This window comes from Talpa occidentalis, unplaced genomic scaffold (assembly GCF_014898055.3).
Source record: "Talpa occidentalis isolate TD23 unplaced genomic scaffold, MPIMG_talOcc4v2.1 talOcc4.5, whole genome shotgun sequence".
Classification (NCBI taxonomy): domain Eukaryota; kingdom Metazoa; phylum Chordata; class Mammalia; order Eulipotyphla; family Talpidae; genus Talpa; species Talpa occidentalis.
The window spans coordinates 96,802,221-96,873,754 of record NW_023604861.1 but is presented as its reverse complement, the minus strand read 5'-3'; the positions used below and the strand labels follow the sequence as shown (position 1 = coordinate 96,873,754).

Here is a 71,534-nt window from a genome sequence, read left to right as displayed (position 1 = left end):
AAAAAAAATGTCTATTCATTTCTCTGCCCATTTTTTAACTGGAATCTTTACTTGCTATTGCATTCCATGAGTTCTTTATATATTTTGAATATTAACCATTACTAAATATGATTTGCCAATATTTTTTCCCATCCTGTAGGTTGCCATTTTATTTTATTGATGGTTAATAAATATTTATTGATTGAATAGATTAATTTCAATTTAGAAAAGCTTTGAAAAGGCTCGTGCACTTGCCATTATCTTCTATTGCGCATTGAGTAGATAAGTACCTAACGAATAAGACAGAATGCTGATGGTCTTTTCCTGGGATCTCCCAGACTGTAAGTTCATGAGCTGCTGAAGCTGGAATTAGAGTTACGAAACATGAGCTCCACGGTCACATTGGTGACATTCAAGAAAGTAAAAAGATCAAAATGTTCCTATAAAGCAAAGCTAAATTGCAATAGGATGTATTAGTCATAACTGAGAACAAGCAAGTGTTCCCATTGCTGTTACAGGCACACCAACTGGCCTCTCGAGCATCCGTAAGTATCTTTAATTAGCCTTAGAGGCACTTTTCCAACAGTGAGCCAAGCCTCTCTGCAGCCCCGATAACCTCCGCTGCCTCCTAAGTAGCATCACACATTAAATGGTGTGGTTTTTTTTTAAATTATTAATGAACCTTTTCTACTGTCTTCCTGAGTTTGCAAATTATTGCCTCATTGTGACATCCATCCACTTGGAATGTTGGTGTGAAGGAGAGGAAAAGACTGTTATGGCTTGTTACAGGAATACAAAGAGAATGAAGGCACTATTCAACTTTGACCCTCAAAAATGGGATTTTGCAGCAAATGCCATCACATGTCTTGAAATGATTGTCTATGTTCCTTTGTCCTCACTTAAATAACCATGACCAAAGTTTCACTTACACAAGGGCCAAACAAAAGAGAAATGAGATGGAGGAAGGATGACTGTGTCACTGGAAAATTCTTTTTTTTTTAAGTTCTTTTTTTTTTAAAAAAAGATTTATTTATTTTTATACAAGAACTGGGGTACAGGCCAGAGGCCCCGGGAGGGTGAGAGGATTCACCAGAGACAGAGCTGGAAGCAGAACAGGCAGACGACAGAAATACACTGCTGAGGGGATCGAGGGGCGGTGGGGGGCGGGGTACAACTGGAGAGGTCAGCCGCGCCATGTGGGATTCTCGCAGGCCCCGCAGGGATCTAACCCGCACTGCCACACTGCCGAGGCTGCAGACAGCTTCACAGCATGGCGCTCAACCTGCTGTGCCACCGGGGAGGCCCACTGGAAAATTCTGAGAAAAAGAAATGAAAAGATGAAGAGTGGATTGATCAGAAGAGTATCCAGAAATAGTTTCTTGGGAGCAGTGGGTGATGAGAACTTTGATTCCCAGTCTGAGATTCTAGGAGGAAACAATATGCACAAATCTCATCATGGATGTGGGGTAAATTACCTGAGAAGACTTGCTCAGAATCTCCTGATTCTCCCAGGCACTCCCCATTCCTGTGTGGCATGAGTTCCCTCTGCAGTAAGAGGAAGTGACTCCATAGCAGAAGCCAGGGAGAGGTTCCCCAAGGCTTCTTCCACCATTAAGAGTGGAGGAGAAGCAAAGTCAGTGAGGGTAGATGCTCCCTGAGACCATATCCCAAACCAGGTGTACACACAGCAAAAGAGGCCAGCATGCCTTGTGGTCAGTGATTAAAATAATGGGTATTAGGTCACTCCAAAACTAGCACAAAGCTACAGGGCACCCTACCCCTACCCTAATGTCATAAGGTATAAAAACCACCCCCACTCCCACCCCTTCATACACACACCAAGATGTCATCTGTGGGAGAGATTGAATCCTACTAAGCTTTTTTTTTTTTTTTTTTAATAGAGGCATGTTTTATTTATTTATTTATTTGTTTGTTTTGTTTATACAAGCACTGGGTACAGTCAGAAGCGCGGGAGGGTGAGAGACTTCACCAAAGTCAGAGCGGGAAGCAGAGCAGGCAGAAGGACCGAAGTACACTGCTGAGGGGAGCAGCGGGCGGCAGGAGAGGTCTGCGCACCATGTGGGACCCTCCTCCGGTGGCCGGGGAGCAGCCAGGGATCGAACCGGCGCTGCAGAGGCCGCAGGCAGCTTCGCAACCCAGCGCTCAACCGCTGCGCCACTGGGGAGGCCCAAATCCTACTAAGATTTTAAGCCAGTTTGAACATTTAATTCTCTTGCTAATCCCTGGGTGAAAGTTGAGGAGGAAGTCCATCAGATTATAGACCACATGCAATCCTTTCCACATCTGAGCTGTGTGAGCTAAGTACTCTAGCTCATCACGCATTCACTGAAAAGCAGCCTACTTCCTGTCAAGCATCTGGAGTTTTGTTTCCCCAGAGCTCAGGATAGCAAATGGGCAAGAAAGGTGTTCATGCTGAGGTCTTGTCTACTAGTTCCACAGAACACTGCCTCAGAATCCACCAGATGTCCCAAAGAGTGTGCAATTCTTACACAGAGTCCAGGCTCCACCGAGAAATCTCGTTAGCTATTCCAGAAGGTGGCGTTGGCAGTTTTGTCACTGCCATTCACTGTTCGGAAGAAGACACTGAAAATTTGGCAATGCATCGCTCAAGAGGTTTTCAATATACACAGACAGGAAGAGGGTGATGTGGGTGAGGCCACACAAGCATAGTTAGGGAGAAGAAAATTAAGGTGCATTCCAGAGGAAAAATAAATATACAGGCTACACTGTGATTTTATTTGATGACTTTTAAGTTTAACAACTGGAATACACACGTTGACCTAGGAAGCAATGAGATGGCTTCATTTTCATTTTCCCTTCATTTTGCTAACTGTTCTAACACTGGTTTGGAAATTTTTAATTATTAGCATTATATCAAGATCCCACCTATGGCGTTTGTCTCCTCAATCAAATAAGCCACTTAATTAGAAGGATGAAATTTCTTGTTTCAAATTCAAAATGATAAATGTGTATTTTGGAGGCCATTTATTGTTTAAGTGTGTGTGTGCACGTGTGTGTGTGCACGTGTGTGTGCACATGTGCATGCATGTGCATGTGTATACGTTGTACTGACATATAGGATGAGCCAGGGTTTAATTTGATTTACTCAGGATGGAATTGGTTCTAGTTGCTTATTGGTTCCATGTAATCCGGTGAAAGAGACTGAGTTCTGAGAAGAGCCCTTTGGACCTGACAAATAGGAAAAAATGGAAAACTAAGCCAGATATTTTTAAAACCTGGATAATAAGGAAAGAAAACAGCAATGATAGATCATTACTTGTAAGAACTTAGCTGGGAACAGAAGGAGGTCCGGGGGCATCCTACTTGAAAAAGTGGACTCAGACATTGGCCAGGGGAAGGCAGATCAAACAGAGTGAGTCCTTCTACTGCTGGCCCAGACAAAGACTAGCTTTCTATAGGCACCCTCCTCCCATAGGACCACAATATACACATGGGCAAAACGGACAGAACAATGGTCTTCAGACATTGGGCATCAGACAGCACAGGACAGTGACCCTTAAGAAAGAGGAAACAACAAAGATGAGGCCCGAAACTAAACCAGCTGATTTCCTGGAGACTTTCCAAGTTGCAGAGCAAGGAGGGAGAACCCAGGCAGAACCCAGCAGTCTCCGAGGGCTGAGAAGACAAAGTTCGGAGTCCAGGAAGCATAAGGTAGAGTTTGCAAGGCTGAGTGTGAGAAGGTGGGGGGGGGGTGCAGAGAGAGCAATGTCTGGAGGGCCGCAAAGAGTCTCATGTGGGGGCTGCCCAGCACGTGTGTAGGACAAAACTGCCGGGAAGAATTATGAATTCACAAGGGCTGTATTTCAGCTTGTGTTTCCACCATCCAGTGTGGACAAACCTTGTTAAGTAATGAGACACTGGGTAGAGAACTCATAAAAGTATTGTCTCAGTAGTGAGACAAAATAAATTCTAGAAGAAATTCTTCTCAGATTCTACCCACGCCCCTAGAAAATGTTTTCAAAACAAGATTTGAAAAGATCAAACTATTTCTAGATAAGTCAACTATATCCCAGAACGGAGTGCAAGAATACAAAACTTTCCAGCACATATCAACTTAAACTTCACAATGGCTGGCATCCAATCCAGGATTAACAGGCATGCAAAGAAGCAAGAACATTTTGCAGAGAAGGAACCCAGAGGAGCCTGGCAGTGAGGAAAGACCAGGGAAACGAAGGCAGTTAAAGTTTGCAGGACGGAGCACTGGAGAGGAGAGAGCTGCACAGAAAGAGAACTCTGGGGATCTTCCAGAGTTTCGAGAGAGTAGGACTGAAAACATGACTGTGAGGAAATTACCAGAAGCTGGGGAAAGAACCATCTGGAAGAAGCAGAGGTACTAGTGCCTGGTGCTAACAAAGAGCCAAGAATAGCACCTATTCCCACCAGACAGAAGGGAAAACCTCACGATTCACAAAGTAGTAGGTTGAGTATGCAAAAGCCTCTTGTCTCAGAGGTGGGGACTATTTCAGCTTAGGCTAAACTCTATTCTAGCCCCTGTTAGCCAATCTTAAAAGCAAGACAGAAAATATTAAACTATTTCCAAGTCATGTAGTTACTGCTTAGGATAAATTCCATATTTATAGGCACACAGAAATAGGCACCCAACAAGGTAGAATCAAATGTCTGGTATACAGTAAAAAATTACCAGGCTTGCAGGGAAGCAGGAGTGATGGCCCATGACGAGGAGACAAATGAATTGATTGAAACCTACCCAGATCTGACATTAATGTAAGAATTCAATATAAAGAACTCTCCAAATTCAATGACAAAAAAATAACAGAAAAAAAGACTAGACAATGAGATTGCAAAAACACTCCAGCAAAGGAAGATATATGGATGGCAAATAAATAGTTGAGTAGCTGCCAATGTTCGTCTTTCAGGTGATGCTAGTTAAAGCCTCAGTGAGATATCACAATGGTTATTACAACAAAGACTGGCCATGCTAAGCATTGAGGATATGGGGGAACTAGAACCCTCATATTTCATTGGAGAATATTAAATGGAAAGAAACTACACAAACAATTTGGCAGTTCCTCTCAAAGCAAAACATTCACTTACACTCCCACCCAGCCATTTCACTCCAGGATAGCTTCCTGAAGAAATGGAAGCATTTGTCCGTACAAGGACTTACACACGATGTTCATAGCTGATTTGTTACCATCCAAAATGTAAGCAATTCAAACGTCTATCAATAGGTGAGTAAACAAACTGTCCTATATTCATATGATGAAATACTACTAGGCAATGAAAAAGACTGAGTCACTGATATACATAGCAATATGGATGAATCTCAAAGTTATGTTGAATGAGAGAAACGAATGGAAGTATCCTTCCCAGGAGGAAGTCAGTCTCCCTAGTTGCTCAGGGGAGCTCCCTAATTGGGATGTTGTCAGGGTAGCTCTGCATAAGGCCCAGCCCTGGTCACCTCTCACCCATCCAACCACCCAACATCCTGTCCTTACAAACTGATTCTGCCTTGGAGGCACTTCCCACTCTGGGCTGCCAGTGTGTCAGGGCAAGGCGTGGATCGGCAGAAAGTCTGACTTGACGACTATTTTTCAACTCTTTTTTTTTTTATTTTTTTTAAGATTGATTTATTTATTTATACAAGAACCGGAGTACAGGCCAGATGCACAGGAGGGTGAGAGGATTCACTAGAGACAGAGCGGGGAGCAGAACAGGCAGACTGACAAAAGACACTGCTGAGGGGAGTGCCGGTGAGACAGGAGAGGGCTGCCGCACCCTGGCTGGGATCCAACACGCGCTGCAGAGGCTGCGGACAGGACAGCTTCACAGCGCTGTGCTCAGGAGACTGTGCCACCAGGGGCGGCCCTATTTTTCTTTTTTCTTTTCTTTTCTTTTCTTTTCTTTTCTTTTCTTTTCTTTTCTTTTCTTTTCTTTTCTTTTCTTTTCTTTTCTTTTCTTTTCTTTTCTTGTCTTGTCTTGTCTTGTCTTGTCTTGTCTTGTCTTTTCTTTTCTTTTCCTTTCTTTTCTTTTCCTTTCTTTTTTGTTGTTGTTTGTTTTTAATTTATTTATTTTTTATTTATTTATACATTTATCATATTTAAATCTTTTTTAGACAATATTTGCTTCTCCCGACCCCATCAAATTGAGTCCCCATAGAATTTCCTATTTTTCAACTCTTACAAAGCTTCTTGCGCCAGGGCTGCAAGAGTCGGGGGTTCTTTCTTGCTTGTTTTTCTCAGGCCCAGCTCATCACAGTTCAGGTTTGAGGTTTCTTGAAGTCTGTGCCTTAGCAGTTTTCTTCTCCATTGCTTGCAGAAGGCAGCAACTTCTAATTCCTCTGGCTCTGGGGAAGGTGGTCTCAATCCCTGGAGGAGAAAAAGATAATTAGGTACTGTGTACACTGTATACACAGTGCCAGTGGATTGGAGCGCGTTCTTAGGGGATTTCTTTGAGTGAGTTTGGGCTGGTTTTCTGATGTTCTAGCTCTAATTTACTAGAGATCAAGGAACTGTGTTTTGAGAAGTCCCCTGAATTGGAAGCCACTCATTTTGAAAGGAGAAGCAAAACAGAGTAAAGCATCTTAAGTTTGTCAAGATAGAATGTTTTGAGAATGAGGCCAATTAAAAAAAAATTCTCTCTCTACACCAAATTCTACCACGTTTTGGATCTTGCTTTATTCATTTTTCTCAGTGCAAACTATCCATGGGCCTTTGACCGTGGCCGAAGCCAGGACACAGGTATACACTGCCAGCACTCAGACTCCCTTCCAGACTCTGGAGACTGAAATGTGGGGCCCAGCCCGGCCTCAGTGTAGATGCAGGATCAGTGGAAGGCAGTGGACTGTGGCCGCACTACTGGGGAGGGACAGAAGCTGCCCCACATGGCCAGTCTGGAGCTTTCAGAGGCTTTAGAACTTGGAGCTAAAATAGACACCTTTCAAATGTTTTTCACTCAGGGGTGTATTCCACGTACTCTTTGAGCTTAACCAGTGAAAAATTTCTTTAAACTTGAAATGAAAATGATCATTCTACTTCTATAGCACCTCCATGCTTTAGTCCTATATTCTATGTCTGTGGTTTCATGGGGTTTAGATTTTAACAAAAGAGGGAGACAAATAAATAAATGCCAAGAAAAGAAACAGACAAATATATAATTGCAAATTGTGCTAGTAAGGAATAATACAAAGTCCCAAAATAGAGAAAACTGGGTACAATTTACTTTAGAGAGAGTAGGGGGTGTTCTGTCCCTTCTGAGAAGTAGAATTTCAGTTTGGGCCTAAAGGATCAGAAGGAGGCAGACATTGGAAACTGAGTGGCAGTGAGGGGGAGGGGTGAGTCTCACAGGGGCAGAGCAGCTCATGTAAAGGTCTCAGGCTTAGGGCGTTCTTTTAGGCACTCAGATACAGTCATGGTCCTTAACTCCAGGGGCACATCTGGAGATGCTCCAATATCCTTGTTAGAGCGTCACAGAATACACTCCCACAAACCCAGATGGGGTAGCCTCCCTCACACCTAGGCTGTACACAGGGACCTCCCTCTGGCAGAGGCGCAGTCACTGACCAAAGCATCATCATGAGGCACATGACTTAATCTCCTATATTCAGCCTCCACTCAGGGCACAGGAAGCTGGGAAGAGTCTTGCTTCATCCCTAACAAGAAAAAGTCAGATGGTCCACAGAGACAAAACTTTTCTTGAACCCATCAGAGAGCTGAGTTGAAGGATAATAAGTTTGAAATCTAATAAAAGACAGACACTTGAAGGAGAGACAGGGACATAGCACGAACTTCCTTAGGACAGTCCCTATACTCTGAGAGGAAGTTCTTTTCTTAACGTTGTAATTTTTTTTTAAGATTTATTTTATTTATGCACACAAGAACTGGGGTGTAAGCCAGAGGTGTGGGGGGTGAGAGGATTCACCAGAGACAGAGTGGGGAAACAGACAGGCAGATCTACTGAAATACACTGCTGAGGGGAGCAGCAGGAGAGGCAGGAGAGGTCTGCTGTGCCATGTGGGTCATCTCCCTGGCCGGGGGATCAAACTTGCTGCAGTGGCTGGGGATGGCTTGATAGCACTGTGTCTTTAACCCCTGTGCCACCAGGGAGGCCCCTGAGAGGAAGATTTTAACTAAAATTCTTAGCAAATTGTAATGGCCATGTAAGACTAGTGTGAGTGCACAGACCTGTAGGAGCCACAGCAGAAGAAAAATCCACACCTATGCAAGGGTTTTAGCACCTCACCTGATGCTCAGAAGAAAGATTTGGACAGGATAAAAGACCCGGAGTGCCCCCCTGCAGAGCAGGCTTGAGCAAGGGGAGGGGAGCACTCACAACTGTCACAAAGGCTCAAATCTCTACCTAGAACTTCTTCTTTATGGGACAAAAGCCTGAAGCCATTGAGGAAGGAAGAGCAAACCCACCCCTCCCCAGGGCATAGGTCAAGACCACTGCAAGTGGAGAGAGAAGAGAATGAAGCCCTCTACCCTTCCCTGCAGGAGGAAGCAGAAAAGTGCCTTGAATTCTTAGACGTCTCCTATTGCTGGGGAGGAGCAGGATCACTAGAAAGCCCCACGCCTGGGACCAGAGACACCAAGTCAGCCTACAACCGAGGCTGAGTGAGAACAAGCAAGCAAGCATCAAGCTTGCAAGCATCAAGCTGTAACAGGGTGGTCCCCAGGAAATAGGGAGGTTCCAGATTTCCTGCCCCACCCAAGGGAGGGTAGAGCTGAGCAAAGAAAGAGAAGCTGCAGAGAGACTGAGGAAGGAAGCAGGATGCAGAGCCAGGAGACCTGGAGGAGGCACGTGGAGCTGAGAGACACGTGAGGAAACTACACTTGGTCGTGGTGGGTGACACATGTGGGTGAGAGCTCTGTGGGGAGGTGCCAATGGTGGTTTTTGTCTTGATTTTGATTTTTCTCTTTTCCTTTCAGACTTGTCTGGTTGTTTCCTTTTCTGTGGGTCCCCACTGGAAGATGCTTTAGACTTGCGGCAGGCTTTGGGGCCTTGCACTGGGCCAATCCTGCTTGGGTGGACTTTTACCCATGAGGGGACAGATAACTTTGAGTGCTTGATTTAGAAACTATATTCTTTGTCTTTTCTGTATTGTTCACAAATTGTATTAAAGTTACTTCCCATTAAAGTCTCATATGTTTTGTGTTGATGTGGTGGATGGCAGAACCCATTTAGAGCAGGCAGGTTTGCGGGGTCTGGGGCGCCCCCTCTCCCTGAGCAGTATAAAGCCATGAGTAACAGTGAGTTTGGGAGAGGTAGGAACTTTGAGAGAGACTGTGAGAGGCAGGCTCATAAGGAAAACGCGGAGCTGAGAGTAGAAAAGGAACATTGCTGAAGACCTCTGTTAACCCGAACCCTCACTAAACACAAAGGTACCCCAGGAAATATGAAGTTATTGGTGTACCTGAGACAGCCGAGGTAAAAGAAATTGTGAGCTGGTGACATGAGTTGCCCCAAGTCCTGCTTGAACAGATGGGCTGCATCATGGACTGGCAAGCTCTGCCCAAACATTTTGCCACCAGACTGACCACGAGGTGCCATGCTAGACACCTGACTAATGATTTTCTCACAATTTCCCAGAGGAAGAAAGCTAGGCAGATTTTCTTTGTGAATTTTCCAACTTACCACATAACTGTGACACCAAGTCCTGGTGGTGTGCCATGTGCTCTACGCCAGCACTCATCCTGGGGTCGGCACTTACCCGGAGACTGGCAGCTTCTGCGGCCCTCACAGTCTTGGAGACGGCCCCGAGGAGCTGCTGTGCATTTTCCACCAGGAGCTCTTCAGAGGACTTGCTTCTTGCCAGGGAGGCTTTTACGCTTGGGAGTTAACAGGAAGAAAGCAAGTCAGTGGTGCTACGCCACGTAAGAGGTGCAATCCCAAGTAACTTGGGTACTAGTTTTCCACCTTAAATCTTCTTTTTTCCCTATATATATTGCCAGGTATAGTATATTTGTGATAAAATGAGAAATGACAATGACTTGAGCGTGATTTTTATCCTTTGTAACAATTATCTAAATTTTCCACATTTGTGTAATATTTCACAAATAAATGTAGACTCTTGAAGAGTAAAACATTAAATGTAATATACAAAAAAAATAGTTATACATCTCCCCAGCTCAAGTCCTCCCTTTGGCCTTGAGAAAGCAGGGTGCATCAATTCCCACCAAAGTCATTTCCTACCTGGAGATGATTCGGAGTTGGTTGCTCATTGTTTGAATCTGTTCTATCATGCACAAAAGCTCCTGGGAACATCTCTGATCTATGCAATTCTTGTCAATGAGGCGGATAAGTTTAGAGAAGTTTTGTCCAGAAGCTGCAATTCTCCTAGCAGAGGCAATGAACTGATCTTTGGTCTATACCAAAAGAAATGAAAGCATTGGGAGCAGGTAAATGATGCCCTCACAGGTTTTCCCTAAAATCAGTGACACATTGTAAAATATCTAAAACTTGCTGGGCACAACTTTCTTCAGCCCTGGAATGAATATATTTTAGCTTAGTCTTAAATCGATAATCACCCAAATCTTCTCCAAAGCCTTCAAGATCATAAACTTCTATATTAGTTAGAAGCTCACTCCCCTGAAAACCAGCAGAATGATGTGGTGGGGCTTTAGCTGACACAACTGCTCAGTGAGGGATGCTGAAGGAAAGGCAGGCCAGCCTCCTGGTCATGAGCTAGCCCTCTCTCCACAGGAGCTGTGGCCTACACTGGCCTCAGAGTTAGTTGTCAGCAGCACTGAGCAGCCCTAAGACCTCTGAGAAGCAGCAGGTGTGGGGAAACTCCAAGTCAAAAGGTAGTAGTGACTAGAACAAAGTGTGAAGGACTACTAATGACGTTGGGAAACTGTTCCAGTGAAAAATTGATGGTTGAAGTAGGCAGGGGAGGAAGGATGGGACAATGAAAAGTCTGAGTTGTGGGTGTGGTGAGGGCTGCTGGGTTTGGTTTTATTTTTTTTTTTAATAGAGTCATGTTTTATGTATTTATTTGTTTGTTTGTTTGTTTTGTTTATACAAGCACTAGGCACAGTCAGAAGTGCGGGAGGGTGAGAGAATTCACCAGAGCCAGAGCAGGGAGCAGAGCAGGCAGAAGGACCGAAGTACACTGCTGAGGGGAGCAGCGGGTGGCAGGAGAGGTCTGCGCGCCATGTGGGACCCTCCTCCGGTGGCCGGGGAGCAGCCGGGGATCGAACCGGCGCCGCAGAGGCCGCGGGCAGCCCCGCAACCCAGCCCCCAACCGCTGCGCCACAGGGGAGGCCCTGGGTTTGGTTTTATAGTCACTTAGTAAACAGGCACTGTGGCCTCCATCCTTCTCTTCCAACCCCTTCTCCCATACCTAGAATAAGAAAGTGGCCTTATGTGGCCCAGCCATGGGTTCTGGAGTCATTAGTACCAGCAGATCTACACTAGGAGTTTTCTAAATAGCTCTTGGTACCATTATATTTCTTCCCTTTGATCCACACACTGAGTAAATGGACTTTATTACTATTTTTCAATGTTGGTGTGTTGATGTTAAACAATGCTAATTTAGTCAAGAACAGGGCTAATGACTGGCACATGAAAAGATCCTCAATATCACTAATCAGGGAAATACAAATCAAAAACACAATGAGAAATCACCTCATTCTACCATAGTGACTATTATCAAAAAGACAAGAAACAAGTGTTGGCAAGAATTTGGAGAAAAAGGGACCCTTTTCCATTCGTGGGAATGTAAATGCAGTCACTACGGAAAAAAATATGGAAGTTCCTCAAAAAATTGAAAATAGAACCACTGTACAATCTAGCATTTTAATTCTGGGTATTTTTTCGAAGAAAACAAAAATACTGATTCACAAAGATGGTTGTACCTCCTTGCCATCGCAACATTATTTACAGTAGCAAAACTATGGGGGAAAAAAACCTGTGTCCATCAATGGAAAGAAATTTCTCAGAACATACCTCTGGCTTTAGCTGACACAACTGTATTACATGAAATATTACTCAGACACATGGTGGAAGTTGGCCCCCAAAAATCAGTGGAAAGCAACCTTCTTCCTTCCAGGCTGTGCTGAGGGAAATTTTAAAGATGAAAATAGTTCCTTCATTTCATCCCTCTAGACTATAAATGAGTCCTTGCTTTACTGAATTTCAGCTTCTGGTAAACTATCTTCTCTGGTGGAATAAGACAAAACTTTAATAATTGAGTCCAAAGGGAAGGGGAAGAGAGAAGTAAGATGAACTTTATGATTTTTTCAGATAGAAGAAGAAGGCAGCATTGGAAAAGTGCTAAGTGTGGAAGGCCCTCAGTATGACCCTTCCTTCCTGGGAGCTGCGCCAGGAAGGCGCCAGGAAGGCACATGGTACCCAGTCCTCTCGCATCTAAAGCCCATTGAGGGCCTCCCAGGTGGCGCAGCGGTTGGGCGCTGGGTTGCGAAGCTGCCGGCGACCTCTGCGGCGCCGGTTCGATCCCCGGCTGCTCCCCGGCCACCGGAGGAGGGTCCCACGTGGCGCGCAGACCTCTCCTGCCGCCCGCTGCTCCCCTCAGCAGTGTACTCCGGTCCTTCTGCCTGCTCTGCTCCCCGCTCTGGCTCTGGTGAATTCTCTCACCCTCCCGCGCTTCTGACTGTACCCAGTGCATGTATAAACAAAACAAACAAACTAACTAACTAATAAATAAATAAAACATGCCTCTATAAAAAAAAGATTAAAAAAAAAAATAAAGCCCATTGAAGGTCAAATACCAGGATGTGTCCTCTCCTCCTCAAACTCTGAGCCATCAGGAACACCTCCTTGGCCATCTCCTGGGTAATTTGGGCGATTCTGTTCCCACTGTCCTCACTGTCATCCTCTGGGCGAGGCTGGTCCTGCTTGGCGTGCAGCCAGGCTGCAGAGCCAAGGGAGCTGGGAGGGATGCAGTGCTGCGGCTGAAAGAAGACAGGGTGCAAATAGTGAGTCTCCTGATGCTCCAACCTTTCCTCTCCAGGGCCGTGGTCATGGGATTTTTCTCATTTTTAAAAGGAAAGTGGGAATCTGGAACATTTCCTGCTTCCCCATACGCCAGCAGCTCTTGGCAATCTTCTCCAAGGCAGAAGTGAGAACAGGAACCGCTGAGTCCCTATCACTGTGCTCCATCTTACAGAATCTGCTTAAGCTGAAAGCTGGCATACTCAGAACCTGGTAGAGGTAAAACATCAGTTTCTTTCCATCTGTAAATTTTCAGATATTCCCTGAGAGAAGGGAGAATCTATAGTGTTTTAAGACATTCAGGAATGCTTGAGTGTTCCCACACTTTTCGACACTGATGCACTTTCTCATCAATTATTCCACATTCCACATGCAAGAACTTTACCTTTATTCATTAATTATGAATAATTAATTTGGTTGTTATTGAGAACAAAAATAAGCAGATAAATAAAACAGCTTTGGGCACTGAAAATGTGAGAGACCAGAAACCAGCTCACCAAACCTTACCTGTGAAGAAGCCCTGCCTGTCACTGACTGCTCAGAGGACTCCACTTCTCAGAACATCGCCCCCTCGGTGCCATGTTTCAGCAGCCGGAGAGTAAAACAATGACGGAGTGTGGAGGCGGCAGTGCGGGACCAAGCATAGCTTGACACAGCCGTCTACAGAGATTCTCCAGGATAAAAAGGTGTATTTCCTGCATTGTCACCTCTCCTCAAACATAACTTAAATTTGGTCACAAGCTTTATGCGACGTGTGTGGGAAGAGCATATGGGAAGAGTCCTGATCACTCAGGTTTGACTCAGACGTGCCCAGATGTTGAAAACGGCAACTGGCAGGTTAGTGGCTGGAATGGCGCGGGGCTAAAACCACAGACTACTTTCCTCTCCAATTTTAAAGTATTCATTTCCTTGCCAGGAGCAAATCCTAATACTCATAGTCACTGGAGAAGCTCTAGCTCAAGTTCACCTCAGAGGTTTTATTGCCTGGAAAGTCCTTCACATCCTTATGGACAAATACAAATTCCAGGCTTCCCTTGAAGCTCGACTGAAGACTGTTCCATCCCACCTACAACCCTTTTGCCTCAAATTTGAATTTCTGCTGCGCTTTAGTTTGTCTTGAACATCCTAGCAAGCATTCAGTATCACTCACTCAGTCTGTGAAGCGCCATACACTGTGGTTGGCGTAGAGGAGCTAAAGACAAGATGGAGTCCCTGAACCTTAAAAACCAAGTGGTTAGCTTTTCTGTACTAGTGCATATTGAGAAGCCATCTGGATTTCCTATCACTTTGTGTTGGCTTCTTCAACTAAATAATATCCCATCTTCTGAAAAAACCATGCATCAGTCTTGTTTTAAACAGTTGGGAATGGGGCCTCCCTGGTGGTGCAAGGGGTTAAGACACGACCTGTGAAGCTATCAGCAGCCGCTGCGGCACGAGTTCGATCCCCAGCCAGGGAGGAGACCCACATGGCACAGCAGACCTCTCCTGACTTGCCCACTGCCCCCCTCAGCAGTGTGTTTCAGTCAGTCTGCCTGTTCTCTTCCCTGTTCTCTCTCTCTCTGGTGAATCCTCTCACCCTCCAGACCTCTGGCTTGTACCCCAGCTCTTGTATGTATAAATAAATAAATTTAAAAAAATAATTAAACAGTTGGGAATGAGGGAGGCCTCCCTGGTGGCACAAGAGTTTGAGATGCAACCTATGAAGCTAGCCACAGCCACTGCAGCACGGCCAGCCAGGGAGCTACCTACATGGCGCAGCAGACCTCTCCTGGCTCACCTGCTTCTCCCCTCAGCAATGTATTTCAGTGAGTCTGCCTGTTCTGTTCCCCACTCTGTCTGGTGAATCCTCTCACCCTCCCACGCATCTGGCCTATACCCTGGTTCTTGTATAAATAAATAAATCTTAAAAAAAAAAAGAAAAGAAAAACATACAGCCTGGGAGCTGTGGAGAAGGTGATCCTGGAAGACAGTGTCTGAGCAGAGACCTTTAAGCTGCAAGGAAAATGACGTTTGCCTGCTCTCCTCCCAACCACTTTGGAAACAAGGCCCTTTCTCATGCTGATGACATTTTAAAGTGAAAAGTGAAGTAAAGAACAATAGGGTAGAGAAACATGCAGTCTAGTCAGCTTTATCTTGGGAGAAGGCTTATAAAGGGAGGGTTGGGAGGGCCTGTGCAGGTGAGCCTAAGGTCAGCAAGGGAACAGACCAGGCTGTGCATAAAACCCTAGGCACTGCAAACAACTGCATCTCCCACTGACTGGGGGCACAGCTGGGCACAGCTGGTGTTAGAAAACCCAGTACTTAGTATCCAGCATGCCTAACTGTCCTGTCTAATGCCCTAGAAAAAAATGACCATGTGTGAGAGGTTTTCAACAGCCCCAGCATCCTTCTAATAAACATTTCTTTTTGCCCAAGCAGATACAAATTGGGTTCCTGCCACCTGCAAACAGAAGAACCATGCCTGGGGCAGGGAGATACTTGGCAGAAGTCAAAGTGGTTTGAAGGAGTCTGATAAACAGGAGTGCTTCAGTCACAGCAAAGTGGACCACTTCTGGTTGGGGCAATTGGGGAAAACTTCATAGTCACTTCTTGTGCCACTCTCTACCAGGGAACTTACCAATTTGTTCCCATTCTCTAAACTAGAATCTTCAATTCCAAAAGGAGCTAAGGAGTAAGTTCTCTGAGGTCTCACAGATAGTAAATGGTAGAGGCGGGCGCAGTCTATGCAGCCTGATTTTCCAGCTTAGATTCTGCAATCCATATATGAATAACACACAGAGGGTGGGGGATGCTGTTTGTTCTGGAACTTGGCAGGGGGCTTTTATTATTAGCACGTTGGGAGAGGGAGAAAGATGCTGACAACCCTACTGTGTTCAAGTCAGCTGCCTTTGTCTTGGTGATGACTGGATCAGCAGAGTAGGTCCCCACTGAGCACCCTGGGGTGCCTGTTGGGGTCACACCCCAAGAATCCATACTACTCACCTCTCCAGCTCCTAATACACATGCCCCATGGTGGAGCTGGGACTGGGAAGGGCTTTGTTCTAAAGACTCTGCCACCATCTCATCACTGGGTTTCAAGCACTGTAGCAGGAGTCTCCATGCTTCGGTGTGACCACCTTTCCAGGTCTGGGCTACAGCATAGTGGGCCTTGGCTGCCCATTCCCACTGAAGCCAGTCCAGAATGTGCGTTCTCCACTCCTCTGGATGTTGCTGAAGCACCGGGAGCCTCTGGGCCACCTCCTGCGTGAGGATGAGGATGCTCTCCAGAGCCACAAGAAGGTCTTCCTGGGTGGCCCCAGACACCTGACCTCCTGCCACAATACCCTGCACAGCTTGAATGCCAGACACCATTCTTTCCAGAGAATTTTCCTGCCTGGTCTGTGGATCTTTGCAGACAGAAAGCTTTGGGTGGAGGGCATTTTGGAGGGCATGTTCATAGTCTATATTGATGCTGCTGATGTAGCCAGTCAGGGCCTTGGCTCGAAGGGTGAGTTCCAAGCTGAGAAGTTCAAAGTGGGTAGACAGGCTGGGAGATGGTGTGGGGGAAGAGGCCAGGATCTGTGCCACATCCAGCAGAGCCTCTGTGAGTACATGAACTTCCCTGCACAGAAAGGAGATCTCACCATTTACCTGCTTATCCCCACACAGTAAGCTAGACAGCCTTGCAGCCTCTTGTAGCCTCTGAGAAACATCCACTGCCTGAGCCAACCCTTCCTGCATCCCCTGTTGGCCCTTTACAGCCTGTCGCAGGGGCAGTAGGAATAGGCCTTGTCTCCTACTGAGCCTCCCCATGCACTGGAGCAGATCTTGGACAGCCACTGACCATAGAAGGCATCTGTCCTCAATGCTCTCATCCCACAACTTAGGGACTTGGAGGCCATCAAAGACCCAAATCTTGTCCAACAGTTGTTTAGCATGGATCTCTGCCTCCTTCAATAGGCTTTGCATTTGTAAAAGTCCTTCTGGGTCTCCAGTAGAGTCAAGGTCATCCTTGCCCAAATCTGTGGACCCACTTTTGGTTGCTAGTTGAACCACCGAGGCTAAATTCTGCTGAAGCTCCATGAAAAATTTCATGTTTCCTGGAAGATCATTGTCTGGACTTGGCCAAAATAGCTGTTGACACAGAGGGTACCAGTCACCAGCTATAGCTACCAAAGACTGCCTGGTTTCCCTGCTTGTCCCAGGCAACTGGAGAGCCACTTCCAGAATCCTATCAGTTTGAGCTGTTGTGCAATGTACTATCTCTGGTCCTGCATCAATAATAGAGGGCGCCGGCATTGGGATTTCTTGGAGTTTAGTCATCCTCTCTGACTCTAGGCGACCTTTCGCAGCCAAGGCCTCTTGCGCTGTATCTATAGTTGCATCTTTCTCCTGCAGGTCAGGGCAAGCTGTGGTCACTGCCTGCTGGCAGTAGCTCTCTAAAGCAAAGATGAATTTGCTCCTGCAAGGAACTGGAGGATCTCTCCTCTGTGGATGAGTGTCAGAAATCAAGGGGCAGAAGAGATAGTCCCTTGGTGGATATGAAGTTCCTGGGTCACGTTCCCCCAATTCAGTGCCCCACTGCTGTTTTAATTCATGAGTTGTGGAATCCTGCAAGCTGGAGAGAATAATATAAGGCTGTCCCTTAGCAATATCAAACCTTTGGACTAGTTCCCTAAGGGGACTGAGGATATCTGGGTGGTTAGTCCCATCCAGTCCCTTTTGGATCCTCTGAGCTGAATAGACCAGTTGTTTTGCCACAGTTAAAAATGCAACCTTGTCCTGAGAGTTGTGACCACCTGAACAGTGCTCAGCAACTGCACCCAGGACAAGGGACGATTGCTCCAACTGCTGGATCAAGACCCTTAGGCCATTTCGGAAAATGGGGTCTCGATGTTGGCCCACATACCTGTTCATTACCTGTACTATGTGTGCAGCTCGGCCCTGCAGATATGCCACGTGTGTGGAAAACTCTCTGCCATCTGCACTTCTCAAAGTCTGTGTAAAATACTCCAAGTGCTTAGTCATTTCCTGAATGGACACACTCAGGAACTCAGGAATATTGAGAACATCATCAAAACATGCTAATAGGCTTTCAGAGACCCTGGCCCAGGCCTGAAGCAGGGCCTGCAGGGTGGCAGGACTCCAGTCTACACTAATCCCCTGGGGACTTTGTGAGACAAGCTTTTGCACTCTGACCACAAGTCCCCAAAGGCTGGCCATGGTGAGCTCCAGGTCTTTGCCAGTTTGTTGCTGGGGGCAGCAAACCAAGACCATGTGAGCCACTCGCAGCATCTGCTTGGCCTGTTCATGGAAAGCAATAAGCAAAGGCTGGAGGCTCTTTGACAAGGCCTCGCCATTGCATGAGGAGCTGACTGAGGGAGTCACCAAGGCAACCCGGACAAGCCTTTGTAGAGGACTCTGAGTGTCTGTGAACGTGTCTAGGATCTGGCGCAAGAGCCCACTGCTCACTCCCTGGGAGAGAGCCTCAGTCGCAGCCCTCAGCGCTGTGCGCTCCTCCCCTGAATCCAGACTCCAGAGCGGCCCGGTGACCGGATCCAGGGGCCTGACGCCAGCGTTCCGCAGCTCCAGCACCTGGTGGCAGCCGGCCACCAGTCGCAGCCTCTCTGGCGGAGCGGACCAGGCGGCCAAGCGCATGCAGTGCCAGACTATGGCCGCCAGCAGTGCGTCCAGCGGGCCCCCCAGCAGACCTAGAGGCCCTGGCGTCGCCAGCAGGTCACCGAGCTGTCGCAGGCAACGCGCGAGCGCTCCGTTCCGTGCACCCGCCGCAGGGGCCGAGGCGCCGGGCTCCAGCTGCACCAGGACCTCGCCCAGGGTCTTCCTTGTTTGAGCGAAAATGTGGCGCCGGGAGGCAGCCAGCTGCGGGTCGCGCGGGCTCCGGAGGTGGCCGCGGACCACCGCGAGCAGCGCGGGGATACAGCCCCGTAGGAGGCGGCGAGCGCGGCCCAGGCGCTCCCCCGGCCGGCGCGCAGTGAGGCCTCCCAGGCTCAGCAGCGCGGCAGCCAGGTCTGCGAAGAGGCGGTGCAAGGATGCCGGGTCGCCAGCCTCTTCTAGTGAGTCCAGGCAGGTCAGGCACCAACCCACAGTCCTCACGGTCTTCCTCACCATCACTGCGTCTTCCAGGAGCAGGACCTGTTTGAACAGTAGAAAGAGAAAGGTTTAAAGATACTTGCAGGTTCTGGAGCAATAGCGATTGCAACAGCAGCTGGTTCCCTTCCCCAGTTTTTCAAATAAAACTCCCCCCAAACCAAACCTCCCCAAACTAAAGCGTATAGAATCCCCCGGTCCTACCCCACAATAGATACTTAGCAGTGACTTTAAAGAAGACAGTTGGTTTCATTGAGATTGTCAGGCCTCTTAAATTTGAGATACATTTAGGAGGGGTGGGGGTAATTTCAGGTTAGAGGAGCACCGAACTATCCATGTGGTAACCCCCACATAAGGAAAGTGTTTAGTAAGGACCCAGGAAGGCTGCGGATGGTGGGGACTGGAGAAATGGCCAGCCCAGGGCGTGCCCCTGAGAAATCTACCCTGGCCTGACTGCTGCTCAGGATGTCTCTTATCCATCACCTTCAGCAGAGCTGATGCCTGCCCTTCTCACCTCCTCCTCCCATCAGCAGGTGCCCAGAACCCTCTGGCTCTGCCTCTCTTATTTCTCCATTTCCAATCTTACTCTAATAAGGATATACTTTGCTAAAGTTTTTGTGATAAACTTTAATAATATTTGCTAATATTTAAGGCAAATGGATTCTAACAGCGAGCAATGACCTAACCTAAAACGTTGATGAAATGTCAAGTTGGAGAATAGGGAATAATTGAAGGCTGGGGGATGGAGGATCCTTCAGAGCCCCCTGAGATCCTTCTAGCGGTAGGCCAGTAACAACAGAGCTATTATTTTCAAGTCAAGTCTGCCAAATAGACTGCATTGCTGAGGTTTCAGTAGCTTCTCTGAATAGCTCCTTGGCTACCCTCAGGATAGAAGATGAAACCCTCAGTGATATCTTTTTTTATTAAGAGTTAGTGGTCAAGTGAGGGAGATGAGGAGGATGCATATGGGTTTAGGATCATAGACCCTAACACAGTATGTTCTAGGGCCCCCATGGCAGCTTCTATGTTTCATGTTTATTAAATTGAGTATAATGAAGTTGTGCCGATGATCTTGGCAGAAGCTTGGGCAGGTTTCTCTGGGCCAGGCATCTACTGTGGGAATGATGTTTCCCACCCATTCTTTCCAGCAATGAGCTCTCTGTTCTCACCAGCCAGCCCACCAGCTCTGACATCAGCCTCACCTTTGCAGTGGCCACCAGGATCTGCTGAGCTGTGGTCACTAGCTCCTCCTGGTGGCTCTGACATTCTGGCTGAAGATGGAGCTTTTGAGCTACCAGTGTCATGTTCTTCCCAGACAAAATCAGAGATTCAGCAGCAGGTTCCATTTCTTCCTGGAGCCACTCTTCAGATTCTCCTGCCAGCCTGGACAGACATGTTTTCATCCACCATTTACCAGTAATTCAATGAAATGTAATGTCAATGAAATGTAATGTTACAAAAAAGAAACATACTCATAAGGAAATGATATTGAATTATAGAGCACTAAGAAACCATTAAAATGGTGATGTAAGTCTATAGTTACCATAGTAGCCTCTGAAGACATAGTGTTGGGTAAAATAAAACCAAAATAACCTGTATGGTAAGATCTCACTTGCTTTCAATTATATGCATATCTATATCAAGAACTATGTATTTAGAAGGACAGTTGTCAAACTGCAATTGTATGTTGGTCTTTTAAAATATGGTTTGTGGGCCTCCCTGGTGGCCCAAGGGGTTAAGCACAGCACTATGAAGCTATCTGCAGCCACTGCAGTAGGAGTTTGATCCCCGGCCAGAGAGGTGACGTACATGGCTCAGTAGACCTCTCCTGACTCTCCTGCTGCTCCCCTCAGCAGTGTATTTCAATCTGTCTGCCTGTTCTGTTCCCCACTCTGTCTCTGGTGAATCCTCTCACCCCCCACACCTCTGGCATGTACCCCAGTTCTTGTATGCATAAATAAATAAATCTTTAAAAAAATAAAATACGCTTTGTTACTTTTTAAATTGCTCTCATTTTGCTCTGCAATGAACATGTTTCATGTTCATGGGTCTGGAAGCTAAATGTTACTTATCCCTAGACTGAGCTATAGAGTCAACATAATCCCATTTAAAATCTCAACAGGATTTTTGGTAGAAATTGACACACTTGGTGTAGGTGGGGATAAAAAGGAATTGGCCTGACACACATTCTAAAATTCACATGTTGAATGCCAAGGACCTAGGTAATCACCTTAGGGGAAAAAAAAGAACAAAGTGGAGATTTTATATAAATACAAGGTGCATATGTATATGTACATGTATATGTTTATACATTACATATAAAGCTACCAATTTCAAGATAGTGTTGGTATTGGTATCAAGATAGACATGTAGAATAAACAGTTTAGAAAAAAGACACTTGCATATTGATTTTCAACAAAGGTACAAAGATAATTCAGCAGAAAAAAAGTCTTTTCAAAAGTTGGAATAATAAGGAATGCATGGAATGTTGGAATAATAAGATATGCATGTATAGGAAAATAAAATAATCTGTACCTCACATCATATTTAAAAAATTACTCAGAATGGATCATAGTCCTAAATGTGAAACCTGAATCTACAAAAATTTCTAGAAGGAAACAAAGGAGAAAATCTTTGTGATCTTCTATTGACAAAGATTTCTTAGCTACACACCACAAACACATTCTGAAAACAAAAAAATGGTAAACTAGGCTTCATCAAAATTAAGAATATCTGGCTTATGAAAAACACTATTAAATGAATCAGAAGAAAAGCCACAGGTTGAACAAAAATATTTTCAAAGCATCTATCTGACAAAAATATATAAAGAAGTTTTCAAGACTAAGATAAAAGAAACCAGACATTTCAATAAATATGTGTAAAACAATTTGAATACACACTTCATCAAAGAAGATGTATGGATGGCAAATAAACACATGAAAAGATGGTGAATGTCATTATTCCCTAGGGAAATTCAAATTAAAATAAGAATAAAATGCTTACTAAGACAGCGACAATTTAAAGAACTGATTATTTCAAGCGCTGGTAAGAATATACAATAACTGAACTATGATGCATGCTGTATACAATATGATACATTTACTTTGGAAGTTGGCACTTCCTTAAAAGGATAAACACTCATCACCTGTAATACCCAGATATTCTACACCAAGACATTTGTCCCAGGGGAATTAGGGCAAGTGTCCATATAAAGACTTATACACAAATATCTATAGCAGCTTTGTTTATAATAGATCCAAACTGGAAATAATTGAAATACCTATCAAGAAGTGAGTGGATAACAAAAAAATGAGAGGGAAAAATAATAGAATTACAATGTTCTAAGGTCCTGGTATTGCCTACATAGTAATAAAAGTACTAATTTATATTAGAGACTAAAAGGTCAAGGATTCATGCTGTAATGAATTAATTCATGCACAGTGTACAGCATTAAAATAATAATGAAAATACACAATTGCCAAAGTAATAGAAGAGAAATGAAATACTAAATACACCTGATTCAAAAGAAGGCAAAATGTTCATAGTGGTTATCTCTGGATTATAGGCTTGTGGGTAATTCTTTGTTTCCTCATCTCATTTATATTTTTAGAATGTTTATTATATGATACATTTTTAAGCTAAAGGGAGCATATATTTGTGTTGGCCTCTTCTTGCACAGTCTTCCCTGAAGCCCTGTCCTGCTGGCTACTCTGGTTTGCTGATGTGGCAAGTTTCTTTTCAATTCCTGAGAGCTTGCCCAAAAGAGAAAAACACTGCAATTTGCCAAATGAACACTTAGCACATCCTGTGCCGAATGCCTCCATTTGGACTTTCCTGAGATCTGCCAGAAGGTTAGTGGAGCCAAGTCCAAGTCAGAATATGCATTATTTGAGACATTTCCCCGTTTGATGGGCTAGGCTATTTCCCATGGTCATGTGCACAGATAATTCTCTTTATAAATAATTTACTTGCCCAGAACAGACTATACAGCAAAGGCATTTATACTGAAACAGACTAAATGTTTAACTTCTCTTAAAATTTAGTGTGAATATAAAATACACTGTATTAGAAAACGTAAGGTGTGCAAGAGTATTACATAATTATAAAATCACTCTGTTCTTAAATTCCAAAAAATTATTATAAATATTTTGGCCAAAAAATTTCTATGACTTTTATTCTTTTTACACAATTAGGATCACACCATGTAAAGTCACCCATATCTTTTGTATGTGTATATGGGAAAATAAAACATATAACATAACATAAAATTTACCATTTTAATCATTCTAAGAGTATATTTATAGTGGCATTATTATTATATTCATATTGTTTTATGCTTCCATACATCTCCAGAACTATTTTCATTTTCTCAAACATAAATTCTGCACCAATTACAGTTTCCCATATCCCCTCCCTAAACCCCCCACCTCTAGAAAACATTGTCCTACTTTCTGTCTCTATGAATTTGACTACTATAGGTACCTCATATAAGTAGAATCACACAGTATTTATCTATTTCACTTAGCATTAAGTCCTCAAGTTTCATCATGTTATAGCACCTAACTTCTTTCCCAAAACATTTAAGGAGATTATAATACACCTCTGTTTATAATCTTCTACAAACTCAGCAGTGTAAAGGGTTTGAGGTCTTAGAAAATACCTTTTAGCCACTTGTACAAACTCTTCACTAGCTTGAGCCAATTCCCCTGCTACCTTCTCCAAAGAGGTAAACACTTCACTCTCCAAGTCTCTCCTCTCCATTGAGATGATCAGATGGCAGAGCTGAAGAGTCATTGGTGAAATGACTGTCTCAATAGCCTTGTTCTGTATCATTGAGCCAATGTCATCCAAGAGGAAAGCGTCCATTTCTTCTAGTCTGCGAATAGACATGGTTATAGCTTGGGATATGAACACTTAATAGTCATCTAATTTCACTTCTATTTTGGGAAAGAAATATACAAAATATTAAAGGGATAGATGGGGTAAGTTTTACAAATATAGAATTGATTGTGACTTAGTAACAACATATTAAATGTGGACTATAGACAATGGGATAACTTTAGAGGAAGTCAAATAGAATAGAAAATGGACTTACACTATATAAAACAGTTGAAGAAATGATTAATCTCTTGATAAAGACATGATTGAGGTCTTCATTGCTAGTAGTATTGCCTTCATTATATCTAGATTCTGTATTTCAATTTATATAGACACAGTGGAGAATACACATTTTACCTGATTTTTGCTCTTTGGAGCTTCTCAAACAAGGAATGACTGTCATGAGAAAAGAGAAATTTCTCCCTTAGATTGAAATGGGCAGTTAAGATCTTCAAAATACTATTACTTGGGGATTAATAAACTTCTTTTCCAAGGCAGTATATAAACTTGAACAACCGTTTGAATATATTAGATATAAATTTCAAGCATTGTGTGGGTGAATGGACAAAATTGCAAAGCTGAAATTCTGTGATAGTTCGATTTTATTCTCCCATTCAAAATTTTCCCCAAATGGAGATTAGTAAAGTTAAGACTTGCTCTTCTAGTTAGATTATAATAGATTACACTAGGTCAAAATCATTCCTGTAAGTCAGATATATTATAAAATTTATATTCCAGAACACATCAGAGAACTGTGGAAACAAGGTTCATGAGATAGACTAAAATCCCAAGGAGAGGAGACTCTTACACAGATTTACTTGTATAAACAGCTATTTTCTCAGAGATATTTGCTAATTCTGGACACAGGCTAAAAAACAAGGCCTGGGGCCTCCCCGGTGGCGCAGAGGTTGAGCGCTGGGTTGCGAAGCTGCCCGCAGCCTCTGCAGCGCTGGTTCGATCCCCGGCTGCTCCCCGGCCACCAGAGGAGGGTCCCACATGGTGCGCAGACCTCTCCTGCCGCCCACTGCTCCCCTCAGCAGTGTACTTCGGTCCTTCTGCCTGCTCTGCTCCCCGCTCTGGCTCTGGTGAATTCTCTCACCCTCTCGCGCTTCTGACTGTACCCAGTGCATGTATAAAGAAACAAAACAATAAATAAATAAAACATGCCTTAAAAAAAAAAACAAAAACAAACAACAAGGCCTGGACTAATCAGAAATGCAGCTCTAGGAGAAACAAATCAAATTGACTTTCATAATAAAAATCATTACACAGAAACATTATATAATCCAACTGCTGAAAATCAAATACAAAGAAACTCTGTGAACTAATACATTTTTTGTAGTTTTAAACTGCTACACACTACACACTGTATCCATTGTGGCAGGCAGAGCAAAGTTCAGTGATTTTTTTTTTTTTTAATTTTTTTTTAATTTATAGAGGCATGTTTTATTTATTTATTTGTTTGTTTGTTTGTTTTGTTTATACATGCACTGGGTACAGTCAGAAGCGCGGGAGAGAATTCACCAGAGCCAGAGCAGGGAGCAGAGCAGGCAGAAGGACCGAAGTACACTGCTGAGGGGAGCAGCGGGCGGCAGGAGAGGTCTGCGCACCATGTGGGACCCTCCTCCGGCGGCAGGGGAGCAGCCGGGGATCGAACCGGCGCTGCAGAGGCCGCGGGCAGCTTCGCAACCCAGCGTTCAACCGCTGCACCACCAGGGAGGCCCAAGTTCAGTGATTTAAAACACCACCACCTAATGTTATAAACTGATGTTACTTCGATAAAAATAATTTCTAAAAATACCGCCATTTAATATCTCAGTTATTTTTTGTGTAACAGAAATATGGATACAACATATCTGGACCCTCTGACTCTAGCAGGGATGACTTGCTGATGTGAGATCTCAGATAACTTTGCCTCAAAGAGAGCTGCTTTATGATGAAGGAGATGCAGTGGTGGGCCGGTGACCACGGATCCACCGTTCCTGACATACACGCACTACCTGGAAGCTGCCAGCTTCACAAAGCAGAGGAATGGCCAATCAGGAGCAGCCTCCTGTGAGATGGGACACCCTTCTTCAGGATGTAGCATTCCCCTTAAACAAGTAGCCATCATCCATGTGGTAGTCCCAAAAGGTAGACTATTTGATACGGAGATCAAACTGTGGAAAATCCCTTGAGGAATTTGTCCTTCCATTCCTTACCAACTTTAGACTCTGAATTTAGAATCCCTGGTTCCCAAAGCAAATATGTTTCCACCAGGGAATACAGAAAGAATCCCCTAAATTTCAGAGGGTGGACACTGTGTTGCCCACTCAGATCCTTCACCAGTGTGCCTTACTGGAATTGTGCGCTGCTAAAGGTTCAAAGCTGCCCTGCCTCTGCAGGGGATTTCTCTGAGCTGACACAGCTGCTTTCCCTGGGGCAGATCACAGACAATGACTGAATTAGACAAAGTATAAAAAGGTCAGGCCTTCTTGCCTCTAGGGGCAGCAAATCTATGATGCAATTTGTTTCATTCTCACACCCTATGGGTCTGAGTTAGACTTGACCAGAGACCATATCCTTGCATCCCTCCCCCACCTTCAAAGGCTTTTTGGTTTGCATTTCCCTGATTGCAAGTGATGTTGACCATTTTTTCATATGCCTGTTGCCATTTGTATTTCCTCTTCGGAGAAGTTTCTTTTTAACTCTTCTACACATTTTTTGACTGGATTATTTTCTTTGTTTTTGTTGAGTCTCATCAGCTCTTTGCAGATTTTTGTGATCAGTCCTTTATCATTAGTGTTGTGTGCAAAAATTTTCTCCTAGTCGGTGGGGTTTCTCTTTGTTTTGGTTATTGTCTCTTTTGCTGTGCAGAAGCTCTTTAATTTGGTGTAGTCCCAGCTGTTTATCTTTGCCTTCACTATCACTGCTTTGGGTGACAACCCAAATGCCCAAAAATAGATGACTGGATCAAGAAGATGTGGTACATATACACAATGGAATATTACTCAGCAATCAAAAAAGATAAACACATGCAATTTGCAGCAACATGGATGGAGCTGGAAGGGATCATGCTCAGAGAAATAAGCCAGAAAGAAAAAGAAAAATACTGGATGGTCTCATGCATAGCAGGAACCTAGAAAACCTAAATAAGGGACCAGGAAAAAGAATAGCTATAAGAAAGAAAAAATCAAAATCAACAAACAATTATGAACCAGAGACACATATGGGGGGGCGGGGAAAGGAGAGAATGGGGTCAAAATAATGGGGTTGCAATTGTATGGGGAATATAAAAATAAAATTTTTTAAAAAAGGCTTTATGGGAATGGCTGTTTTTCTGCACATCATGTGACCCCCAAACCACTGTCTCAGTCTCTGCTTCTTAGGAAACTGAGCTAAGACCCTTCCCTTGGCTTCATGCATTGATTCAGGGAGGGCAGATGATCTCAGTTTGCCTAGTTAGGGTTAACGCTCCACCCTGCTAAACCTGTTGAGACCTGGCTATGTGTCCAGGCCTATTGATAAACATTTTGCCTCTGTGAAGGAGACCTGTTCACAGACAGAGCCAGCACCAAGGGCGGGGTAGCTGAGGGATGAAGAGAGGGAGAACCAGCCCTGAAGACATTGCTCAAAACCTTGGATCCCAGCAAAAAGTTGTCCTCTGACACATACTTTTTCTGTTTTGCTTACACCATTTTGTTTGAATTTGAAAAGTCCAACTGGCACAAATGGGAACCCCCATCCCTCTGAGATGGGGACCTTCTATTCTTCACAGTGAGAAATGGCCAACAAGTCATACTTAGAGATGAAGGGACAAGCTACAGAATCCTGGCACACTGTTAAATTATAGAAAAGAAGAAAAAGATGTCATTATACGTAATATTATTGCTATTTTTACTTTAGTAGCCCTTCTAGTCTCATTTTTAAGTGGATAAACCACATAATGTATTTAGTATGAATGCAGCTATTTAAACATTTTTATATCAAAAATGTATTATAAAAGAAGCCATTGCAAATAAGAGTTTGACCCATAAAGGAATTTTCCTGTTTTTGAATATGCCCACATATCTGTGAATACAATCTTATACAAGAGCCTTAGTTGGGCCTCCCTGGTGGCGCAAGGGGTTAAGTACCGCACTATGAAGCTGTCCGCAGCCTCTGCATCATGAGTTCAATCCCCAGCCAGCCAAAGAACTACCCACATGGCGCAGCAGACCTCTCCTGTCTTCCCCCACTGCTCCCCTCAGCAGTGTATTTCAGTCAGTCTGCCTGTTCTGTTCCCCACTCGGTCTCTGGTGAATTCTCTCACCACTCGCACCTCTGGCCTGTACCCCAGTTCTTGTATGCATAAATAAAAACATCTTAAAAAAAAAAAAAGAGCCTACATCATAAAAAACCTGTGATCCATCTTTGACTGATAATTGCCAAGACTGTCACCACCCAGAAAGACCCTACAAAGGGGCAACAGGGACAATATTGCTTACCTTGATGGGAAGTCACTTTTCACTCTCTAAGTAACAGAACAGATGAAGCAATTCACTCACTCTAATGTACAATATCCTTTTTTTTTTAACCAGCAACAAAAATCTATTTACTTCCATGCTACATTTTAACTGTAGCATCTCCCAGCAACGGTTAGCTGACTCTGCTACTGACGTCACAGACAGTATCTCTAACAAGCTAAGTTCATAATTTATGCATGGAGCTATTGAAGGCCTACAGTACCAAGTTCTGTTTTTTTAAGGCAATAGGAACCATTCAGAGTATGTGAGAGAAACTAAATATACCATTCAATCCAGTCACAAAAATAAAACTCAGTTGTAGTTTCAAAAAGTTTTGTTGCAAAACAAATGGACAAACAAACCAAAACTCTGAGACTGTAGAACAAAATGGTGGTAACCAAAGGAGAATAAGGGGCTGGGTAAATTGTGATGAGGGATCAATCCTAAAGTGGTGGATAGGAACAAAACTTTGGGTTCATGTTGAATTATAATGTTGTACACCTGAAATCTGTATAATATAAACAAATGTTGCTTCAGTGAAAAAAAAAAGTAATGATGTGTAAATGTCACATTATAAAAATACAAAGTTTTGTTATGGGGGACTAACAGGAAATTAGGCTCTAAAACTAATGAAAGTCAGATGATGAATCACTGAGCAGTTTAATTAGCTTGGCTTCTTTCTAGTTCCCTCCTGTGGATTTTCACAAGAATTTGCTAATAATCAAACTTTCTTGGGAACAATAAAAGGAATGGGGACTTAAGCCAGAGGAAAATAGGCTTAAATATATATTAGTCCTGTACTGTGTCCCAGATATTTGCCATACTTCATCTCAATTTAATTAAATAAGTATTATTAACTTCACTTTACAAGTGAGGAAACAAGATTGGTAGAGATGAGTATCCTTTGAGGATTATTTCTTCTTCAGATGATTATTTTTTTTTTTTTAAGATTTATTTATTTATTTATACATGCACTGGGTACAGTCAGAAGCGCGGGAGGGTGAGAGAATTCACCAGAGCCAGAGCGGGGAGCAGAGCAGGCAGAAGGACCGAAGTACACTGCTGAGGGGAGCAGCGGGCGGCAGGGGAGGTCTGCACGCCATGTGGGACCCTCCTCTGGTGGCCGGGGAGCAGCCGGGGATCGAACCAGCGCTGCAGAGGCTGCGGGCGGCTTCGCAACCCAGCGCTCAACCGCTGCGCCACTGGGGAGGCCCTTCTTCAGATGATTATGATTCATTCTTTGACTTGAAATAAGTTTCAGAAGATTGCCATGTTTGATTTGTGTCTGGCTAGGAAAACAGGATTATCTAGGTATTTAAAACTGAGGGAAATTGATTCAAGGAATTAATTACAAAAGTATTGGGATAGTGATTTAGGCAGGAACTCTGACTATCCATGAGTAAGGAGATTATCAAAACCTCTGCCCCTACAAGCAACTATTAGAAAGAGGGATAAAATTGTCCAAAAACAACCATTTTAGCATTCTGGAAGTTGATCAAAGGTATATAAGTATTTGAGAAGTTTTGGTGCTTGAGCACCTGCTAGACTATGTGGAAATCTAGTCTGCAACTGATCCCATCTATCCCACCTACATGGAATTCTCTCAGGAAGGAAAACCCTTAAAATCCAGCATCTTCTCTATTTCCATTGGTTGTGGGGGCAGGGGAGCTTATTCAGTTTGGAGTAGTGTATGGTATTACTAACCTAAGATTGACGTTAGGGTGCATGCACTTATCTGACTGCTGCTATGTGGTACATAAAGCAGAGACCAAGAATCCTCCGACTATTTGTTTACTCCTGATTGTCCCTATGTTTTGTGTTTAAGCATAAAGACTTGATAGGACCCATCAGAAAGCAAATTTCAGAGCAGACCCAAGAACAGCCTCAACTAAGAAGGCACTTCCCTGTCTACACACATAGAACAGAGAAGGAGGCCTAACTATTTTGAGATCCTTGAGCATAATCTCTAACCAATCATTGGCTGACCACTATGACATATAGGCAACCTTAGGAAGCCAGGCTAAAATATAAAGACAAGATATATTCTTGAGTAAAGACACCTATATGGCTACACATCACAGGACAGCAGACAGATGTCAGAGTTATAGTCCAACTACAACGACTGCTTGCAGGAGGAAAAAAAAATCAGAATAGAGAGTTACTACAATGACCAGTTTTTAACAAAAAATTCTAAGACATGCAGAAATAGGAAACTGTGATCCACCCTCGAGAAAAGTGTCAATAGAAACTACCTCTGAGTCACCAAAAATGTTAGATTTAGCAGAAAAGATTTCAGAGCACATATAGTAAGGTTGTTCAAACAAATAATGAAAACCACATCAAGTGTTCCACTATACATTATTCCAAAAGAAGAAGATAGAGGTAAAAAAGAGTAGAAAAAAAAACTGGAAGAAAATATGACCCCAAACATCTCAAATTAAATGAAAACTATTAACCTAAAAATAAAAAAAAAACACTCAACAAGTGCCAAGTAGGCTCTTCATTCTTAGACAAATTGTTAAATGTCAAAGACCCTTTTATCATTGAAAGTAACATGTACAGGGGAGCATCAATACCATTAAGAGCTAATTCCTCTTTAGAAACAATGAGGGCCAGAAGGCAGTTGTATAACATATTCAAAGTACTGGTGAGGGAGACTGTAAATCAACCAAGGATTCTATATCTAAAAAGAGTAACTTTCAAAATTGAGGGTGAAATAAAGACATTGCCATATGAACAAATACTGAGAGGATTCATTGGTAACAGATTTGTTTTATAAGAATTTTAAAGAAAGTCCTTCAGCTTGAAGGGTTATAGCACCAGACAGTAATTCAAATCAGCAGAATGACATGAAGAATTTCTAGAGTAGTACTTACAAAAGTAATTATCAAAAAACAATACATGTATTTTCTCTTAACAGATTTAAAAACTATAAAATTATATAAAACAATAATTATAGAAGTGTCTTTTTAGATTTATAACAATAAAAATATAAAAGAGAGGAGAACAAAAGAAACTACAGTAATGCAAATTTTCATTATTTTACCAGAATTAAGTTAATATTAAGCTGAAGTAGATCCTAAAGCACACTAAGAAAATAACTTAAAAGTAGTTTAACCAGGCCTCCCCGGTGGCGCAGCGGTTGAGCGCTGGGTTGCGAAGCTGCCCGCAGCCTCTGTAGCGCCGGTTCAATCCCTGCTGCTCCCCGGCCACCAGAGGAGGGTCCCACATGGCGCGTGGACCTCTCCTGCCGCCCACTGCTCCCCTCAGCAGTGTACTTCTGTCCTTCTGCCTGCCCTGCTCCCCGCTCAGGCTCTGGTGAATTCTCTCACCCTCCCGCGCTTCTGACTGTACCCAGTGCTTGTATAAATAAATAAATAAATAAATAAATAAATCTTTAAAAAAAAAAAAAAGTAGTCTAACCAATAATTATTAAAACTGTGTACCAAGAATATGTATTTAACACAAAAGGAGGCAATCAGGAAGGGAAAAACAAGAAAACAAGGGCAAAATGCAAGTGTGTAACTACCAATGTCAATAGTTATGTAAAATCAGAATTATCTTAACATCTTAAGCAAAAGACAAAGATTGACAAGACTGCATTAAAAAAGTAAGACTAATTTTGTCTACAAGAGACACAACTTTGATTCAAAAACACAAATTAGTGGACAATAAAGCTATGAGAAAAGGACATTCCTTGCAAACAGTAACCAAAAGAGTGTTAGAGACTGTACTGGGTTGAATAGTGTCCCTGAAAATTTTATGTCTTCCTGCAATCTGTGAATGTGACCTTCTATGGAAATAGTCTTCGAGGTGTAATCAAGTTAAGACAAGGTCACATTAGATTAGAGTAGACACTAATCCAGTGACTGAAGTCCTTGGAAGAAGTATGGACACAGAGACACAGAGAATGCTGCGTGAAGACAGAAGCAGAAATTAGATTACCTGCTTCTACAAGTGAAGGAACAACAAGCATTGCTTGCAACTGCCAGATGCTAAGATGAAGCACAGGATTCTTTCTAGAATTCTAGAACCTTGACACAAAGCATGATAACACACCTTACTTTCAGACTTCTAGCCTTAAGCACTGTGAGAGAATCAATTTCTGTTTTTGTTTTTTTTTTTTTAACATTTCTTTATGTTTACAAGAACTGGATACAGGCCAGAAGTGGGGGTGGGGGGGAGAGGAGGGGTGTGTGTGTGTGTGTAACAGGATTTACCAGAGACAAAGTGGGGAGCAGAACAGGCAGATTTACTGAGATACACTGCTGAGGGGAGCAGCGGATGAGACAGGAGAGGTCTGCCACGCCATGTGGGTTATCTCCTTGGCCGAGATGGAACTCATGATGCAGTGACTGGCGATAGCTTGATCGTGCTGTGTCTTTAACCCCAGCGCCCTCAGGGAGGTTCCAATTTCTGTTATTTTAAGTCATCTAGCTTATGGTCATTTGTTACGCCAACCCTTAAAAAAAATACAAGTGTCTTTGTAATTATAATACACAATAGACTCTATGAAATAGACTCTAAAACAATAAATACTGTTAGAGACAAAAACGTACATTTGATAATGATTAAAAGGATCAATATATCACAAAATATAAGCGTTATTAATACCACTTACAATTGAGCCCCAAATTACATGAACCAAAAACTGAAAAAGGTAAAGAAAATATACAACTAAACAATTAAAATTGTAGACCTCCCTTAACTGGGGCTGGTTCTCTTAGTTACATGAGTGAACTGGGGAGAGCTAGAGTGTGACGCTAGCCAAGAAGATAGGTTCAGAAAATGTTTCATCTATCAGTAGTAAGCAGCAATCTGGACATGAGTCTCAATATAAACGCAATGGAAAAACCCCAATCTCGTATTGCCAACCACTGGCAAGCTTTGTAGCTTCTTCCAGTCCTTCTCTGTTCCATAGACATAGTTTGGGGCATATCCTGGCCTTGATTGGTTCCGTTTCCATTGCTCTGTTTCATTCTTTCCATAATCAGAAGTCAGTCTCTTCCTCATCTGTGTTCACGGGCCACAGTCACTCAGGATCAAATAGCGATGGGAAGAGCAGAAGCTGTCCTGTTCAGAGCTTGCCTGGCTGCTTAAGAGGACAGCACTGGGGCACCTTGTAGGGTAGGGGGGCAGGCTGAACATTGGGTCTTGAATAGGTGAGTAAAACTGTTGAAAGTCCTGTGAAGCTGAATTTCACCAACTCATGCCTATAACTGGAGACTTCATTTTGAAGAACAGGAAAGGAAGGTATTGATACTTACCCACAGGGCTATCCTCACCCAGACTCTGCTTTCCTTCTCACAGAAATGCTACTTTTAGTCTATCGTGTAAGAGCAGCATCAAATTTGGTAACAACCTATTTATGGAGTCGATTATATGCCAGTCATGTAGTAGGTATTTTATATCATTTAACTATCGCAACTGTCACATTATAGTTCCATTCTTCAATGATAGAATTTGAGGCCCAAAGAGGTCAAGTAATTTGTCAAGAGTCACAGAGAGAGAAAGTGGCAGAGCTAGGATGTTAGCCCAGGCCTGGTGACCTCAGAGCCTGGTATCATCTCTGTGATACAACACGCCCTGTGCAAAGTCACAAACCCTGTCAGTCACCTTCTGAGGCAAGTGTCCCCAAACTCCATCAGCCTCATGAAAACCTCAGATTTCATGATTTCTAGACAAAACAAGGATTGTTCTACCATTAACAGATAGCTTGGGCTCAGGTAAGCCAAGAGCCTTTCTGGTTCATGTGGGGACTTTGGGAAAGCTGGATGTGGGGTGTTTATGGGAAGTTGTAGAGCTCCCACCCTTTTTCCTGATGTCCACACTCAGGCTCCACATGCCATGGGCAAGCTGGCATCTCTGTGAATGCAGATGAGTAGGAGACTGACTTCTGACTATGGAAAGGATGAAACAGAGCAATGGAAATGGAACCACTCAAGGCCAGGATGTGCCCCCAAACTAGGTCTATGGAACAGGGAAGGACTGGAAGAAGCTATTAGATTACATGATGCTCTTGGAACTTGACTGGAAGACATATAATCCAGGAATGGCACAGAGAGTCAGCCTGAAGCGTCAAACTTACAGGGCAGGGACAGGGGCAGTCCACATCCCGCAAACCTGCCTACTCTAAATGGGTTCTGCCATCCGCCGCATCAACACAAAACACACATATGAGACTTTAATAGGAAGGAACTTTAATACAATTAGTAAACAATACAGGAAAAGCAAAGAATCTAGTTTCTAAATAAAGCACCCAAAGTTACCCGTCCCCTCATGGGTTAAACTCCATCCAAATGGTATTGGCCCAGAGCAAGGCTCCAAAGCCTGCCACACATCTAAAGCATCTTAGAGTGGGGACCCACAGAAAAGGTCAGAAATGACCAGATAAGTCTGGAGGGAAAAGAGCAAAATCAAAACAAAAACCGCCATTGTCACCTCCCCACAGGTCTCTCACCCACATGTGTCAGCCAGTCCACGACCAAAAGGCAAGCGCAGTTTCTTCACGTGTCTCTCGGCTCCCTGTGCCTCCTCCAGGTCTCCTGGCTCCATCCTGCTTCCTTTCTTCCTCAATCTCCTCTGCAACTTCTTCTCTCTCTCAGCTCCACCCTTCTTTTGGGTGGGGCAGGAAACCTGGAACCTCCCCCTTTCCTGGGGACCACCCTGTTACAAAACTATTATCATAAAGGACCCCAATCTATTTTTATAAATGCATGGGCAGAACTGAGATGTTGGGCAGGACAGGGAGAACTCATGAGAAAACCTGACATAAAAGGAATTTTATTGTCCATAAACATTTGTGTACAGCATGATATGTAAGCAGATTTTACTGAAATAGCTTGTCAATGACAGGCAAAAGGTAATTTTCAATTAATTCTCCTCTAACTTGTCACTTCATTGTTTAATTACCTGATTACAAAAAAACCCCACAACTTATTGTAAAAAAAAATTATCAACTATTGGCAATGAGAACATACATTTTTTCTTTCTTCAAAAAGTATTTATTAAATATTGACCATGGGACAGGCCGTTTGTGAGATGAGACAGCAGGGTCCTGGACCATGAATGTAACATGTACTTGGTATCTGAGAATAGCACATGTAGCTCCTTGGGATGGATGAGTGTGGATGAGCGTTCCTCCTCAGAGAGGGATGGAGGGGCCTCCCTGGTGGTGCAAGGAGTTAAGACGCAGCACTATGAAGCTATCCACAGCCACTGCAGCACAAGTTCAATCCCCAGCCAGGGAGGTGACCCACATGGCACAGCAGACCTCTCCTGTCTCACCTGCTGCTCCCCTCAGCAGTGTATTTCAGTCAATCCAACTGTTCTGCTCCCCACTCTGTGTCTGGTGAATCCTCTCACCCCTTACATCTCTGGCCTGTACCCCAGGTCTTGTATGCATAAATAAATAAATCTTTAAAAAAAAAGAGAGGGATGGAAAGGGGGGGGTTGAAAGTTTCCATTGAAGGGTGAGGCAGTTGTACCTTCAAAGTGTCGAAGAGCAACCAAGACCTCACACCTGAATAAACTGTAAGTCTTATTTTACTCACCTTGATTGTGAGATAGAAAATGCTAGCTAATTAAAGGTTTTGATTAATAGGAAGTTTATAATCCTATGGCACATGGTTCATCGGTTTCAGAAGGGTTAATACACACTTAACATTGGGCCTCCCCGTTGGCGCAGAGGTTGAGTGCTGGGTTGCAAAGCTGCCCACGGCCTCTGCAGCGCCGGTTGGATCCTCGATCCCACATGGCGCGCAGACCTCTCCTGCCGCCCGCTGCTCCCCTCAGCAGTGTACTTTGGTCCTTCTGCCTGCTCTGCTCCCCGCTCTGGCTCTGGTGAATTCTCTCACCCTCCCACGCTTCTGACTGTACCCAGTGCTTGTATTAATAAATAAATAAATCTTAAAAAAAAAAAAAAACCTCATTTAAAAAAAATACACACTTAACATTAAAACTCTATCCAACATACTTTCATTTGAACTTGATGATCAGGGCACTTCAAAGACTTTGGTTAAAGGAGTGTGGTAAATGCAGCAGGAAAGATACAATGGGAAGACTTAATGAAAGGTCATGAATTTGAAATGGAGGACACCGGCTTCAATGAGCCATGGCTGTTTCTGATGTATGGTTAGGAATGATGAATGCCGTGTTTTAGAAAGATTAACTTGGTAATGATCTTCAGGGAAGACAGGAGAGGTAAAGGGGTTAAAAAGCAGGAAAAGCAGATAGAAGGCAGGTGCAATGTGACTGTAGTAATGTGATTGTAGTAATGTTGGAGACAATGAGGGAAAAACAATGTTGATTAGTCTTGGTATCCAGTATAGGACGTAAAGAGTAGAGATGGGGTGGGGGTAAAGATTTTGAAGCTTTCTTCTAGGAACATGGGTCTGAAGCCTATGTGAGAAAGATCCTTGCTTTAGAGTGTCCCAATCTGACCTCACTTTAGCCATGTCCCTCCCGATGGATGACAATTTGTGAGATCAAGGGGATAGGCCACCCAAACACAATCTCCCTCTACCTTTCTCAGCTATGTTAGGTACCCAAGAACCAGAATTTACTATACAAATATCACACCTGACCTCCAGACCCTGTGCAAGCTTCCTGTCTGGGTCCATTCCCCCAAGGCATTGCTGGTGTGTTCCACTAGGTCTGAGTGGTGCCCACGGGCAGTGGATGATGGTCAGTGATGGGTGAGTAGATAGAGCTCAGATTTCATGGCTGTAGTGTCCCCATACATGCATGTACAACCACGCAAGGAGCAGGATGGAGTAAAGAATAGGAATAAACAGGGTGGACCATCAACAGAGGCCAGAACCATCTCTTTCAGTATTGCTAAGTCCTGGAGTGGAACTCCAGTTTGTCTCAGAATTCTAAAATTCCTGGTCTTCCAGATCATTTTTCTAAAGGTATATTTGTAAGTAGGAAGATAGGTATTTTATTTAGAAGCTTATTGTCCTGGTCTATTACTTCAAAATATCTAGATATATGACTCCGGTTTACACTTATTCTACAACTATTAGATGTGGTTCTTCTTTTTCAGTCCAACATATTCCTAAATTAGTTTCTCAGTTTGACTCTTCTCCAAATCTCTTTGCTGAGTTTTTAGCTTGTGGGTAGTCCCTTAAAATATCCACATCAGTTCTTTCACTAATTGACTTGTCAGATATTTTATTATTATTAATTTATAATTCCTTTATACCCCAGATATGAGTTCTCCATCAGATACATATGTGTGTGTATTAAGGTAACATACATATTAAACATTATATCAACTCTATGACTTTCCTATTTATTATTTTGATGGTGTCTTTTGATGAAGGAAGGCTCTTAATTTTCAGATTGCCAGTTCATCCATTTCCTCTTTATTCATAGACATTTTTGTGTCCTCTGTAATAAATCTATACCTACTGTAAGACCATAAATTTTTTTCTCCTATTTTCTTCTAAAAAGCTTCATTGCTTTTACCTTTTATATTTAGAAACATTAGGTCACAATGATTCTGCAAATGATTTTTGTGTTGTAAAGGTCAAGATTAATTTTGTTTTCCAAATGGATATCCATTGACCCATCTCCATTTTTTCCAAAAGTACATCCTTTCTCCCATTGATCTGCAATGTCACCTTTGAGTGTGTGTGTGTGTGTGTGTGTGTGTGTGTGTGTGTATAATATATATGTTGGTCTATTTGTCTCTCAGTCTATTTGTCCCTCTTTGGACCAGAACCATACTTTCTCAATTACAATAGTTTTGTACTTAATTTACTTTTATAGATCTTAACATCTGGTAGTGTAACTTCTCCAACTTCCTTTAGTTTACCTTTGCTATTCTTGGTTCTTTGCATTTCTGTATAAATTTTATGATTGCCTAGTCAATTTCCATAAATATTTCTGCAGATTGCATTGAATTGATTGATCAATTTGGGAAAAATTAACAATTTTTAGTCTTCCAATTGTAAATGTTGTATACCCCTCCAATTATTTGGTGCTTTTAAAATTTATCTCAATTACATTTTTTAGCTTTTAGCATAAAGAATTCATAGCTTTCATTAGATAGTCCAAAGTATTTGACATTTCTTACAACTATTCTAAGTATATCTTTTTAAAATTTCATTTTCTATTTCTTGTTAATATATAAAAACAACTGATGCTTGTATCAGTGACTTTGCTTTATGTAGTTATTAATTCTAATTGTTTTCGATTCTTTAGGATTTACTATTTCTATCATCTGAAAGTTCCTGTATGACACTCCTAATGTTTGGAAGAATTCACCAGTAAAGTTATTTGATCTTGTAGCTTTCTTTGACGTATAATTTTAGTAATAACCACCACCCTCCCCCCCCCACCGTGGTATATATAAACACATTTTGGTAACAGTAAAATTTACTCATTTTATTGTAAAGTCTTATGAGTTTTGACACAGGCCTACATTTATGAAGCTATGGAGGCTTTAGGAAGGAAGCACTTCACTTCATTTACATTCTGTTGTGGAGAACATATTGACATGCTTATGCCCAGGCCTAAAGCGAAGAGGGATGGGAAGCTGAATTTTCAGACAGGCTCTGCCCTCTGTAAGCTAGCAAGAATGCTGCATACTGTCCTATACAACCTTCCAACCAAGCAACTACAATTGGAAAAAAAAAATCTTTCTCCATTGCTTGGGTAGAAAAGTCCTAGACAGAATAAAATTGGCTAAATTTGGATCATTTTCTTCCTTCACTAATCATTATGGCAAAAATGATGGAGTAGTCCCGCTGGGCCAAGCCTGGATATTCATTTTTCTGTGCCCATCATGGACTGTGTTAATATCACCAAGGTCCCACAAAATGGTTCCAAGGGGAAAGATAAGTTCTCATATCAAGATAAGCAGATAAGGTGTGCTGCACAAAAATTAAAGCAAAGCAAACAAAATGGTGTTCACTATAAAATGAAAATGAGGGAAAGGAGAAAACTAACCACTCAATTTGGAAATTCCAGAGGCCGTGGGTATTGCTAATAAGATCTATGGCTGCAGAGTGGCAGAGAGAAGCCAGCTTGTGGGGAGTGAGTGGGTGATGCAGGAGAGGTGAGTCAGTGGAGAGGGAGGGGCATGGTGAGAGTGGATGTCACTTTCAAGATGAGTGGCTGTGAAGAGCGTCAGTGTCTTGACTTGAGTTCCCCCAAAAGGTAATCCTGGAACAAAGATTTGAGAGCAAGCAGTCTGTTGAGGAAGAGAGGCCAATAAACATCTGTAGAGGAGAGGATGGTGAAGCAAAGAAAGGAAGGAATCCAACAAAAGATGTATTAATGAGTAGCTGTGAACAACTGCAGCTCAATACTGCCCGAGACCTTCATTGCTAGAGGACAGTTGGGAGAAGAGAGACTGGATGCAAGTACACGAGCACTTCTGCTCAATTTCTCCTCTGCGAGAGCTGTCACAGCCGTGAATGCCTCCAGGTGATGGCGGAGCTGAAGCTTTTGTGTGCAAAATGGGCGAGTACCCGCCCCAGAAAGTACAGGCAAAAAAGGGAGAGAGGGGGTCGCTTTTCTAAGGTGCTGGGCAGATACGTGAGCAGTGAGAAGATGAGGAGAGATTCCAGAATGTTCTTTCTCTAAAGCAGAGTATAAATGTGAAGCGCATACGTGATGTGGGTAATTTAGGAGGCGAATTAGGAACATTGCGGGAAATCTGAGTCACAGTCCTCTGCCTCTCAAATGGGCCAGAAATTGTTTCCTCAAAGGAAATTAGAGTAGATATCAAAACCAATGGGTCTTAAAAAACCAACCTGCCCCCTCTCAGAAAGGAGAAAGCGAGTGGCCCAATGCCAATAAATTAGGGTGCGGAGCAGAGGCCAGGCATCCTCAGGGTCTGCACCCAATTGTTTCACCCCCTCTTGGTCCTGCGCCGCCAGGGAGGTCTCAGCAGGTGAAAGGAGCTTTCGACCCATTCGGAACCAGCAGCCACCAGAACGCTCCGGATTCTCTGTTGCCCTTAAGCAGCAAAAAAAAGGAAACGCAACTGGGAACCAGATGGGGCCTTGGAACTTTTTGTTTTCATCCACGAAAACGTCCTTTTGCAATAGATAGAGAATCCCGAGCGAGCCCCGCGAAAGGGATCCTCGCTGGCACCGCCCCTCTGGCCCTGATCTCGAGCAGTAAGGCCGCGCCCCCCGTCTCCGGCCGCGCCCCCGTCTCCGGCCACCCCGCAGTACGCGCGCCCCGGAACGCGGCTGAAGCCACGCCCTCCCCGGCGAACCCCCAAACCCTCGCAGGCCCGGGAGGCCTCGGCCGGGCGCAGAGGGCGCACGAGCCGGAGCAGCCGCGGCGGGGCGGCCGCGCGGCATCTCGGGGCGGAGGCGGGGCCGCGGCCGGTGGGCGCGGCGTCCGGGCTGCGCCAGCTGCTCAGGCCGACGCGCGGGCGCCCGGGCGCGCCGCCGCCGGGACCCCAGAGGCGCGGCCGGAGCGCGGCGGAGGCTCGGACGCGGCGGGCGCACGGGCGGGGTCCACGCTGAGCCGCCTCTGGTGCCGGCCGGTCCCCGAGCGGCTGCCCGGGGCGCGCGGGCGCGCGGCGCTTCGCCATGTACACCTTCGTGGTGCGCGACGAGAACAGCAGCGTCTACGCCGAGGTCTCCCGGCTGCTCCTCGCCACGGGCCACTGGAAGAGGCTGCGGCGTGACAACCCCAGGTTTAACCTGATGTTGGGAGAGAGGAACCGGCTGCCCTTCGGGAGACTGGGTGAGCGCGTCTCCATTTCCCGCCCTCCCGTTAGGACCAGCGCTTTTGTTTTAGGGTCGTAAATCTTCCCCTCCGTGGTTGCTCGGGCAGATGGGAAAATGGCCCGGAGAGGTCGGAGCCCATCACTTTCCATGTCTCCTCGTCTCCAGAATGGGATGCGGGGCCCGAGTCGCGGTGCCGTCTCGCCGGCCCGCAGAAGCCTCCTGACAATGGCTGGTCCCTGCAGCCCGGGGGGCGTCAGCCTTGCGCGAGGCCGCGCGTTCCCCCTTTGCCTCGAATCCCACGCCCCCCAAATCCGACCGTTCCGGGGGACTCTGCGGGGCCGGGAGGGGGTGCGGAGCCGGCGGCTGACATCCGCCTGGAGTCTTCCTGCGAATTTCCTACCGAGGATTCCGCCCTTCCTGGGCTTGGCGCGGGAGAGGGACTTAATGCATGTGGAAAGCCCCAGGGATTCGGCTACCCAGGGCGCGGATAAGCTGTCGGGGAATTTGGAAAAGACCTCTGGATGCCAAAGGCAGGACCTTCAGAAGTGAACCGAACCCAGGAAAGGACAGAGGGTGGCTGATTTGGGACCTTTCCTTAGCTGCACCGAGGAACGTGTTTTCCCAATTGAGCCTTGAATGCAGATTTCACTTGATGCTGGATTCACGCTGTATCCTCTGTCCCTACTCTCCTCTCCCCCAGGGACACGCTTTTCATATGATTAAAACAGGTTGGCACCACCATAGCCACACACCCACCGCCTGTGGGAAGGGGCCTGGGGAAGCCGAGCGCCGAGGCTCCTCTTTAGATGACGTAATGCAGAAGTTGTGCTGAGCGCCTCAACTCACACCCCTTTGACCTGAGCAGAGCCTGTGGCCTCTCCTCGCTGCCCAGTCATAGGGAAGTGCAGTCTTGCTCCTGGAAACCATGTTCCCTGCCCAAATCCCCTTAGAATGGGGCTCAGATTGTTCTGCCACAGACGGGGGAGATTTAATAATAGGAAAAGTCATTTCTGTGTTGCAGGGCAACCCAAAGAAAGCAGTGTTCTGTGTTTACCAGAGGAGACAGTTTTCAGAAATAGGTGTGGTCAGAGGGCCCAGCGGTAGAACGAGCAAAGACTGAAAATAGGCCACTGGAGCTGGCTGGCCATGGGGGAGGTCTTGAGTACCATGTACAGTTATAATTGAGGAGTGAAGGATAGCCTTACAGAGATTATTTTTTGGAATAATATCATAGACAACTTTTTGTTGTTATCCAGGTTGATGTAGGGTGGGAACACCATGGAAGCACCGATTCCATCCCCAGAAATCTTGGAATATGGGGCATGGGGTTGGCATTTCCCTTTTGTTAAAGTGTCTCCTCAGTAAGCCTTCAGCAAAGAGAATGTCTTTCCTGAAAGAAGAAGAAAAAATACTTACAGTTGAGAACATGTATTTCTTCCGTGTTCCGTCCACTTTTCTCCCTACTTATTTCTGTGGACAGGGTAGTGCCGGTCTATAAAGGTTTAGGTGGGTCTTAATATTAAAAACTGACAAAAATGGCTCAGCCGGGACTGAACCCAGGGTGGCTGGCATGGCTGTGGTGCTTAGGACTTGGGAGGGAGCAGAAACCTATGGGGCCCAAATCCTAAACAGGTACAAGAAGATCAGCAGATGACATTTGTTTTTTATAGGAAATTAAACAACCAAAACAGTTATATACCTCCACCGTTGGGGGTCTCTACTTTCTGTTGAAATTGCACTGTGTGACACCCAAGGTGAAGGCTTATAGAACTCGGAAGGCTCAGGAATGATAGTACCATGGGGCTGAAAAGATGGCTCTTTTTGGGGGGTAAGCCAGGTTGCTCTGCCCCAGGGAGACAGTGAGAACCAGTTAGTACCTGAAACTTTTTGTTTGAGTGTATGCTGTTCTCAGATGAATTATTCTTTTGACTTCTTCAACTCAAACCTCCTTTCTTTGGCTGCTCTACTCTTATTTTTGTTGCTGCAAATTCTGTGCATTCTATAACATCGTTAGGATTTTAAACAAAAATTGAGGCTTTTTATTTGTGTCCTTTTTGCTTTAATTTTACAGAGGAGGGGACATGCAATAAACTATTGAAAATGTGGCATGATGCCTAGAAGAAAGCTCTCAGGGCCTCTGATTTTGCTGTCAGGGCTCTTCACTGCCTTCTTTCACCCTCTAATGGCTCCCCTGGAAGCTTGTAGAAGTAGACATGCTTGAGAACAGCAGTCTTACTGTTCTACTGCTTTCCTTCTTGGCTATAGGGAGCAAGGTTAGGGGGTGTTAAAAGCCTGACTATTAAAGTCCTTACTGGACTGAGAGTGGGGTGTGGTGGGGATCAGGGAGAGTGAGAAAGAACAAAGGCAGCAGGGAAATTTGGCAGACCGCTTTATTGATACTATAACACCCACTCAGGGGAGGGTGAGAATAATGGGGGGTGCTGAGGAAAGGGGCAGAAGTGCAGGGCAACGTAAGGGCTCCTTTCCTAGCAGCCAGTCCTGACATGGGAGAGAGAAAAGCTGGGCTGCACACAGCTGTTCTCTCCTGCACGCTGGTGCTGACAGTGTGCTTCCCCACCTGTCTTGTTTCCTTTCTGAGCCTCCTCTTTCTTTCCTAGGTCACGAGCCTGGGCTGATGCAGTTGGTGAATTACTACAGGGGGGCTGACAAGCTGTGTCGCAAAGCTTCTTTAGTGAAGTAAGTGCTCTTCCAGACCTGATGTTTTCAAACTTTTACGGGAATGTTTTCAGCTTTCATCATGTAACACTTAAGTAAAACGTGGGGTAATTTTCAGATATTTCAAACACAAAGTATTTTATTGAAAAAGTCAACAAATAGTAGTTCTGCAACTTCCTCTAAGCCACTTTGATTACAATCCAAAGTTTTGCTGTCTAGTGCTTGATAAAGTCTGGCTGTCTCTTAGGTAAGGTTCCATAGAACCAGCTGGAGACAGGGTTCTTTGCATAAGTGATCTTGAGGGGAATGTGCTCAGAAGCCCATCTCCAAGCAAGGAGAGCAGGATAGCAGGGGAAGAAGCCAAGAGGTGGTATCAGCTGAAGTTTTACCTCAGTCTGATTCCATAGGGCTGAGGAGTGTGTGGGGGTTAGGGGTTGCCCCATCTTGAGACCAGCCGATCAGGCTTCTGTATGCCAGTATCAGTCAGACGTTGGCTGTGGGGAGAAGCGGGGAGCACGGCTCCCCAGCATATCTGAACAGGGACTGGGTCCCTGGAAAAGGGGCTTATATCAGCCCTTGGCAGTCAACTCTTACCACAGCAAGGAGTCCCTGCAGAAAGGATATCTGTAATGGCGTCTGCTCTACTGCCCATCCCTGAGCACTGAGGCTAATGGCCGGCTATCACCCGAACAGTATCTTAAGGTAGAAGGAAGTAGTAGCATATGTTTGTCTTCGTCATTTTTATCTCTCTTCCATAATTTTGAATAACTAGAAAGGACTCAGAAAGTTAAAAATATAATCTTAAATGGCAGCTCCTAGAAGACAGCTGTGTTGCCCATGATCAGAATTAGTGTTGAGCCAGGGCAGTTCTAGTCTGTACAGGCAGGAGCCACAGGCAGTGGGACTGGGTGTTCCCTCCCAGGGTTTCCCAGGACCTTGATAAGGTTCTGCACTGGAACAGAACAGGCAGGAGCCACAGGCATTGGGACTAGGTGTTCCCTCCCAGGGTTTCCCAGAACCTTGATAAGGTTCTGCACTGGAGCCTGTACAGCAGGTACCTTCCTCCTCTCACTTCAGGGAGTTCCAGAAATTCATCAAGGCTCCCAGCCTACAATCCCAAATCCCTGAAAGGCTTTTCTTCTGGCCTACATTGGAGATTTTCTTTTCCTCTTGAGAGTATTTCTTCCTTGTGGTTGTGAATAAACTTCCATTTGCTGTATCTTTCCCAAAGGGCTCATGAGGACATAGAACAAATGCAAAGGACTTCCTGTGGAAATTGGTCTTGGTTCTATATACGAAATGAGGACTTCCAGATGAACGTCCTCTTGCAGAGTAGCACTGTCAAACAGAAATAGAAGTTTAACCACATATGTCATTGTAAATTTTCTAGTAGCCATATTAAAATAAGTACAAAGAAACAGGTGGAAGTTTATTTTAATGATATATTTTATTTAATCAAATAAATCTAAGACATTTTGACATGTAATTAGTAAACAACAGTGAGATACTTTACATACATTTTTTTTCATCCTGAGGCTTTAAAATCTGATGTGTATTTTACATCTATAGCACATCTTAATTCAGACACTAAGTTTTCATTGAAATCCCTTGATCTGCATTTAGATTTCATAAAAATGCATGGATGGAAAATGTAGTTTTTTTTTTTTTTTTAATAGAGGCATGCTTTATTTATTTATTTTATTTGTTTGTTTGTTTTGTTTATACATGCACTGGGTACAGTCAGAAGCGAGGGAGGGTGAGAGAATTCACCAGAGCCAGAGTGGGGAGCAGAGCAGGCAGAAGGACCGAAGTACACTGCTGAGGGGAGCAGCGGGCGGCAGGAGAGGTCTGCGCGCCATGTGGGATCCTCCTCCGGTGGCCGGGAAGCAGCCGGGGATCGAACCGGCGCTACAGAGGCCGCGGGCAGCTTCGCAACCCAGCGCTCAACCGCTGCGCCACCAGGGAGGCCCGGAAAATGTAGTTTTATATGCCCAAGCTGTTCCCAAATACTTGAAGTTTTTCAGCAACTGAACTGAATACCAAAAAATCATTTTCCTTTAATAGTCACATGAACACATTGACAAACTGATTCATTTTATTAGAAAAATAATTGACCTGACTTTGAAGCAAAAACATACCATTTTAAAAACTATCCATGTTTATTCACAAATTGTGTCAAATCTGTATTATTAATATTAAATTCAAAGGAGGTATTGAATTAATTGAAAAGAAGCTAAATTTATTTATATCAATAGTGTTCTAAGTTTTTCTTTTGTCTTTTCCTGTAGTGTTTGCAGCTAATTTGCATAATGCTGTCTATTACAATTAAAATTTTCTGCATTTTTTTAAAGATTTATTTATTTATGCAAGCACTGGGTACAGTCAGAAGCGCGGGAGGGTGAGAGAATTCACCAGAGCCAGAGCAGGGAACAGAGCAGGCAGAAGGATCAAAGTACACTGCTGAGGGGAGCAGCAGGCGGCAGGAGAAGTCTGCGAGCCATGTGGGACCCTCCTCCGGTGGTGGGGGAAGCAGCCAGGGATCGAACCGGCGCTGCAGAGGCTGCGGTCAGCTTCGCAACCCAGCGCTCAACCTCTGCGCCACCGGGGAGGCCCAATGTTCTGCATATTGAGTCATGGTACAAAAATAGGTAAAATCAGGGGCCTCCCTGGTAGTGCAAGGGGTTAAGATGCAACCTATGAAGCTATCCGCTGCCACTGCAGCGTGAGTTAGATCCCCGGCCAGGGAGCAGCCCACATGGCGCAGCAGACCTCTCTTGACTCACCCACTGCTCCCCTCAGTAGTGTGTTTCAGTCAGTCTGCCTGTTCTGCTCCCTACTCTGTCTCTGGTGAATCCTCTCACCACCCACACCTCTGGCCTGCACCCCAGTTCTTGTATGCATAAATAAAAATAAATCTTTTTTAAAAAATTTAAAAATAGGTAAAATCACTGTAATTAACATGTATTATGAAGTTGGAACACAAATTCACATATTTTTCCGGTTAGGTCATTAAGTATATAGGTCATCGTTTCCCTTGCAGCTTTAATTTAGCTTGCTTATATACTTGTGGGTATAGGTGGGAAAATGTAAGTCCTGCTGCCATTTTTTATCTTTGGTTATTGAAGGAAGTAATAAATTATTGAATGAAAATGATAATTTGGCTCCCCAAAACCTTTTATTTCAAGAAAGATCTGAATTGAAACTAGCAGTATAGTAAATCTTTGTAGAAAACTCTTTTCATCTCTCAATCAGTGAGCATTGGCAAAGACCACAGTATCATTTAATTCATTGTCTTCTGTTTCAACTGTTCCATGAACTAAATCATTGTAGCATTTGCAAGTGTATACTGAATCATTTTAACAACTGTATCCAATGTAACTCTCTGTATCCAGAGAGTAGGTTCCAGAAAACTGAGCACAAATGTATCAGGTGGTACAGTGAAGCAAATTTTTCCATTATGTATCATAGAATAAAATAAAGCTATGAAGGGAAAGAAACATCAGTCTATTAAAACTCCAGATTTAGCACAACCTAGCTGAAGTACTATCTATTGTGATAAACTGAATTTTCACATACACATCAAATTCTTCTTTGACCATTATAAAAGATTAAAAAAACAGCTACACCATGGGATTGATATTTTTAGGCTACCATTTGACAGTACTTTTTCATATATTTGGAAATCCTTTGAGCAAAACATACCCAAAGTATTAATTGGGCAATGTCTCTGTCATGCAACTCCAATCTAAAGAAAAATATTTGAGATTGTTCAAATTTTGAGTCAGTCTTTGATGTTGTTAGGCAGGTTTTGAGCACAATGAGAATTGTTTGTGACTTAGCTAAAAATTGTCCCATTTTTTGGGCCTTCCTGGTGGCGCAAGGGGTTAAGCACCGCACTATGAAGCGGTGCACAGCCTCTGCAGCATGAGTTCGATCCCTGGTCGGCCAGGGAGAAACCCACATGGCGAGGCAGACCTCTCCTGATGCTCCCCTCAGCAGTGTATTTCAGTCAGTCTGTCCTGTTCCCCACTCTGTCTCTGGTGGATCCTCTCACCCTCCCGCATCTCTGGCCTGTGCCCCGGCTCTTGTATGCATAAATAAATAAATCTTTTTAAAAAATTGTCCCATTTTGGTGAAATATCTTTTTTCAGTCTTTTCCTCAAAATATTTTCTGTTACCACATTTCCATCTAAAATGACTTTTTGTATATAAGAAAACTTTATAGCTGATCAAAGTTACAAGCTCAAATCCTATTAAGATTTTGTTTAAAATTTTTAGTTAGGTATTTAATTATGATTTCATCCACTAATTATTTTTTGACTGTTACAAAGAAACTGCTTATGAAATTCATTATGTATTTGCTGAAACTGCCTCCTTTTTTTTTTCATTTTATTCTGCCACAGCAAACTGCAGTTGTCATTCATTGTGAAGTTTATTAAAAATCTTTTCCAGTTCTCTTTTCTCTTATTTTTTCTTACTGTTCTGGTTCTAATTCTAGCTTCTGTGTCCCCATTCAGCTTCACATTCACAACATGCTTTTGTTTTAAATTTTTAATTTTGTCACGTTTATTTTTAACTAGAAATACAATTATATTTCACTTTACCAATTATTATTTACATAGCTATCATTGTAACTTGTGCTCGTTGCATAATAAACACATTATAATGTTTTATCAGTGCATGGGGAAAAACTCCACTTGAACTGAATTGATCTATTGTCCCCGAGAAGAACAGCGATGTGTTTTTGTGTTTATGTAGAATGCTAGAAACAACGGGTGCGCCTGACATGCACAGTGCATTATGACAAAATACAAAAATTACCTTATGTCATGTTGGTAGTTAAAGTGAAATGTCTTCCATCAAAACCTCAAAGTTGTGCTTAATGAGAAATATTTTACAATGCCTCCATTTTGAAATTAAAACTAATTAGAATTTAAAACTCAGCTCCTGAGTCTCATTGGCCACATTTTAGAAGTTTAGAAACCTCATATGGCTAGTGATCACTGTATCAGACATTGCTGTTCCAGTTGAACATTCAGTGGGTTGGAAATTTATCTTCTATTTCTTTTGTTCCGTTGAGTTCAATTAACTTTCAAGTTCTGTTACCTTTATTTTTAAAAAATATTTATTTATTTATGCACACAAAAGCTGGGATGCAGGCCAGAGATGCCGGGGGTGGGGGGTGAGAGGATTCACCAGAGACAGAGTGGGGAACAGAGCAGACAGACTGACAAAATACGCTGTTGAGGGGAGTAGCGGGTGAGACAGGAGAGGTCTGCTTTGCCATGTGGGTTTCTCTCTGGCCCCGCGGGGATTGAACTCATGCTGCAGAAGCCTTGGATCGCTTCATAGTGCAGTGCTTAACCCCTTGCGCCTCCAGGGAGGCCAAGTTCTGTTACCTTTAATAAAATTTAAATCTCAATTGAAAATTTCTTTTTGTTATGTCTGCTCTTTGTTCATAGACCGGGTTTTGCAGGTGATCTTAACGCAGGATTGCCCTTAAGAGCTCTATGGAAGAGAACACAGTTTAGTAAAAGCCTGTGAAGGTGTTTGGGTAGTTTCCTCCCTACCTCTCATTCTGGGGGATAAAGGGTAAGTTTAGTTAGGGCTTGGGAGTTAGGGGATGCATTCTGGCCGTTTCTTGCTACCTTTGTGATACTGGTAAATTCATTTCTCGTGACCCAGTCCTACTCTATGGAATGTGATACTGTTGTCCCATGTAGGATCTGGTTGGAGAGCAGATGTAGTTGGAAGCCCTGAAAAAGCCCTGATGTTTATTAGGTGTTCTCTTCAGGGCCTGGCCTGGTCTTCCTTTGTGTTACGTTATTTTGAGAGGCAAAATACATACGTAGTTATGACTTCTGGAGTTAATACCACTTTGGAAAGAGTCCATATTTTACTCTGTCACTGATGCCAGGCTGAGCTAAAAGTAAAAAATGAAGAACTGAAATAAAATTTGAGATAATTAAGATCCCCAGGTAATAGCCTTTTCTCACCAGAGAGGTGGGCCAAGATAATACTTTTTACTAGTAGTCCAAATTGTTTCTTCACCTCCCCACTTTGATTTTTAAGTAAGGGTCTAGCTCAGGCACAACATCTTTGTTGGAAAGGTATTGGCTCAGGAGTACTTCAAGTTGTTTCCTTAGAGATGCCTTCAAAAAGGAGCTAAAATTTTGGACTTTTTGCCCCTTCACATTATCTGGAACGCACCTTTAAGATGCCATGGAGTAGCCATGTGCTGCCCAAGAGTATATTAGAAGTTGGCCTAGATCAAATACTTATAATGGGACAAGGGGACTAACTCCTGCTCCGGGTCATGCCCCACCTCCTAGTGGAGCTCAGTGGGTAATAACTGACATTTCTGAATAGAGTGACAGAGTGTCTAAGAAGGGCGGCTGACCCTTTGTCTTCTGCCAGGCTAATCAAGACAAGTCCAGAACTTGCTGAGTCCTGCACGTGGTTCCCTGAGTCCTATGTGATTTATCCAACTAATCTCAAGACCCCAGTTGCTCCAGCTCAGAATGGAATCCTCCCACCTATCAATAACTCAAGAACAGATGAAAGGGAATTCTTCCTGGCTTCTTACAACAAAAAGAAAGAAGATGGAGAAGGCAATGTTTGGATTGCAAAATCATCAGCTGGTGCCAAAGGTGAGTTGGCTTTCCTTCCCTTTCTCCCTCCCCTGTAAGTTCCTGCTGTGCTTTATTCAATCTCATAGGTTAGATTTTTAATGATATCTTTAGATGAGTGGCTATTCTAATCTGAATCCTCAAAGGTAGAGACCACATCTGATTACATAATTTTAAATATCTGTTTGTGAACTGATGATTTCTAAGTATAGCTCTCCAGCTGAGATCTTTTCCTTTTAAGCTCCAGATTCAACAACAGGCATTTCAAATTTAATGTGTCTGATATAGAACTCATTTCCTTCCAGACTTCCCCCACTCAAGCCTGTCCCTCTCTCAGTCTCCCCATTCAGTACGTGATCCCACTCCTTACCCAGTCTCTGTAGCCTCAAACCTGGGATTTATCCTTGACTGCTCTTTTCTTTACAATCTACTCCTAATATAGCAGCAAGTCTTGCTAACTCTACCTTCAGAATATATTCTAAGTCTTTTTCTTGCCATTTCCATAATTTCTCTTGAAAACAGCGCTCTAGTTTCTCCAGTCTATGTAATTGCAGTACCTGCTCACAGCCAGTTCTCCCGTTCTTAGACAGAGCTGTTTTAAAAGCATAAATTTGATCATGTTATTCCCTGCTTAAGACTCACCAGCTGGCTTCCCAATACAATTAGAATACACTCCAGATTCCTAATGGTAGCCTGCACCATTTGACATTTCCCATAGCTCTGATCTCATCTCCTATTCTTAACCTTGCTCACTGTACTGGAGCCACGATGCCTGCTGACCCACAAATGCTCTGAAGTCTGTCTCTGTAGCTGCAGTGCATTTGTGTGGATTATTTTCTATTTCTCTCAACTCAAAGAGAAGGCTTTTCTAATCTAAAAGAACCTCTATGCCCTTTGCTTTCTATCCTTTACTCTGCTTTATTTACCTCCATTGCACTAATTTCTTCCTAGCACCATATTACATGTTTGTTTATCTGTTCCTCTCCCCTTCACCCTGTAAGCTCCACTAAACACAGACTTTCTTTTTTGTTCATTTCTGTTTTCTTCCCCATAGGCACTTAATAAATGTATGTTGAAGGAATACACAGAAGGGATGAGATTTATGATATCTCAGGTTTAAAATATAGGTAGCTCCCAATGTAATGAACACATAAACACAGTCTCTCTCTGTAACTACCATCATATGCTCTTTCAGCAACCATTCAATTTTGAACTTACTTCTTCTTTTATTGCCTTGGAAGACCATCTGGCCATTGGTATTCATTTCTATCCCCGGTCCAGTGGACCTCACCTTCTTTTCCACCAACCATGAGGCAGGAGGGCATCACCTGGAATCTCCTGAAAGTGGGAGAATTGGACTCTTGCCATGAGCCAGGTACCTCACCTACTTTCCCCTTTTATGACTGCACCTCAAGAACTGTCCCCGAGCTTGGTTCTAATAGTGAGGGAACTAGAAGAGAAAATAGGCATTCACAGGATTCCAGGCTCCTCCTAGATTTGGGCTATAATCAGAATGGCCACTGCAAGGACAGCTTACATGGAGCTTTAACTAGAGTTAGAACCAGGAGTGAGACAGGGCCTTTGGTGGAAGGACCTGTCAAGTCATGGTCTTGATCCCACCTGGATGGTCTCTGGACCCTCACCAAAACAAGACATAGATTGATGCTCAGCAGCAGGGAGAGGTAAAGAGGGAATAAATGCCAAGTGAAAGAGGTAAAAATGCCAAGGTAAAGAGGGAATAAAATGCCAAGTGAAGAAGAAATTTTGTTTTAGGAGTTGAGGAGAAAATTGGTGTGTATTTTTTGGTTTAAGAACTACTGAAACCTATAGGCTGAATCAATGGCTTTTATCCTTGCTAAGTAAATATTCAGTATATGTTGGGTATGTTGTATACTCAGTGTGAAGCCCATTTACATCCATTGCTCATTTTGGATGTGAGTCTCCTTTATCCCTTACCTGGAGCATTGCTCTCTGTCCTATTCTTGACCATTCCAGAGTTTGCACACAATATAGTAGACAGAGAGCCTGTTAAAGCATGGTTAGACCTTGTTACTGCCGCGCTCAACCCTGTCTCTTGGGGATATAAGAACACCCTGCACTCCAACAAAGGTTCAGCATTTACTGAGTAAATGAATGGATGATTAGAAGTAGTCGTGAATGTTTGGATGAAGAGAGTTACATAAAACAGACAAGATCTCATGCTCTCATGGACTGACAGTCTAGTCAACAAGTTGATGATGCATCTGTTTCCAGATAAGCTAAAAGTTGAGATGGGACCAGAGAACAAGAAAGACTGTGACCTTGAAGCTCCTTGAAGAGTCCAAAGTTCCTTCATCATTTCTCCCCTTTAGTTAAGGAGGATATAAAGGAATGCAATAACAAAGACATGGAAACATGCTATTCTAGTATCCAGAACTTATAAAGTCAGTGGAGACTTTTACGTATCATTGTATATCTACAAAATAAAGTTACCCTTAGTGACACTGTTGCTGAAGTTTGTTGTGAGCTCTCCCACTTAGTGGTAATCCACAGCCCTTTGAAAAAGTGATAGAATAACAGTGTAGGAGCCATAATGTGTTCATGTTCTTTGGCCCACTAATCTCATTCCTGAAAATTTAGTCCAGGGAAGTATTTCAAAAGGAAATTAGGGTGATCTACTGCAAACTTACTACTATGTTACCAGTCATAGCACAATATTATTTAAAAACAGTCGTATTGTCCAGCAATCAGTAAACAAATGTGTACTTTTTTTTACATCCACAAATGTGTACTTTTTTCAGCCACTAACATAATTGTGAAGTTAATGTAGAAACAGTGGAAATATTGGCAGCATAAAGTGAAAAAGGATAAAGAAGTGAGTTCACCATGATTGAACTCCTATGCAAAGAAAGGTAACATGGAGGGAAAATATACATTAGGAAATAAGACTGTGGATAACTTTTCCATTTCCCTTTAATGCTATGTTTTCTGAATAATAATTTCTTAAACTTTATAAAAAGTATCTCCTTCACACTAATTTTACCCACCTACCAGTATTATTAGATATATTAACTTTCTGTAAGAAATCATTAATAAGGAAATAACATAAGAAGAAAAGTAAGGTTGGATGAGAGGGAATGTGACCAGATTCTGGAGAGCAAGTTGTCACTAGTGATTGAAATAGTTTCAGAGTATTAGTAGAAGAGTGATGTTTTAAGATGATTATTCTCAAAGTAGTATGCAAGGTGCTATAGCAAAAGAGAGACCAAGGTCTATAGTGAAGAATTAGCAGGTGGCAATAAAGAGGTACTAAGAAATTTGAGTGTGGTTCCTAAGGGGGCTGAAAAAGTATGAGTCATGTTCACATGAAGAGAAGGGAGCTTTTCCGAAATGATTTGCAATTTCTTTTTAAAGAGGCTAACCAAATGGTACAAGTGACAAAAATGGGGTAGATGAAAAAGGGGTTGGCTTTTAGGATAGATGCAGTATTAAATTAATCTGTACTGAAAGTATGAGACCCAAATACTATGAACTGTAAATCTAAAGCATAGATGGAAAGTCCTAAAACTGAAAGATGAGTTCAGCAAGGTTGCAAGAGATGAGATCAACACACAAAAATCAGTTTCATTCCTGTATACTAGTGATGAGCATGTGGGAACTAAAACTAAGACCATGGTACATTTATATTCACACCAAAGAAAATGAGATGCTTATGTATAAACTTAGCAAGACATGTATATACAGGATCTAGATGCTAAAAATTACAAAGTAACTGAAAAAACATCAAAGATGAACTAAATAAATGGACAGACAAATCATGTCCATGCATAGCAAGAATCAGCGTACTAAAGATGCTGATTCACCCCAAATTGGTCTGTATCTTTAATATGATTGCTATCAAGAGCCTGCAAGATTTTTGTTTACACCAAGCTTATTCTAAAATTCATGTGGCAAGGCACACACGCCCTAGATTAAACCTGCACATAACTGCTCATAGCAACTATATTCATAATAGCTCAAAACTGGAAACAACTCAGATGACCTTTAACTGGTGTATGGTTTAACAAACTGGTGTATTGATACCATGGAGTGTACTACTCAGCAATAAAAGGGAAGGGAACTACTGGTAAATGCAACAGCTTGGATGAATCCTCAGGGAAGTAATGATGAATGAAAAAGCAATTTCCAAAGACCACATACTGTATAATTCTCTTTACATAATACTTTGAAATTACAAAATTTAAGAAATGGAGAAGATTGGTGGTTGCCAGGGATCAGGAGAGTGGTGGTGGGAGGAAGGTAGTTGTGGCTTTAAGAGGGCAATATGTGAGAGTGAGCTGTTCTGAATGGGAGAAGATGTTGTAAGCCATTGACCTTAGAAGGCACCCAGATATAAAGAGCTCTTACAAATTAACAATAAGGACCTCCCTGGTGGTACAAGGGGTTAAGCACTGCACTATGAAGCAATCCACAGCCTCTGCAGCGTGAGTTCGATCACCAGCCAGCTAGGGAGCAACCCACATGGAGCAGCAGACCTCTCCTCACTCGCCTGCTGCTCCCCTCAGCAGTCTATTTCAGTCGATCTGCCTGTTCTGGTCCCCACTCTGTCTCCCCACTCTGAATCCTCTCACTCCCCGCAAATCTGGCCTGTACCCCAGCTTTTGTATGCATAAATAAATAAAATCTTTTTTAAAAAAACAAAAAAAAAACCAAATTAACAATAAAATAACAAACAACCCACTTAAGAAATTAGCAGAGAATATAAGTAGACATTTCTCTAAAGAAGATATATAGTCAGTAAGCTCATGCTCAACATCATTAGTATTATGGAAATGCAAGTCTAAATCACAAGATTAGGCCTCCTTGGTGGTGCAAGGGGTTAAGTCTCAGCACTATGAAGCTATCGGCAGCCACTGCAGCACGAGTTCAATCCCCAGCCAGGGAGCTAACGCACTTGGCGCAACAGACCTCTCCTGTCTCACCCACTCCTCCCCTCAGCATTGTATTTCAGTCAATCCGCCTGTACTGCTTCCCACTCTGTCTCCTCTCACATAATATTTGTGTCCCACATTATTTATAAGAGCAAACAGAGCTTAAACAACCTGTCAATCATTGAATGAATGAAAAAAATGTGGTATATCCATGTAATGGAATATAATTTAGTCACAAAAGAAATGAAGAAATGTACTGCAAGGTACAACATAGATGAACCTTGAAAACATGTTAAATGAAAGAAGCCATACACAAAAAAGGCTACATACCATATGATTCCTTTTATATAAAACATCTAGGATAGGCAAATCCATACAGAAAGAATGTAAATTAGTGATTGTTAGGGGCTAGTGTGAAGAGTGAATAAAGAATGACATCTGATGGGGATGGATTCTTTTGGGCGTTAATGAAATGCTATAAATTACATTATAGTGATGGTTGCAAAACCTTGGAATATAATAAAAACTTGATTTTATGGCATGCACAATGTATTTCAATAAAGCCATTCAGAAGGCTATTGTATCATTTACTTAATGTTGATGGGCACTTTGAATGTATCCCATTTTTTAATATTATAGTGTTACGAGGAATGTATTTCTACATTCATCTTTATGTCCTGACCTTCTTGATATTCTGTAAGATACGGGGTTAGATGTGGGTTTATTGGCCATAAGCAATATACAGTCTTCATGGTGGTAGCCAGTGGCTTACTAGTGGGGTGGCACTTATTTAGGCTGCTAGACACTTTGAAAGTCTGTGAATATGAAATTTCATGGTTGAAGCCTGCTGAGATAGTGTTCATAGTCCTATAGGGAAAAAGAGTTAATACCCTGATGCGCTTGTGGGAAGAGGGGCGGTTTGAGCAATTGGCAGAGAGAAGTGGGGAAGAAAGAGAAGAGTAAGAAGGCTAATAAAAGCCTCTTGTCAATTTTTCCTATAGTTAGTATTTTCTTTCTGGCTTTCTAGAGAGCTTTTTCTCTTGGGATAACCTGGACTAATTCTGTTTTGATTTTGCCCTGTCAGGTGAAGGCATTCTCATCTCCTCGGAGGCTACAGAGCTTCTGGATTTTATAGACAACCAGGGCCAGGTGCACGTGATCCAGAAATACCTTGAGCACCCTCTGCTTCTGGAGCCAGGTCATCGCAAGTTTGACATTCGGTAATGCATTTGTGTCTGGAGGTTTTGTTTTACCCATCTGAAAAAATTGCAGTAGTGTGTGATGAGAGGGGTCACATGGAATGTAAGAAAGTTTTTGTATTTAATGTTACCAAAATTGAGTGCTGCTGAATGGAACTGAGCTTCTGTACCTCATTTTCTATTTTTCTTTTAACATTTCTTTTTGCTTTCTAGAAAATGTTATTAAAATTATGAATTTTCTTAGTATTCTTTTAATGAACATAACTGATGGAACCAAAGAGAAATATATAGATAGTACAGATAGTACTTGCTCATGAAAGAAACTGAGAGATGTACATAGAACACATAATTCAGATACAACAGATGACACAACACCTTCCCCCTTTCAAATAATAAGTCTTCACTTAATTATTTGTGTCCCACTTTTTAAGGATTTCATGAACTTTTTTTTTTAAAAGATTTATTTATTTATACAAGAACTGGGGTACAGGCCAGAGGTGTGGAAGGGTGAGAGAATTCACCAGAGCAGGAGAAGAAGAGGCAGATTGACTGAAACACACTGCTGAGGGGAGCAGCTGGCAAGACAGGAGAGGTCTGCTGCACCATGTGGATCACCTCCCTGGCCGGGAATTGAACTCGTGCTGCAGTGGCTGCGGATAAAGAAATGGTGTACAGGCCAGAGGTGTGGGGGGTGTGAGGATTCACCAGAGACAGAGTGGGGAACAGAACAGGCAGACTGACTGAAATACACTGCTGAGGGGAGCAGCGGGCGAGACTGGAGAGGTCTGCCACGCCATGTGGGTATCTCCCTGGCGGGCTGGGAATTGAACCTGCACTGCAAAGGCTGTGGATAGCTTCATAGCGCTGCACTCAAACCCACTGCGCCACCAGGGAGGCCCTTGAACACCAGTCTTATGTCAGATCAGCTTCAGGAGGAATAATCTTTTTAAAATTACTAGAGGAGCAACAAAGTGTCCATAGATTAACCTTAACCCATCCAGATCTCTACAAAATGCTCTCTTTTTAATAGATCGAAGTCTTCTGGTCATTTGTGGTGAAGTATTTTGTTTGCCTCATTAGAGGTATAACCCATATCTTGCTAAGTGTCATAACTTGCATCCTGTAACCTTATTTTTATAAATGTATTTATTATTTTTTAAATTGGGCTACCATTATGATCCCCACCCCACATTAGGTATCATCACCATAGTGTACCCGCCATCAAATCAGCCATAGTCCATTGTGCTTCCCTCCCTCTTTGTGCTTACCCCTCCGCCACCCTCCCCATCTCTGAATGCTTTAGTTCCATAGCTGTGGTCAGCTTTCAGTCCTCCTGTAACTTTAGAACCTACCTCCATCCTCTGATTCCTCTCAAAAGAGTCAAGGTGTGCGAATGATATATATAATATGGCGAAACCTTGGGTGAGTTGAATAAAGCAGTGTTTTATTGACTTGTAGGAGCTGGGTCTTGGTGGATCATCAATATAATATCTACCTCTATAGAGAGGGTGTACTTCGGACTGCCTCAGAACCATACCATGTTGATAATTTCCAAGACAAGACCTGCCATTTGACCAATCACTGCATTCAAAAGGAGTACTCAAAAAACTATGGGAAGTATGAAGAAGGGAACGAAATGTTCTTTGAGGAGTTCAATCAATACCTAACAAGTGCTTTGAACATTACCCTGGAAAGTAGTATCTTACTACAAATCAAACATATTATAAGGTAACTTTATTGTATCTTTTTTGGTTGTATGTGTCTTGAGGAGCTCTGGGAGTTCGTACATTTCAAGAAATTGTTTCATTTGTCTAATTTAAAGACAAAATTATTTATAATATCTTATTATTTTCCTTTTAATATCAATAAAACCTGTAATGATATCACTTTTTTCATTCCTGACATTGCTGATTTATGCCTTCTCTCTTTACTTGGACAGGTTGACCAGACATTATCAGTGTTATTAATCCTTTCAAAAACAGTCAACTTTTGACTGTTGGTTTTCTCTATCTTTTTGTTTTTGATTTCTCTGACTTAGGTTCTTTATTTCTGTCTTTCCACGTTAGGGGATTTAATTTGCTTCTTATTCTACTTTCCTTAAAGTGAAAGGTTAGATCATTGATTTGAAAGCTCTCATTTTTTTAAAAGTATAAACATTTAATGTTAGCAGTTTCCCTTCATGTGCTCACTGATTGCATGCCCCAGATTTTGCTATGTTGTGCTTTTATTTTATTAAATGTTTTCTGGTTTCTCTTGCTGAAGCCATCTTCAACTCGTGTGTTATTTAGAAATTTTGCTTACTTTCCAAATATTTGGAGATTGTTCCACATTCCTTTCTGTTTCTGATTTCTACTTTTATTCCATTATGGTCAGAGAATGTGGTTTGTATGGTCTCATGTTTTTAAATTTTATTTAAGTTTGTTTAATGGCCCAGAATATGGTCCATCTTAGTGAACATTTATGTTCATGTTACTCTGCTGCAGTTGGACAGAGGGATCTGTAAGTGTCAGGTGAGGGTGGCTGGTAGTGCTGTTTGAGTTGAGTTGCATTTTGCTATTGAAGTCCTTGCCAATTCTTAGTTCTACCTATTCCTTCCATTGTGAAAGGAAATGCATTGGTTTCCAGTTATGGTTTTGTCTTTTTTGCTTCCTATATTTTCAAGATAGGTACATACACATTTAGAATTGTTCTCTCTTCTTGGGGAACTGACCAATTGTCATGTAATTTCTATCTTTGTCTCTGGTGTTATTTCTTATTTTGAAGTCTGTTGTCTGATATACACTCTACTTTCTTTTGATCAGTGTTTGCATGGTATGTCTCTTTCCACCCCTTCACTTCTATTTTATTCTGCAATGTGGGTTTCTTATAGATACCATATAGTTGGGTTTTGTTTTGTTTTATTTTTAATCCAATATGATAATTTCTGTATATCCACTGGTGTATTTAAACCATTTCAATGAAATATAATTATTAATTTGGTTAGATTTATAGCTAGCATTTTATTATTTATTTTCTATTTGTTCCCGATAGTTTTTGTTTTTTTCCTCCCTCTTCTGCCTTCTTTTGAATTATTTGAAATATTTTAGAGTTCCATTTAATTTTTCTGTTTAATTTTAACAGCATATCTTTATACTTTTTTAGTAGTCACTCTGGGGATTATAATGTACAAGCCTAATGCTTTATAGTCTCCTCGGAATTATTGATTTATCCCTCAAATAAGATGCAGAAACCTTACCATCTTCTTCAGTTCACTTGTCTCCTCTGTTACTCTACACACATTGAAATCTCTACCACATAATAGTATAAAATTTTTGCCATCAACAGTCATAAAATATATGTTTGCTAGTCAGATTAGATTTTTAAAAAAGACCAAACTATATGCTGTCTATTAGAAACACTCTTCAAATAATTTTAAATATTAAATATTTAAATTAAAATATTATTTTATATTTACTCAGATATTTACCTTTTTTTTGCTCTTCCTTTAGATCTAAAGTTCCAGGTTTGTCACTCCCCTTTGCACTCTAGCATTTCTTTTAGAGGAATTCTGCTGGTGATAAATCCTTTGTTTTCCAATTAATGTCTTTATTTCGATTATTCCTGAATGATGTTTTCATGGAATTACACAAACATAATGTCAAGCAAAAAATATAAACTGCATATAAGAAGATGTATGCAGGCATACTTTATTCATATAATGGAAAAGCAACTAAAACCAAATAGTACATTAGTTAGAGGAATGTACATATATGGTAAAGATATAGAAAGGAACAAAAAATGATTAAATGCAAAATTCAGAGTAGAGGTTAACTCTGGAGGGGAAGATGGGGAAGACTCAGAGAGGGGTTTGATTGTGGGTGATTATGTATATTTTAAACTCACAAAGCACTTTTATTTTTTATTTTTATGTGTCGTTAATAATCATTTAGATTTATCCATACATGTTAACTCTACATGTTGCTTTACTTTTTGCCTGCATTTTCTTGCTTTTATCTAGGATCATTTTCCTTAGTCTTAAAAAACTAATTTTAGTGCTTTTTAAGTTAGGTCTTCTAGAGATGAATTTTCTTAGTGTTTATTTGTTAGTATACTTACCTTTATTTTTAAGGACATTGCTCTAGAAACAAATATCTTGATCAGCAGTTAATTTTTTTAGCACTTTGAAGGTAGCATGCCATTATCTTCTGACTTCCATCTTTACTGTTAAGTCAGCTGAAATCTTAGTATTGCTCTTTTTTCCTTTTTCTGAGATTCATTTTATAAATTTTACTGTGAAATTTGTGTGGTTTTCTTTGTATTTATTCCTGCGTAGGCTTTATAATGCTTCTGTGGCTTAATATTTTTTATTTGTTTTGGAATGTTCTTGTCCGTTGTCTTTTCAACTATTATCTTTTCTTCTGGGTCTCTAATTACATGGAGATTATTCCTTTTCTCTGTGTCTCACATTTCTCCTTTGATTTTTATTTTAAAAGGTTTTGAAAAATTAAAGAATATGCAGCAGAGACTGTATGTAGTCTACAAAACCTCTAACAATTACTGTTTGGCCCTTTGTAGAAAAAGTTTGCCAACTCTTAATTTATAGGTCTCTTTCTATTTCCTTGGTTTTTTCTCTTGATACTGTTTCTTAATAAGCCTGGAAATAATTTTTTAGTGTTATCTATGCATTTATCATATTTTATTAAGTCCAGTAGAGGTTTTTTTTTTTAATTTATTTATGCATACAAGAGCTGGGGTACAGGCCAGAGGTGTGAGGGGTGGGGTGGTGAGATGATTCACCAGAGACAGAGTGGGGAGCAGAACAGGCAGATCTACTGAAAAACACTGCTGAGGAGAGCAGCGGGCAAGATAGGAGAGGTCTGCTGCACCATGTGGGTTGCTCCCTGGCCAGCCAGGGATCGAACTTGTGCTGCACTGGCTGCGGATTGCTTCATAGTGCTGTGCTTTACCCCTTGAGCCACCAGGGAGGCCCAATAGAGGTTTTTTTTTTAAATTGAGGTGAAACTTGGATATGGTAAAGTCCACAAATCTTAAGTGCACAGCATAGTGACTTTTTAATTATGCCTACTTTCACCTAATCATATTGCAAATCCGAATATAAAACATTTATGGAATCCCTGAAGACTTTGAACTTTCTCAAAATATATACATATATATATTTCCAAAGGTAACCACGCTTCTTTTTACTACCATAGATTCCTTTTGCTTTTTCTTAAACTTTATGGAAATGGAATTATATTTCTTATTTTATGTTCACCTTATCTCAGCATTGTATCTGATTTCATCTCTGTTGTTGTACATAGTAATGCATCCTTTTTTACTGCTGTGAATATTCCATTGTGTGAATATTCCATGATTTGTCCTGTCTATAGTTGATGGTTATCTGAGGTTTATCTCTTATATTTTAAACCTATAATCTGAATTGTTATATGTCAAATTTCATGTTTTTCCACAAGGCTAGCCCACTGACTTAGGACCATTTGTGCATAAGAGTGCCCTTTCTTTCCACACTGCATTTTGCCGGGTCTTATAATGTTATAAGTCAGGTGGCCATTAATATGAGGATCTGCCCCTAGGATCTCCCATCTTTTGATCTATCTGCCCTGTCAGTACCACTCTGTCCTGGTGACTGAGACTTTTTCTTGATGTATTCTCACCTCGAGTCTAGCAGAATAATTATAGGACTCAGGGCCTTATTTCTTTGGGAATGATAGTTGGATAGAATTCTGACACCAGATAAATTAAAAATGCTAAAGAAAGAATCCTATTTCAGGCAGAAGATTTTTTGGATATTTGCTATACCATCCCCCTCCTCTTTGTTCTGTGCAGTTTAGAAAGTGCTGCTCCTTTGGTGCTATAAATGCACCTCACAGCACTCATGTTTCCCTCCCAACCCAACTAGCCTCCCCCTAACTTCCCACTCCAACTGAAAAAAGAAGTACATGTAATGTCTCTGATGATGAAAAAAGAAGTCTTTTACAGTAAATTATTAATCTTGAGCTTCCAGGAGGTAAAAAATAATATTTAGTTTTGATTTGGTTCTGGCTTTTGGTTTTTTTTTTAGTCAGAATGTAATGTTTCTTTCACTTTTTATTGGTTAGTATTGTTGGGTTTGTTTTTACCATGATAATCTATTAAATTTTAAAGCTTTTCTTAATTATAATAAAGGGTATTTCAAGTAAAACAAAAGTTAAATATTGTCTCATAGAATAGAAACTAAGATATGGAAACACATGTGATAGAGGGGTTTCTCATGCAGGCTAAGGATGGATGGGAGAAGAAACTTATCCAATTGGTTCTTACATGACTGTCCAAAATTATTGTTAAATATTTAATTATATCTATAGATGTAATTTCCTTTTGGGGAGAAAGAAAAGGAAGTTGACACAGAAGAAGGAATGGTGGAAGGAGGTTTGGGGAGCAATGCCCTGACTCCATGTTCATAGAATGCTCAGCCCCTCTCTAAAATCATGAATTTAAACTTTCATAGAGTGCAGACTTCATGAGTCCAAAGCTACTAATCATCTTAAAGTTAATTATGTGGAAGCCAGTTCCCTGTATCTCTTTCCTTCTAAAAACACACCTATGTAGAAGGACATAGAGTCTAATAATTTTAGAGTCTTTTTAATAAAAGATTTATTTTTATTTATGAATCCAAGAACTGGGGTGTAGGCAGAGGTCGGGGGGTGGTGGTGAGAGGATTCACCAGAGACAGAGTGGGGAGCAGAACAGGCGGATTGACTGAAATGCACTGCTGAGGGGAGCAGTGGGAGAGACAGGAGAGTCTGCTGTGCCATGTGGGTAGCTCCCTGGCCAGGGATTGAACTCATGCTGCAGTGGCTGGGGATAGCTTCATAGTGCTACAACCTAACCCCTTGCATCACCAGGGAGGCCCTTGAGATTCACTTTCAACTTTTTTCCATTTTACTAAAATCCTCCAATTTTTTCAAACAGTAGTTGATGTTAGTAATTCTAGTCTCTATTTCAATATTTGGTTGCTCTGTAATGTGTGTGTATATACATATAATATATATCTTAAATCATTTAGTAATAAGTTGGCGTTAGAATTGGAGCTAGTGCAAAGAAATGAACAAGACCAACATTTTTTTTTTCAAATCTGCTCTTTACCAAAGACAAGTTGTTCTTTTATATGACAAAAATACCTGGAAATGTTTTATTTATTACAAACATGTGGTGGCAGCCTTTCTCTTGGACAGATCCACATTTATAGAGGCCATAGTGACTCATTGCTGACAGGGAAAGCTGCCTCTACTTGTAAGAACATGATTGGTTGTGGAGGTTTCTAACAAATTGCTTGGGCATGACCTTGAATGATTAATTGGTAATAAATTTAGGAAAAAACTTAAGTCAAACCTGATTTTTCTGAACAGATTTTATATAAGATCATCCAAGCCCATCCCTTGTGCTCCTTCTCAGCCAATGCTGTTCTCAGAGTGCTCTCCCCTCTGGCCCACAGAAGCTGCCTCTTGAGCGTGGAGCCCGCCATCAGCACCAAGCACCTCCCTTACCAGAGCTTCCAGCTCTTCGGCTTCGACTTCATGGTGGACGAGGAGCTGAAGGTCTGGCTCATTGAGGTCAACGGCGCCCCTGCTTGTGCTCAGTAAGCCCCAGTGCCTTTGTGTTTAAACAGGTGGGAGGTTGGTTTCACAGGTGAAATAGCCCAGCATGGCGAGGTGGAGGGCTTCCTCGACCAGGTGTTAAGCAAAACCCTTTGCCTTCTGTGCGGGAGCTGCTGCAGTGATTGGGGTCCTTTGGGGGGTACATTGGCACACAGGGCACTTCGCTGCGTCGTTTCCTTTCCCATTCCCCACTTACGTTGGATTTGAGTGGTAGATGCCGTGAGTTTCAACAAAACAAATGACTGATGAGCTGAGTGAGCAGGGTCCTATGGTGGGGGAGACAGTGACGACTGAGACATTCAGGGGCTCCCAGACAAGAAGCAACCTGAGAGGCATCGTAGACATCGTGGGGCTGGATGGAGCTGGACTGTAGGAGAAGAGACTCACATGCACCAAGGGGATCAGGGAAGAGCCTTCAGAATGGGAACACAGCCCCAGTGGGGTCTTGCTCTGTGCTGGCTCATCTGGGGGGTGGTGCATTGGTGAATAGAACCTCCCTTCAAGGAGAAGCCTGGCTGCAGCGTGGTCTTAGTGCCATGGGGGACGGGAAGATGAAGATGAAAAGTAAGTTGAGACTGCACTGTAGGTACCTTATATGTAAGGGAAAGTTATTCAGACTTAATCCTGTCACAATATTAGCTCTAAGACCCATTTTCCTGATGTCAAGATCTTTCATGGTTCCCCATGTCCACATCTTGGGGAAAATGGAGTGATTTCTCAAGCTCTAGGAGAAAGTCCTGTACCTGAAAGAGGCAGTAGTGACACATAGCACTTCTTTCATTAGGAGCCATGCCTTTGCCACTTGCTTGATGGCTATGACAGGTGCGATTGTGTCTCATTTGTCCATGCCTGCAACTAACAAGTACTCATTAGGTAACCCTGGGAGACATAAGCCTGGGAGACATAAGCCCTGCCCTTAGTGGAGAGAAACCGGACCAGACAGAGACTAGACAAATACAGGTCACAGACCAAGACAGCTCTTTCATAAAGTATAGGATGTACAAGATCCCCCTTGGTGGGTAATGTTTGGTGAGGAGGTCGGAAGGAAGCTCCACCATGGTATGCCCACTCTCTCCTGTCCCCCCTTTCTCCTCTCCCCCTGTCAAAGGCTCATCCTGCCATTGTGCTCTAAGCTTCCCTGTCCTGCCTTCCCTCGTCTTCTCCTGGATCTCATTTTCAGTGTCGCCCTCTTCCTTCTGTACTGTGCGGTGCCACCAGCATTGTGTCCATAGCAACTCCAAATGTGATGTCACATCCTTCTCCAGGGACCTTGCCCTCACCTTCCTCCCCTTGTAGCCGGACTCCTGGGAAGCAGGTCTGCACAAGCCATCTCCTCTTCCTCCGTTCCCAACCATGTCTGGCTCTTTCCAAACTGGCTTCCATCCTGACTGCCCTGTAGACACTGTTCTTTGAAGTTCCCAAGTCCTTGTTGCCATGGCCAGTGACTTCCCCTGTTCTTACCTGCCCGGACCTCTCAGACCATTCCTGGCAGCTGACCACACCCTTGCTGAGACTGGGTGGTGGTTTGGCACACTCTGTACTGGGAAGACGTGACTAAGGAAGAATGGGCGAGATTGACCTCCTATTCCTCCTCTGCCCGAGCCAGGGCCTCACTTGGATGTTCTCTATCCGCTACTTTCTCTGCATGTGACCTTATTCAATTTCATGATCTTAAAATCACCACGGGCCCTGTATGGCCTGACCCGACCTTGTCTCCAGCCTCACACTGCATTGAGGCACTTCCCAGATGCTCTGAGGTCTTGCTTCTTGGCATCTGCCCCTCCTTCCATTTGTGCTACCCCTCTTCTCTCCACCCCCAACTCACTTGTGACTGTCTCTTTCTTCTTCATCCTCTCTTCTACCCTGTCATCCATTCTGTGAGGCTTCATTCATTCTCCAGGCCTTAGCTTAGCTGTCACTCGTGGTGGTCGTTCCTAAAACCCCCAACCATGCTGAGTGCTTCTCCTCCACACATACTCATCACAGACAGACTCCAGTGAAATTATTTGTTCTTCCATGCCAGCCAGAGCAGGAGGTGCCTGTTTACCTGCAAGACCTTCCAGAAATATTTGTTGGGTTTTTTTGTTTGTTTTTTTAAAGATTTATTTATTTTTATACAAGAGCTGGGGTACAGGCCAGAGGCACGGGAGGGTGAAAGGATTCACCAGAGACAGAGCAGGGAGCAGAAAAGGCAGATGGACCAAAATACACTGCTGAGGGGAGCAGTGGGCGAGACAGGAAAGGTCTGCTGCACCATGTGGGAATCTCCCTGGCCAGCCAGGAATCGAACCTGCACTGCAGAGACAGGGGACAGCTTCACAGTGCTGTGCTCAACTCGCTGCACCACCAGGGTGGCCCAGAAATATTTGTTTAGGGGATGCTTCTTCCTCATGCAGTGCCTTCTGTGGTGTTTGTATATATCCAGTAGAAACCAGTTTTAGAAATGTGTTCATAGATGGAATTTCTAGGGCAGATCCTGAAAACTTTGATCACCACCCTCAGTGATATGTTTCTAAACACTTTCCAGGAAGCTTTACCCAGAGCTGTGCCAGGGCATCGTGGACATAGCCATATCCAGTGTCTTCCCGCCCCCAGACACCGAGCAGCAGCCCACCCTGCCCGCTGCGTTCATCAAGCTGTGACCCAGGGGGTGCTCAGAGCTGCCTCAGAAGAAGTATTTGGTCCTACTCCAGGGGAAGGTGAAATGTCCGGAATGCTTATCCTCAAGCCGAAACAGGAAAAAGGAAAGGCGACTTGCAAAGACATGATGGAAGAGAGAGCGTGGGAAAAGAAGGTGACTTCCCCAACAAGTGCTTGCTCTGGAGCCCTCTACGCTGCTGTTCCAATTTGAGAACTGAGGCAGATTTCTCTGAGGGGAAAGCAAAGTATCCTTTGGAGGGCAAAAAAACAGGAATTTGATTATTTTATGTTCTTATCCTTTAAAAAATCTGATTTTTATCCTAAGGCAGCGTCGTGAACAGCGCCTCTCCTCCCGGGGTTGTAGCTTTGGACCTTTGGTTGGTGTCTTCCTACCTGCTGCAGCCTTAGTGCCTTACCTCTCCGCCCAGCTGCAACCCTTCTGTTCTGGGACGTGCGTTGGATGTCAGAGCATTCTGGAGGTTGCCTGGGTGGTCCCTACTCATCCCCCTCCATGGCACTGCACCATGAAATTCCGGACAAGCATGCACCACTAGTTTTTGGTCTGTGCTGTGGGCTGCGTGGCAGTGAAGGGGGTTCCTTCTGTTCCTGATAGTCTTTGGTGAGTCAGCTGTCAGGGTTGGTATGGCCTGGACACCTAAACCACAAACGCTGCTCTCTGCATGTTTTAGAAACCAAGTGGCAAACTCGTAAGCATCAAATAAGCATGAGCGAGAAAAAACACAGTGTCTTGCTTTACTTCATACTTGAGGGTGGTGGGTCTTTGAAATATGATGCCTCAGTTATCTTTGTTTTAACCAGAATTCTACATGCACTTTTGCAAAGTTCCCTTTTCTTCACTTTTTTTTTTTAAATTTTAATTTTTGTGAAAACCCCTCTAGGGGGCAGGAGGATAGAGTCTCCCCACCCCCAGGTGGCACTGCCCCGGGCACAGATAGTATTGCCTCTTTTTGTTCTCCTTGCTTTCCAAGCCCCTTCTGCAGGAGCTGGAGAGGCAGATTCTATTCCAAGGAGATTTGCTGTGCGTGTGCCTCTTGAAATGAGGGAGGGGCTCTGAATAAGTAAGTGTATGTCTCCAAGTGGGAAAAAAATCGTTTCAGAGCTCCACACTGCATCTTGTAAGTCAATAAATATGTCCTGTTAGGTGTAGTACCCACTTAGCATCGATGAATATTACGTAGTCTTCAGGAGGCCACATAAGTTGCAGTGGAAGAACAGATGCCTTTTACAGTGTGAACTGAGGAGCAGGACCTTTTTTAGAGTGTGCTTGGAACCACAGCAGTCCGTGGAAAGGCATCTTCCTCCCTAGGACATGCTATGTCTCCCTTTGTCCCTGCGTGTGCTTCATTATTTGATTCTACTTGGCTCAAGAAACAGTTCTGCAGTCGGGGAGACTTTTTTAAAGGAAAAGGCTATGCCTCCTCATCCAGGATGTGATGTGGGAGCTTACAGTGGAGAAGGGAATCATGATAAAATTATTTCACAGATGCAGCAGTGGGTGTAGAATGTGAAGGCATTATGTCATGTGAAATGGAGGAAGGGACGACTAGGTGAGATTGCAGGGCATTTGTTTTTGCAAAATAAGTCTTGGTAGTTACCCAGAATGTGAATAGTGAAGTTTGCATCCTGAGTGAAATAAAATAGTCAGTGGTAAAAGTCAATTCTGGAGGCCCAGTGCAGCTGATGGGTTAGTGTTTTGGACTTCTAAGCAAATCATGGGCAGATGAACACCCAGGAGAGGGTACTGGGTACCTGGCAAGCATAGTGGGCTAATGATGGGGGAGGCACAGAGGTTTGTATCATGTGGTCACGTGCAAATGCAGATGTGTAGTGCTTTTTTAGACCTACATTACAGGGACATTAAAGAGTTTTCCAGCTCTTATAATGACAGGTAAGAAGTAAATTAGGAATTAATACAGAAAGCATCACAAACAGGAAGTCTGTGGGTCTTGGTGGAATTTCTAAGAAACCTTAATTAATATAGCATATATGTGCAAGTAATCAGTCCTAAAAAAGTTATACTTTATTTTTCACATGGTTTCAAATAAGTATTTAGCCATTTGTTTTCTCTTTTGATGAAATGGTTAGCTCAGAACTGTTCCATACCCTTCCATGATGTCCTTGGCACAGATGGTCACACCTTGCTCCCCAGTCAGTCTTCATAGGTATAGTCCGTGTACGTGTCGCTAGGGGACAAGGTGTCATTTATTTGGAGATGTCCATTCAATCTTGGTGCTGTCATTTGGCTGCACAGTGTCAGAGGAACCTGCTAACCTCTCTGTGCCTTAGTTTCTTATCTCATGGAAGAGAGTATTGCTTGACCCAGGGACTACCTCAAGGACTTTCAGTGAGGACAGATGAGATTAGCAAGACTCAAGAACCTTTAGTCCCAAGGTTCTCAGTACTGGCTATATGCTGGAATTAGTTTTTAAAAATGTTGATGTCCACATATTCCCTTTCTTCCTCCCACCCTTGACCAGTGAAATCGGAACCTCAGACATGAAGCAGGCTTCAAGATGCTGGGAAGCGCTGCCTGAGAAAGAACAACAAACATTTTTACCTTGAAAGAGTCAAACCCTGGGGCTTTAATAAATCCCTTCTGGAAGGACAGGGCCTTTAAGAATGACCAGCTGTTGCCTCTGTATTCATGATGCAAGCCAGTGTTGTCTAAGCGGGTTCTCTTTGCTTCTCCTCATAGCGCTGGAAACTCAAACACGCTCTCATTTACTTCAGCAGTTTATGCAGCCTTGACAACAAATGTAAACAGACATGAATTTAAATATCTGCTAAATATCTGTTAAGGTTACTAATTATTGACAGAAAAGACCTCTCCCACAATTAATTCCTGTGGTAATTATAAACTCTTTTACCCAGAATATATGAAGTGCCTCAGTGTCTGTATGATACAATGGAGCAGGTGCTGATGTGATGTCTCACTAGTGCCTCGGGATGATTATCACAGACTTGGAATATCTGGTAGTGCTGGAAATGTATAAATCCACAGATCCCACAAGCAGCGTGAAGCTACATGAACATTTGAGGCTGTCAAGTAGGGGTGGTAGGGGTGGTGCAGCCTCACTGTGGGTATGGTGGGGAGCTCTACCAGAGAAGACAGGGTGCCAGCATGGGTCCCCTGTAGTATGTGGGTATTATAGAGAAAGTTCAGTGATACCTTGTCTCTGATCGTGGACGCTGAATCTGTACCTAAGAGGAAATGACTTCTGAAATAAGGTGACTTTATGAATGTCTAAAATGCCTGGAGCATTAAAGTAAAGTAATGATATTTCAAGTGTTTTCGTGCCCTTTGGTTGTCATCTTACTGTGGGTGTTGGCTGTCCTAGGATGTCATGGGTTATTTGAAACCATTTAACCAGAGGTAGGCAGAGTTTTGTAAAGTTTCAGATAGCAAATATTTAGACTTTATAAGTCATAGAGGCTCTCTGTTGCATTTCTCTAATTTTTCCCCAAAGAATGTAAGAATGTAAAAAATTCTGAGCCCTTAGATCATAAGAAAACAGGTGAGATGTTGGCATCACTTGCTGACACCAGCAGGTTGCACAATGTATAAACCAAATTGTCCTTCAAAAACATGAACTAGGTCAAGCACTGAAACAATTTCAGCTATCACAGTCTAGTCTGTCATCTCTTACACGTGTTGTCTAAATCAGGATGCAAGTTGTGGGGTGAGATCCATGGTTGTGAAGGAGGTTTTGTGTGCTTTAAACATGGGGTGGGGGCCTCTCTGGTGGCACAGGAGTTAAGTCACAGAGCTATCAAGCTATCACCAGCCACTTCGGCATGAGTTCTATTCCTGGCCAGGGAGCTGACCCACATGGCACAGCAGACCTCTCCTGTCTCCCCCACTGCTCCCCTTAGCAGTATACTTTAGTAGATCTGCCTGTTCTGCTGCCCACTCTGTCTCTGGTGAATCCTCTCACACCCCGCACTTCTGGCCTACACCCCAGATCTTGTATAAATAACTGAATTAATTAAAATAAAAAAAATAAACATGGGGTGGAGGTGGAGGGGCTTCTAAAAATGAGGCTGCTTCCATAATTAGCCAGACACCAAGATGTCCTTACTGAGACTTTCAAAGCCACCACAGGGGTTCTTAGTCTCAGAGATGTCCTTGTACAGTTTGTGTAAACTGTAATTAACTTGTAACTTCTTGTGTGATAAGACTGAGTCCTGCGAACTCCTTTCCCTTGTGTGGTTGGCCTACTTTCCATGGCTGGTTTCACTCCTTAAACATATTTTGGGCACAGAGAAATGTCCTTCCATACCAGAAACACTAGCCTTAAGCATCAAGTTTCTGGTGCCTACCAAACTTGTTTGGGACAAGCAGACTTGGACCCTAGGATCCTGAGAGTGGATGGGTTCAAAGGTTTTGCAGTTCTTCTCTTAGAGTCTAGCTCAATTTGCTGTCATTAACTGCTTCTGAAGTTCTCATTGCCCCCGAGGTCCCATAATACTTTAAAGAGGTTTTCCCAAAAGGATCCATAAAGGTAAAGGAAATAAACTCCTGTCCAGTGGAATACTTGGTTGCACAGCTTGAAGATTTATGCAAGCAGAACTTCTTTTCAAAATCCACATGAAAGAACATGAGTGGGAATAGCACATTAAGAACCTTTGAAAACCCTTTCTTTCATAAAAGCAGTGAAATTGTTGGTAAAACTAGAGGTTCCAAAGACTTGCAACAGTCCAGGAGATAATTAAAGAAAATTATTTGCATCTCAGTAATA

General features: G+C 42.9%; 1 protein-coding gene across 1 annotated transcript; it reads left to right on the top strand.

Moving 5' to 3' along the window:
* The first annotated feature begins 40,775 nt into the window (after positions 1–40,775).
* Positions 40,776–67,996, top strand: LOC119259193 (tubulin--tyrosine ligase). Its single transcript, XM_037527817.2, has 7 exons — positions 40,776–41,099; positions 43,702–43,780; positions 50,177–50,409; positions 56,383–56,518; positions 57,956–58,225; positions 63,972–64,115; positions 66,662–67,996. The coding sequence occupies exons 1-7, from the start codon at positions 40,943–40,945 to the stop codon at positions 66,774–66,776; spliced, it is 1,134 nt and encodes a 377-aa protein (XP_037383714.1). The 5' UTR covers positions 40,776–40,942; the 3' UTR covers positions 66,777–67,996.
* The last annotated feature ends 3,538 nt before the right edge of the window (positions 67,997–71,534 follow it).

Excerpts from the sequence above, each read along its gene's own strand:
- LOC119259193 (XM_037527817.2), top strand. The coding sequence starts at position 40,943 with ATGTACACCTTCGTGGTGCGCGACGAGAACAGCAGCGTCTACGCCGAG. Across the intron at positions 41,100-43,701 it reads GCTGCCCTTCGGGAGACTGG|GTCACGAGCCTGGGCTGATG; the intron begins GTGAGCGCGTCT and ends TTTCTTTCCTAG. Across the intron at positions 56,519-57,955 it reads CATCGCAAGTTTGACATTCG|GAGCTGGGTCTTGGTGGATC; the intron begins GTAATGCATTTG and ends ATTGACTTGTAG.